This window comes from Helianthus annuus, chromosome 7 (assembly GCF_002127325.2).
Source record: "Helianthus annuus cultivar XRQ/B chromosome 7, HanXRQr2.0-SUNRISE, whole genome shotgun sequence".
Classification (NCBI taxonomy): domain Eukaryota; kingdom Viridiplantae; phylum Streptophyta; class Magnoliopsida; order Asterales; family Asteraceae; genus Helianthus; species Helianthus annuus.
In genome coordinates, this window is record NC_035439.2 from 78101918 (window position 1) to 78174006 (window position 72089).

The window sequence follows — 72089 nt, forward strand, 5'->3', positions numbered from 1 at the left end:
TTGAGTGGTGTGTGTTGAAGTAGCAGTTGTTGTGATTGAGGTGGTGGTTGTTGGTTTAACAACTGCTGAAACCACTGAGGTACCAACAGTTGTTGATACAACAAGAGTTACAATAGCTGTTTGGATGGAAGATTGAGGTGTCATTACAACTACTGATGTGTCAGTAGAAGTCTTCTGCATAGTGGCAGGTGATGATTTGATGGTTGATGATGTGGTTGAAGTGGTGGTGGATGATTTAGTGAGGTCAGGTGTTTGAGTGGTGTATGTTGAACTAGCAGTTGTTGTCATTGAGGTGGTGGTTGTTGGTTTAACAACTGCTGAAACCACTGAGGTATCAACAGTTGTTGATACAACAGCTGTTTGGGTGAAAGATTGATGTTGAGGGCTTTTAGATGGTGGTTTTGGAGTATGCTTTGTGAGTATGGATGGTGTGGATTTGGGTTCCCTCATTTTTCTAGTGGGATTTTTTTCTTTTTGGGTCAGGATTTTTGAATTCTTTTGGCTCAGAACAACCCTGTGCATCCAGCTCCATGTAAGCTTTCTTCTCCTCATTCCACCTTGATTTATCCTTTGCCTCTCTATCCCTTTTTACACTTGCTTTTGCTTCAGCAAGTGCATTTGTGGTAATATCAATCTTTTTGCTCCCATCTGGCAAGGGAATGTCTTTAGTCATACAATCTTTTTGTGGCTCAATGTAGAGACCATCTTCAATCCCTTTCTTCTTCCACAGGTTGAACTTCTCCCATATTTTGGCATTATCTGGTGGTGGATTATCAAGGAAGAGAACCGTGGGAGGTGCATTGCCAATGGTGTTCAAGATATGGCCCTTTATGGCCTTGATGTCAGCTTGGGTGTCTTTAAATCTGGACTCCATCATGTTCCTCAGCTTTTGGACATCTATGTCAAGCTACTGATCAGCCAACTGTCTTTGTTGTTGGAGCAGGGGTTGAAATAAGTTCCATAACTCATTTGCAGCAGGTGCAGGTTGTGCAGGTGCTTGAGCTGGAACAACAGTGGGTGGTACCTTTTGAATTTCCAACAGCTGTTGCATCATATTTTTTAGTTCAGCAACAGATGTGTCAAGTGTGTCAATTCTGTCCATCAGTTCTTGGTATTTTAAACCATCACCCAACTTAGTGGGATCATCTGATTTCCCACCAACAGTGGTTGTATCAGCAGACTTAGGGAATATGTCACAAAAGTCATCTACTGATGCCCCTTTTTCTTGGTACTAGGGACTTCTTTCTTCATTTGTGGACACCTTGAACAACTCACCAGTTGTTAAAGTAAACACACCAGTGGTTGCCTTGGTTGTCTCTGAAGAAATTGCCTTCAAGGGAGTCTTATTTATGGAACAACTGACCCAATGTAGACCAATGGGTCCAACATTAGTAGTTGCTGCTCCACTTGAACTACTGATAGGAATTACTGGTAATTCCTGCAGTGTAACCTCCTCAGTTGTTGCCGGGCTAGCAGAGGTATGAACATCAGACCCAGTCACTTGTGGGAGTATACTCTCAGTGATAGGTGATTGAGAGGAACTGGTTTGTGTCTGAGCTATAGCAACTGCATGCAACAAAGGTAACATTGATTGTGGTAATGTGACGGGTGAAGGAATAGGTGTAGAAAGACATGTCCTTCGGATCAGGACTGAGGAAGGTGGAGTCGATTGGATCCAGAACTTCATAATCTTGGGTCCCTGTGTTTACAACCGAATCCTTTTGTGAGGATGTCGGAGGAGTTTGAGGCAATGGTGGAGATCTTTCTTCCATCTGCTGTGAGGAAGTAGCAGCAGTGGTTATTGGTGACTTTTGTTTTGTCACTGGCAATTGCTCTGGGATCTCATCTTCCAGAGTTGCCGTTTTACTGGGTTTGGGTGGCTTTTTGGATGATTTCTTTTTGGTCTTTTTGGTAATGGCAGGTGTGGGTTTCATTGCAGTGGTTGTGCTACTATAATCACCTGGAGCAGTGGGCTCAGCAGCAGATACCTGAGGAGCAGTGGTAGCTGCTAAATTCTGCTCAGGCACCTCTGCTTGTGTTTTGCAAGGTGCTGACATTCTAGTGAAAGTTGCAGCTGTTAAACTTTTAATTTGAAAAGATTCACCTTGTTGGTATACATGAACATCATCATTTGCAAATTTCTTTGTAAAGTAATAACTTAAAAACCTTGGAAATAATAGAAAAGATTTTGTTAAAACATTTTTGGCCAAATCATCAAAGATTTCCTGGGAATAATTAAAATCTTCATTTTCTAAAATAGCAAACCCCTGGGATTGAATCTTTAATGGTATCTCATTGAAGGCAGTTGTTTTATTTGAAACACGCATTAACAGGGTATGAAATAAAAATCTTGTTGCAGGAGGGAAATAACCTTTTTCTAATGTATCGCTCTTTATTTATTCAGCATACCCCCCTTTCAAGGAAATCAGTTTTTAACTCATTTTTGGAAAAAGAAGTTTTACCTTGCTGATCATTGAGTTCAAAGACTTCCGAGATGGAGTGTGGTGTGACTTTGACTAGTTTACCCATTAAGGAGGAATTAATGGCTATGATGTCTTCTCCTTGTTTGTCAAGAGTGGCATTTTCCCAAAATTCTCTCTGGGTTTTCTAGTAAATCGGAGCATCTGATGTTAACAAAGTTTTGTACTTTGATGCAGTCATGGTATCAATGATGGAATAGAAAACATCGGTGCCGCCTGGTTTTGTAAGAATACCCAGATAATTGTGAGGGGATTTGTATGGGATTTCGATGGGTGTAGTAGCCTTTTGAGAGGCCTTTTAGATGATTTCGAAGTGGATGTTGCAGATGGCTTTGATTTCGTCATTTTGATAAAGAAAATCGAAGAATGAATTTGAGATAAGAAGATGGAAACTGCTTTGAGAACAGTTTTTTTGTAAATTCGAATCGACAGTAAAACCCCTGTTTGGGGTTTTTGATCAGGGTTTTATAGGGAAAAAGGTAATTGCTGACGTGGAAACGGTTACAAAGATCTGATGGATAAGAACTGACCATATGCCAACCTTTGATGAAATGAAGGATAATGGAAGACAGTTGTTGTTAAGGAAACCACTGATGGATGAATATCAGTGGATTACAAATGAAAATGAGGACAGTGGGTAACTTTAACTATCAGTGGATAGCTGTGTCAGTGGTTTAAAGCACTGAAGTTTGGTAACAGTGGAAAACAATGAAAATGATGGAACAGAGGTTGACTTTCAACAGTGGATAGCTACAAACCAACAGATGTTTGAACCAATCAGTGGTTACGACAGACGTTGATTTTCTCAATATGCAGCAGCAACATAGTCTTCTTCAAAACAGTGGTTGTGGAAACATCTGCTGTTTGTGCTTAGTTTGATGAGTATAAATCTTGACAACTATACTCCAACATATACAATGTTTTTGAGGGTCCACTTTTTGCCCAAAAGATTCTCATCCTTTGGACAGTGTGCAAGTTTTCAAACTTGTTTTCCCTGAACTGTTGAAGCTCCTCTTATATGACACTACCCAACTTTCTATCTTTTAGTGGATTTGAAGTTTAATTTGATCAGCAATTGTTGGTATATCAGTGGATGAGCTTTAACATCTGTTTTGTACATCTGCTGCTCAGATGTCGTCATGATTGTGTTTTTTGTAATAGATGAATTGATTGTTAAATTGATTGTTAAATTGATTGTGTTTTCGTAATAGATGAACAATGAATGAATATGATTCAATGATTTATGCAGCAGAAATGAACACAAACTTTATAAACACAATCAAGGAGGAAAATAGACAAACCAAACCACTGAGGCATCTCAGATGACGTCACCATGAAAGCGACGTCTAACAACCTAACAACCTGTAAACACTGTTCTTATACAAACCCTGCTAATCCTAACCACTGATTCTATACAATACAAGTAAAACACTGAACTACTGCTTTCTTCTTTCAACAGTGCTTTCCTCAAAGTTGATCAGTCTTTGAGTGGATAGTCTTTTAGCATTAGTAGATTTAACCAGCAGTGTTTCCTTCTTCAGGGCTGTATCAGCAGTTTAAAGGGCAGCAGCAGTTGTATGTGGACAGTGGATGGAGGGTATCAGATGTTATAAGTACTTTCAAGGGCAAAGCCTGTTGTAAACTACTGCTTATTGTTACTCCACTGTTGTGACCCAGTTTTGGCTTTCATTATCTGTTCCTCTGTAGGGTTCAATTCCAACAATCTCCCCCTGGAACAGATAATGCCAAAACTCTTCATTATTTTGGATCTTTATTCTCTCATCAGAAGTTCCCTAGCTTGTCTTTTAAATTCTGCTTCAAAATCTTTAGAACTTGAGTCATCCTCATCCCTGCACAATGAAAGTTCAAGGAGATCTTGTAGATCTTCAACACCAAGGGTTAGTGCTTGTTTCCTTGATATGTACTTCATTTCACCATTGGATCTGATCAGGGTCAATACATGGGTCTTTTGATCAGACATCCATTTTAGTATTTTTGAACCCAATGGGTTTCTTGGGAGAGGTTTATTTACTGATGAGTTGGGAGATTTTGGCCTTGTAAAGCTTTGTAAAGCAGTATCCTGAGCTTTTGCTAGCTCAAAATACTCAGCTTCCTTTTCCTTTTCTTCTGCAACAGTCAGCTGTTTACTTTTTTCTTGGTCAATCACAGTGACAGAGGTATCTGTAGAGGTGATCAGTGATTCAGAAGTTTTGATCTGCTGCTTTGGCTTTTTGTAGTCAGGCTTGTTTGGAGTGTCAGAAACTGTCATCCTCCTTTTCTTAAGCCTTTCATAAGCCTCATCTGTTTGCTGCTTAGTCCATTTTGCTATGGCATTGGCAGTATCCACCTTTGCATCCACCAGCTCCTGCTTCTTTCTTTTGTACTCAGATGTAAGCTCAGCTATGAGCTTTTTGTATTTGTTCCAGTTTGGAGCTGTCCTCTTCTTGCTTGGATCATTTTTAATTCTTTCAATTATGTTTGCCTCATGCTTTAATGCAACTATTGGCCATTCTTCGAATTGTTTTTCTTCAGCTGGATAGAATTTTTCTTTCATGATGTATGCAACATATTCTTTTCTCATTTCTTTTTGTAGATCTGCTTCAGGTGGTAAGTTTGACATTTCTTTGCTCAGATCTCGTGCATAGTCTTCCATCTGTTTGACTTTGGTGAGAAAGAATTCCATTCTTTCATAAATGGCTTCATCACCTTGATCTTTGCATTCAAGTTTGGCTCTTATCTTAGCCTGCCTTGCCTTGAGCTCAAGATATTCATCCATATTTTCTGGGACTATGAAGCCTATGAGAGAAGGAAATCTTCTTTTCGAAGGGTCATCCACAGTGTAGAATTGTCTCATCTCATTTTTTATAGCTACCAGTTCCAGTGGATATTTTGCAGCATTAGGATCATATTTGTCATCAGTTGCCTGAGTTGTTTTTCTTTTTTGGTGTAACTTTTTTCTAGTGAAGGAGTGCTTTTGGGTGATTTATTAATTGAAGTAAAGATGGCTTGAAGTGAAGTGAGGGCAGTGGTGGATTGTGGCTGACTGACAGTTGTTGAAACAACTGGTGTTTCAACTACTGTTGTCATTACAACAGATGTTGTAACATCTGATGTCTTCTGCTTTTTAGCAGGAGGTTATGGTGTTGATATGACATTGATAAGAGAAGTGGTGGATGACTGGTAAACAGCTATTGAAATAACAGGTGTTTCAACCTCTGTTGTCATTACAACTACTGATGTGTCAGTACATGTCTTCTGCTTTTGAGCAGGGGTTGATTTGATGGCTGGTGATGTAGTTGAAGTGATGACTTTTGGTGGTGAGGTGATTTTAGGTGAAGGTAGAGCAGTGGTTGTAGTATGTGTTATAGTGGTGTGTGTTGAAGAGATGGCAGCTGTTTGGCTAGCAGTTTTGAAATCTGCTTTTCTTTTTCTGGTTCAACATAAAGGCCATCTTCTATTCCCTTCTTCCTCAACTGCTTGATTTCCTCCCCTTTTTGGCATTATCTGGAAGGGGGTTATCAATGAATAGTACAGTGGGAGGAGCTTTGCCAGTGGTGTTCTGGATGCTGGCCTTTATAGCCTTGATGTCTGCTTGAGTATCTTTGAACCTTGACTCCACCATGTTTGTCAGCATTTGTACATGTATTGCATGCTGCTAATCAGCCATTTGTTTTTGTTTTTCAAGCAGGGGGTGGAAAACACTCCATAGCTCATTTGCAGCAGGTTTAGGTTGTGCAGATGCTTGAGCTGGAACAGCAGTGGATTGTGCTTTTTGAGCTTTTAACAGCTGTTGCACCATATCCTTTATTTCAGCAACTGTTGTTTCAAGATTTTCAACTCTGGCCGTCAATTCCTGATATTTTAAATCATCACCAACTTTAATGGGATCATCTGATTTCCCACCAACAGTGGTTATATCAATGTGTGACTTTGGAACTGAGTCCCAGAAATCATTCATTGACGCCCCTTGTTCTTGGTTCTGGGGTCTTCTTCCTTCAACACTTGATAGCCCTTCAATGTTGCTAGTAGTTTTAACATACTCACTGGTGGTTATTAGAGGTGCTATAGAAGGAATTGCCTTCAAGGAAGTCTTATAGATGTAACCGATGTCCAAATGTAAACCAGTGGGTTCAACATTTGTAGTGGCTGCTTCACTTGAACTACTGACAGGAATTACTTGTAACTCCTGCAGTGTAACCTCCTTAGTTGTTGCTGGGATAGCAGAGGTATAATCATCAGACCCAGTCACTTGTAGGAGTATGCTCTCAGTGATAGGTGATTGAGAGGAACTGGTTTGTGTCTGAGCTATATCAACTGCATGCAACAAAGGTATTATGGATTGTGGTAATGTGAGAGGTGAGGATAAGGGTGTTGAAAGAGACGTGTCCTTGGGATCAGGACTGTGGAAGATGGATCCGAGTGGATCCAGAGCTTCATAATGTGGAGTCCCTGTGTTTACAACCTGATCCTTTTGTGAGGATGCAGGGTGAGTTTGAGGTAAGGGTGGAGATCTTTCTACCATCTGCTGTGAGGAAGTAGCAGCAGTGGTTTTTGGTGACATTTGTGTTGTCACTGGCAGTTGCTCTGGGATCTCATCTTCCAGAGTTACCTTTGCTTTGGGTTTGGTGGGATTTTTTTATGATTTATTTTGGTCTTTTTGGTGATTACAGGTGTGGGTTTCATAGCAGTGGTTGTGCTACTATAATCACCTGGAGCAGTGGGCTCAACAGTAGATGCTTGAGGAGCAGTGTTTTCTGCTGAATTCTGCTGAGACACCTCTGCTTTTGTTTTTGTAGGTGCCATCATTATAGAGAATGTTTCAGTGGTTAAACCACTTATTTTAAAATAAGCACCTTGTTCGAGTAAATTTTCATTTTCTTTTCCAAATTTTTCTTTGAAATAGTAGCTTAGAAACCTTGGAAAAGTAGAAATGCTTTGCTATCAACATTTTTCACCAAATCATGAAAGATTTCCTTGGAATAGTTATAATTTTCATTATGTAGAATGGCATAAGCTAGGCATTGGATCTTTAATGGTATTTCGTTAAAAGCAGTTGTTTTATTTGAAACACATCTCAAAAGAGTATGAAATAAAAATCTAGTTGCAGAGGGGAAGAAACCTTTTACTAAGGTATCCTTTTTTATTTGATCTGCATACCCCCTTTCCAGAAAATCAGTTTTCAACTCACTTTTAAGAAAAGAAGTTTTACCTTTCTGATCATCGAGTTTAAAGACTTCTGAGATGGATTGTGGAGTAATTTGAATCGCTTTACCCTGTATGGAAGAATTAATGGAAGTGACGGTCTCGCCTTGTTTTTCGAGGGTAGCGTTTTTCCAAAATTCTCTCTGGGTTTGTTGGTAAATTGGAGCATCTGCTGTAAGCAAAGTTTTATACTTTGATGCAGCCATGATGTCGATGATTGAAGCGAAGGTGTGATTGTTGGTGGGTTTTGTGAGTAGACCCAAGTAGTTGTGAGGGGATTTGTATGGTATTTCAATGGTTTCAGTGGCCGTTTGAGCAACCTCTTTGGAAGATGATGATGATTTTGATTTTGATTTTGGTTTCGTCATTTTGATGAAGAAAATCAAAGAATGAATTTGAGATAAGAAGATGGAAACTGCTTTGAGAACAGTTTTTTTGTGAATTCGAATCGACAGTAAAACCCCTGTTTGGGGTTTTTGATCAGGGTTTTATAGGGAAAAAGGTGATTGCTGACGTGGCAACGGTTTCAAAGATCTGACGGATAAGAACTGACCATATGCCAAACTCTGATCAAATAAAGGATAATGGAAGACAGTTGTTAAGGAAACCACTGATGGGTGAATATCAGTGGATTACAAATGAAAATGAGGACAGTGGGTGACTTTAACTATCAATGGATAGCTGTGTCAGTGGTTTAAAGCACTGAAGTTTGGTAACAGTGGAAAAAAAATGAAAATGATGGAACAGAGGTTGACTTTCAACACTGGATAGCTACAAACCAACAGATGTTTGAACCAATCATGGTTACTACAGACTTTGATTTTCTCAATATGCAGCAGCAACATAGTCTTCTTCAAAACAGTGGTTGTCGAAACATCTGCTGTTTGTGCTTAGTTTGATGAGTATAAATCTTGACAACTATACTCCAACATATACAATGTTTTTGAGGGTCCACTTTTTGCCCAAAAGATTCTCATCCTTTGGTAAGTGTGCAAGTTATCAAACTTGTTTTCCTTGAACTGTTGAAGCTCCTCTTATATGACACTACCCAACTTTCTGTCTTTTAGTGGATTTGAAGTTTAATTTGATCAGCAACTATTGGTATATCAGTAGATGAGCTTTAACATCTGTTTTGTACATCTGCTGCTCAGATGTCGTCATAATTGTGTTTTTTGTAATGGATGAAGTGTCGGTTAAATTGATTGTTAAATTTATTGTGTTTTTTGTAATAGATAAACAATGAATGAATATTATTCAATGATTTATGCAGCAGAAATGAACACAAACTTTGTAAACACAATCAAGGAGGAAAATAGTTTTGGTAAACACATGCTTTTCATTAATCGAAAGATTTGTAATGAAATCAAAAGATTACATTGCATGCTTACAAACTAAAACTTCCCCTCAGCCTGATGCTACTTGGTCGATCACACAAGAAGAAAGGATTGGATCAGAGGAGATAAACACAGTCAGTCCATCAAGTGAAACAATACAGAGTACTGGTCCATTTATAGAGCATGTCAAACCACTGAAGCATCTTGGCTGACGTCACCATGAACGTGACATCTAACAACTAACTCTAAGAACTGATCTATACATCCATTGTTATCTAACAACTGATCCTATTACAATAAGACAAAGTAAACAACTGTTTCTTTATTCCACTGCTTTATTCCAAGCAGGGCTTTGGTCTTCTCAGCAATGCTTGACTGAAGCCAATAGTTTGAAGAGCAGTACTCAGTATTTGGCATTCTTTTAGTCTTCACATCAGCTGTTGTGCTAAGCAGTGGATAAAACAAATCAGAATTATAGATCAGCAGTTGTTTGAACCACTGTCAAGGGGAAAGTTTGAAGCCTAAGAACTAATTATTCTGGTTCCACTGCTCTGAACCGGTTTTGGCCTTAGTCAACTGTTCCCCTGTTAAGGTTCAATTCCAACAATGTAATTCGGTATACCAAGACAAATAGAAGCTGCGGAAAAATTAAATAAAGTAGAATATATACACTTGTTTATGGAATTTAGTAGTTATAAATTTAGGTGTTTTTGAGCTTGTGCTCGTCCTTAAAACTAAGTCAAAAGCAAACATATGAAGAGAAACCACAAACAGATAATGTAATTATCGAACATATTATAATCAAATTGCAAGAAAATTAGTTCTACGTACCTATGTCAAAGGCAGAAATCCAAAAATGAAAAGAATAAGTGATAGTGAGTTATGCACATGGGTAGAACCAAAGAATAAAGAGGACACCTGCAAAAGATATTGAAAATTTAGCCATTAAAATGAGAGTATACTGCATTGTGATAGTGACTGGCAGCCCAACCAATTACCAACCTGGTCGGTTTGGTTTTCTTAATCTAAAACCATTATTAGCAGTTTAATCCATATTTTTGACAAAAACTTGGCGAACTGGACCGTGAACATCCGGTTATATGATAACTAACATTTGTTACCTTGTCACACCTCTATAAATTGAGGCTACTCTACAAAAACCACTGCTTTTCCTACAAATTTAAAGGTTAATTAGACACTATCTATATATAACCTAATGCACTCACAATTGCACTTAATTCACAAAGTGAAACCGACACAACTTATATATACCTTCTAAGTGAAGCAACAAATTCTTGCCTAGTCATGTTGTTCATTTCTTCAAACTCTTTCTCATAGTTCCAAACCTAAATCATCCAAATTTATATAAAATATGATCAGAGTCGGTGTATAAGCTTTTAGCAAGCCCATCCTTACTTTCAACTAATTCAGTTCATATAAGATAAAGATTACTACCGGATAGTTTGTGGTGGTAGTGGGATCCCAATACTTGAGGGCTGCTAATTCATAAGCTCTAGCTGCTTTGTCTTCCTTATCATATCCACCTGGTTAATTAAAATTATAAATCAACATCCACTTCACAAAATTTAGTAGTTATAAATTTAGGTGTTTTTGAACTTGTGCTCGTCCTTAAAAGTAAGTCTAAAGTAAACATATGAAGAGAAACCACAAACAGATAATGTAATTATCGAACATATTATAATCAAATTGCAAGAAAATTAGTTCTACGTACCTATGTCAAAGGTAGAATTCCACAAATGAAAAGAATAAGTGATAGTGAGTTGTGTACAAGGGTTGAACCAAAGAATAAAGAGGACACCTGCAAAAGATATTGAAAATTTAGCCATTAAAATGAGAGTATACTGCATTGTGATAGTGACTGGCAGCCCAACCAATTACCAACCTGGTCGGTTCGATTTTCTTAATCTAAAACCATTATTAGCAGTTTAATCCATATTTTTGACAAAAACTTGGCGAACTGGATGGTGAACATCCGGTTATATGATAACTAACATTTGTTACCTTGTCACACCTCTATAAATTGAGGCTACTCTACAAAAACCACTGCTTTTCCTACAAATTTAAAGGTTAATTAGACACTATCTATATATAACCTAATGCACTCACAATTGCACTTAATTCACAAAGTGAAACCGACACAACTTATATATACCTTCTAAGTGAAGCGACAAATTCTTGCCTAGTCATGTTGTTCATTTCTTCAAGCTCTTTCTCATAGTTTTAAACCTAAATCATCCAAATTTATATAAAATATGATCAGAGGCGGTGTATAAGCTTTTAGCAAGCCCATCCTTACTTTCAACTAATTCAGGTCATATAAGATAAAGATTACTACCGGATAGTTTGTGGTGGTAGTGGGATCCCAATACTTGAGGGCTGCTAATTCATAAGCTCTAGCTGCTTTGTCTTCCTTATCATATCCACCTGGTTAATTAAAATTATAAATCAACATCTACTTCACAAAATTTAGTAGTTATAAATTTAGGTGTTTTTGAACTTGTGCTCGTCCTTAAAAGTAAGTCTAAAGCAAACATGTGAAGAGAAACCACAAACGGATAATGTAATTATCAAACATATTATAATCAAATTGCAAGAAAATTAGTTCTACGTACCTATGTCAAAGGCAGAAATCCACAAATGAAAAGAATAAGTGATAATGAGTTGTGCACATGGGTTGAACCAAAGAATAATGAGGACACCTGCAAAAGATATTAAAAATTTAGCCATTAAAATGAGAGTCTACTGCATTGTGATAGTGACTGGTAGCCCAACCAATTACCAACCTGGTCGGTTCGGTTTTCTTAATCTAAAACCATTATTAGCAGTTTAATCCATATTTTTGACAAAAACTTGGCGAACTGGACGGTGAACATCCGGTTATATGATAACTAACATTTGTTACCTTGTCACGCCTCTATAAATTGAGGCTACTCTACAAAAACCACTGCTTTTCCTACAAATTTAAAGGTTAATTAGATACTATCTATATATAACCTAATGCACTCACAATTGCACTTAATTCACAAAGTGAAACCGACACAACTTATATATACCTTCTAAGTGAAGCAACAAATTCTTGCCTAGTCATGTTGTTCATTTCTTCATGCTCTTTCTCATAGTTGCAAACCTAAATCATCCAAATTTATATAAAATATGATCACAGTCGGTGTATAAGCTTTTAGCAAGGCCATCCTTACTTTCAATTAATTCAGGTCATATAAGATAAAGATTACTACCGGATAGTTTGTGGTGGTGGTGGGACCCCAATACTTGAGGGCTGCAAATTCATAAGCTCTAGCTGCTTTGTCTTCCTTATCGTATCCACCTGGTTAATTAACATTATAAATCAACATCCACTTCACTATCACTAAATTTAGTAGTTATAAATTTAGGTGTTTTTGAACTTGTGCTCGTCTTTAAAAGTAAGTCTAAAGCAAACATATGAAGAGAAACCACAAACAGATAATGTAATTATCGAACATATTATAATCAAATTGCAAGAAAATTAGTTCTACGTACCTATGTCAAAGGCAGAAATCCACAAATGAAAAGAATAAGTGATAGTGAGTTGTGCACATGGGTTGAACCAAAGAATAAAGAGGACACCTGCAAAAGATATTGAAAATTTAGCCATTAAAATGAGAGTGTACTGCATTGTGATAGTGACTGGCAGCCCAACCAATTACCAACCTAGTCGGTTCGGTTTTCTTAATCTAAAACCATTATTAGTAGTTTAATCCATATTTTTGACAAAAACTTGGCGAACTGGACGGTGAACATCCGGTTATATGATAACTAACATTTGTTACCTTGTCACACCTCTATAAATTGAGGCTACTCTACAAGAACCACTGCTTTTCCTACAAATTTAAAGGTTAATTGGACACTATCTATATATAACCTAATGCACTCACAATTGCACTTAATTCACAAAGTGAAACTGACACAACTTATATATACCTTCTAAGTGAAGCAACAAATTCTTGCCTAGTCATGTTGTTCATTTCTTCAAGCTCTTTCTCATAGTTCCAAACCTAAGGGTCATCCAAATTTATATAAAATATGATCAGAGTCGGTGTATAAGCTTTTAGCAAGGCCATCCTTACTTTCAATTAAATCAGGTCATATAAGATATAGATTACTACCGGATAGTTTGTGGTGGTGGTGGGACCCCAATACTTGAAGGATGCTAATTCATAAGCTCTAGCTGCTTATTCTTCCTTATCGTATCCACCTGGTTAATTAAAATTATAAATCAACATCCACTTCACAAAATTTAGTAGTTATAAATTTAGGTATTTTTGAACTTGTGCTCGTCCTTAAAAGTAAGTCTAAAGCAAACATATGAAGAGAAACCACAAACAGATAAGGTAATTATCGAACATATTATAATCAAATTGCAAGAAAATTAGTTCTACGTACCTATGTCAAAGGCAGAAATCCACAAATGAAAAGAATAAGTGATAGTGAGTTGTGCACATGGGTTGAACCAAAGAATAAAGAGGACACCTGCAAAAGATATTGAAAATTTAGCCATTAAAATGAGAGTATACTGCATTGTGATAGTGACTGGCAGCCCAACCAATTACCAACCTGGTCGGTTCGGTTTTCTTAATCTAAAACCATTATTAGCAGTTTAATCCATATTTTTGTCAAAAACTTGGCGAACTGGACGGTGAACATCCGGTTATATGATAACTAACATTTGTTACCTTGTCACACCTCTATAAATTGAGGCTACTCTACAAAAACCACTACTTTTCCTACAAATTTAAAGGTTAATTAGACACTATCTATATATAACCTAATGCACTCACAATTGCACTTGATTCACAAAGTGAAACCGACACAACTTATATATACCTTCTAAGTGAAGCAACAAATTCTTGCCTAGTCATGTTGTTCATTTCTTCAAGCTCTTTCTCATAGTTGCATATCTAAATCATCCAAATTTATATAAAATATGATCAGAGTCGGTGTTTAAGTTTTTAGCAAGGCCATCCTTACTTTCAATTAATTCAGGTCATATAAGATAAAGATTACTACCGGATAGTTTGTGGTGGTGGTGGGACCCCAATACTTGAGGGCTGCTAATTCATAAGCTCTAGCTGTTTTGTCTTCCTTATCGTATCCACCTGATTAATTAAAATTATAAATCAACATCCACTTCACTATCACTAAATTTAGTAGTTATAAATTTAGGTGTTTTTGAACTTGGGCTCGTCCTTAAAAGTAAGTCTAAAGCAAACATATGAAGAGAAACCACAAATAGATAATGTAATTATCGAACATATTATAATCAAATTGCAAGAAAATTAGTTCTACGTACCTATTTCAAAGGCAGAAATCCACAAATGAAAAGAATAAGCGATAGTGAGTTGTGCACATGGGTTGAACCAAAGAATAAAGAGGACACTTACAAAAGATATTGAAAATTTAGCCATTAAAATGAGAGTATACTGCATTGTGATAGTGACTGGCAGCCCAACCAATTACCAACCTGGTCGATTCTGTTTTGTGAATCTAAAACCATTATTAGCAGTTTAATCCATATTTTTGACAAAAACTTGGCGAACTGGACGGTGAACATCCGGTTATATGATAACTAACATTTGTTACCTTGTCACACCTCTATAAATTGAGGCTACTCTACAAAAACCACTGTTATTCCTACAAATTTAAAGGTTAATTAGACACTAGCTATATATAACCTAAAGCACTCACATTTGTACTTAATTCAAAAAGTGAAACCGACATAACTTATATATACCTTCTAAGTGAAGCAACAAATTCTTCATGTTGTTCATTTCTTCAAGCTCTTTCTCATAGTTGCAAACCTAAATCATCCAAATTTATATAAAATATGATCAGAGTCGGTGTATAAGCTTTTAGCAAGGCCATCCTTACTTTCAATTAATTCAGGTCATATAAGATAAAGATTACTACCGGATAGTTTGTGGTGGTGGTGGGACCCAATACTTGAGGGCTGCTAATTCATAAGCTCTAGCTGCTTTGTCTTCCTTATCGTATCCACCTGGTTAATTAAAATTATAAATCAACATCCACTTCACTATCACTAAATTTAGTAGTTATAAATTAGGTGTTTTTGAACTTGTGCTCGTCCTTAAAAGTAAGTCTAAAGCAAATATATGAAGAGAAACCACAAACAGATAATGTAATTATCGAACATATTATAATCAAATTGCAAGAAAATTAGTTCTACGTACCTATGTCAAAGGCAGAAATCCACAAATGAAAAGAATAAGTGATAGTAAGTTGTGCACATGGGTTGAACCAAAGAATAAAGAAGACACCTGCAAAAGATATTGAAAATTTAGCCATTAAAATGATTGGAAGAATGAAAACCCTAGAGAACGATAATCAATCTTGTTGTTTTTGTTTTGAGTAGTTGAAAATCACGGGTCGTAGATGACATTATGACCTGAATCGATGATAAGTTTACGGCTATAGATACGGCAATTAGATGCCGGCAACAACGGAGCACAGCGGCGTTGAGGGGTTGCGATAGAGAAGCAGAGAGGGTGGAGTGAACAGGGGAACCAACTCCATCAGAGATAAATGGATTGATTTCTGAAAGTGAGGCTCTAATTTTGAATTTTAGAGAGAGGTTTTTATGGATCAGTTGTTTAAATTTTGAATTTAAATTGGCCCGCCTAAAAAAACCACTAATTAATTCTAATAAAAATAAATATATCTGACCTATAGATTATTTGTGGTTGTAAATTGTAAACCGGGATTATGACATCATGATTGACATGTGGTATACCTTAGAAGTTGACAAATAAACAGATTTACATCAGCTCATAATCTCTTATTATAGATAGTATAGATGGAGTTTGTGCTAAAGGTTGATTCTGACAACAAAATTTAAAGTAAAAAGTTGATTATAAATTTTTGAGTTAATAGCCAAAATGGTCCCTGAGGTTTGCTCACTTTTGCCACTTTAGTCCAAAATCCAAAATTTTTAAATCTGGGTCCCTGAGGTTTGCATTTTGTTGCCATTTTAGTCCAAATTTCAAAAACCCCCTTTTTTAACTGTTGCAACCAGCCTATTTTGTCCTTTTGCGCAGGGGTATTCTGGGTTCTTGATCTGAGTTTGTTATAATAACTCATAAAAATGACCAAAATACCCCTGCGCAAAAGGACAAAATAGGCTGGTTGCAACAGTCAAAAAATGGAGTTTTTGAAATTTGGACTAAAATGGTAACAAAATGCAAACCTCAGGAACCCAGATTTAAAAATTTTGGATTTTGGACTAAAGTGGCAAAAGTGAGCAAACCTCAGGACCATTTTGGCTATTAACTCTAAACTTTTTAAAACAAAAGTCATAAGGTGTAAATTTGGGTATACATAAAAGTAGATTTGTGTTATTTTGTCTTATTTTATGAAAACAAAACTCAGGTTCGTCCTGATGTTTTTATGTGTAGTTCGTCGAAACTGAGTCTTACAATTTTTAATACTCATTGCTGAAAACACGAATTTTGCATTGAGCGCACGAATGACATGATGACATCCACCAATAACAATCAGTATGTCAAACAAAGAAGCTGAATAGTAAGACAATACAAACCGTGACATTTGATTTTATATTTGGTCAGGCCAAACTATATTTGAATCGTCTATAGCTTCTAGAAAAAAAATTAATATTTCTTACATGAAATCAAGTTTTAGTCTTTTAGATAATCGAAAAACTAATATTATTATACCTGTTTTAGTCTTTTAGATAATCGAAAAACTAATATCATTATACCCATAAAATAATGGAAAACTTTTTTTTTTTTAATTTATACATATATCTTAAAAAATATTATATAAACATTTAAACCACACACGTATTATATTTTTTTTTATTTAAATAAATAAAGATAAATTGAATTTTTTTTTTTTTGCTTGAATCTTTGTTTTACTGTTATATAAGGTCAAACAAATTACACCAAGATAGCCGGTAAGCGGGCAACAAGCTGCGCCGCTACCCCCTTTTGAATAGCGAAACCTAACCTAGTAAAAACGAAACCCCGATCTCTAGGAGACGAAATGTTGCTGTGAACAACCCGTTGGACCCGTTCAAGAAAACGGATGGCTTCTGGGGCTAGTGAGCCAAAGGTATCAAAGGCAAAAGGGATAAAGGAATGTTGATTATCCTCGCAGGCTTTTGCATGTTTGTCCATTTTCTTTGCTGCCGCCCTTGCAATCGCCTGACCAGGGACAAAACCTGTATCCCGAAAGCCTATAAGGGGGGAAACCCCGGTAAGATCAACACAAGCGTGTTTACCTGCATCCCACCCGAAAACTAAAACATCCGCGGGGCGCAATGTGGATCTTCCTTCCCTTGGATCTGTCAAAAAGTTTACGGGGGCTTCTTTCTTCACCGAGATCCCCGCCCGTTTGAGGATGTCCCCCAAGACATCCCGCACCCAGTCGTGCCTATACTTAAAACCTGGCAGTTCTTTACAGTGCAGAGCATGCTTCCCAAATTGGTCTAAGCAAGCTTTCCGGCAAATCGGGCATTGCTCATCATCAGGGAACATAGGAATCATGAGCCGATATTTTAAGATAGCACGATATTCAACGGCTGACATCTTTTGGCCTAAGCCCTCGATGGGGATGACCGATAGAAAATCTTGGGCGTGGGGCCCCGCAAGCATTCTAGGACGGCGTTCTGACGAGGGGTCGTACAGAAATCTGATCCAATTGAATTTGTTATGATAATGTATACCCAAACTAATTTTCTAATAATAATGCATTACAATGTTCATAAACAAAAACGTTTTTTTTACGTAAAACACTAAAACTGTTAAAATATTTGGTGCATTTAATCTGAAATTAATTTTAAGTAAAAGATACACTATAAACACTTATATTTAGGGCGGATTCGGCTCAAAACAAATCCACTAAAAAAATTCTGGATCCGTCATTTCTTCCATTTACATACCGTTCACATATATGGTGGAGTAAACTTCCGTTTTGCTCCCTGTAGTTTGGTCACTTTAATGGTTTTGCCCTAAACTTTTAAAAATAGCCAGTTTACTCTCTGATTTATGAAGCCTTTCATGATTTCACTCCCCGCCTCTAACTCCATCCAAATTGTTTATTAACTGAAAATGTATTTTGGTAATTTCAAATATAAAACTAAGGGTATTTTAGTAAAACTATAAATAAAAGATTATATTATATATAATAATAAAAAAATAACAACAACATCATCATCTATTTCCCTCCACTCTCTTTTATGCATCCCCAAAAACACTCATCTATATGTATATGTAGAACTTGTATATTTACACCCTAAACCTTTTCCCTCATAACAAATTAACAACACCCCTAAATTATATGAACAAAAAGGTTTCGACATCAAGAAACAATCTCAACTTTGTGATTATCTTTAACAACACCCCCCAGATTATCTATTAAGCCGCTGCCACCACCATGTTTTAGAAGAAAGGGCTGACATCAAGGCAAGAAAAAGGTGTTGAGGCTGGGAACGATGGTGAGGAACTACCGGAGGTCAATCGCCGGTAAAGTGTGGCCAGAGGTGGCGACTGGTTCGAGCGCTCTCTTTTTCTCTCTCTCTCTCTCTCTCTCGCATCCCTATCTCATTTATCTTTGAAGTGTTCGTTTCTCACAACAAATGTTTAGCTTCTGGCGGCGGCGGCAAAGTGGTTAGGTGGTGGTGGTGATGGAGGCGGTGGAAGGTGGAGGGGTGGAGCCGTGGTTAACTGGTTAAGACGGCAAGAGGGTATAGATGACGGCGACACAACTTGGGCTTCTGATTTCGATTCAGGTGGTGGTGAGGTGGTGGCGATTGGTGGTGATGGCGGTGGTTGTTGGGGATGAAGAGAGAGAGTATAGAGAGAGAAGATAGGTGGTTGTTCTGATTTCAACTGGATCTAGGGTTTCAAACCAAGGTTGAACCCTTGGTGGTAACAGTGATGGCGGTTTGGTGGTAATGGCAGGTAGTGGTGGTAGTCGATTAGCAGAAGTGGGAGGGGAGAGGTTGCAGCCTTGCAGATGATGAATGGTGATGTACTGGTGGTTTGATTTTCTTTTTTGAATGAACAATGATGGTTTGATGATACATAACAGACAAAAATAGATTTATCAATAAACAAATTAAGTGGGAGGGGAGAGGTTGCAGCCTTGCAGATGATGAATGGTGATGTACTGGTGGTTTGATTTTCTTTTTTGAATGAACAATGATGGTTTGATGATACATAACAGACAAAAATAGATTTATCAATAAACAAATTGATTTTAGGAATTAATAACAAATAATTTAATACTTACATTTATAAAATTACTGAAATGCCCTTTTACTTAACGAATACTTTGGATGGAGTTAGAGGCGGAGAGTGAAATCATGAAAGGCTTCATAGATCAGGGAGTAAACTGGCTATTTTTAAAGGTTTTAGACAAAACCATTAAAGTGACCAGACCACAGGAAGCAAAACGAAAGTTTACTCTATACGGTGGGAGAGAAACATAGGTGACATATCTTTTACAAATCTTCCATTAATATTATATACGTATAGACCGGTCCACTATAAAAAAATTCGTGTGTACATAATTTATAGAACATGCTCTTCTATGAATTTAATTAACATCTTTTCGTATAAACTAGTTTTATGCCCCCATTCGTGTTACGGGATGTTAGACCGAATATTTCTCAACCATCTAAAAAAACACTATCATAATTTTGCTAGAAAAAAAAAAAGTTAAAACGATGACAAGACTGTAATTTTGAGCTAAGGTCAAATCTGTAATTTGTCAGGACCAATAAGCGAGTGTTAAGCAGCTAACTCACACGAATAAAAATTATATAAAGTCAACCAATTAAACCAAAGACTTCTATAGTTTTGGTAAACAATCTAAAACAACGACAAGACTGTAATTTTGAACTATGGGCAAAATCGTAATTTTAAAATAGGGGTAAAATATTAATTTGTCAAAAGGTAAAACGATGTCAATACTGTAATTTTGAACTATGGCAAAATCGCAATTTTGAACAGGGGCAAGTGCGTAATTTTAAACTAGAGATAAAAGAGTAATTAATCAGGGTCAATGAGAAAGTGTCCGACAGCTACCTAACACCAACTATAACAAGCCTGTAATTTTGAAGGAAATGTAAAGCAGTTGCCTGACACTATTCCCCTACACCCCTATTAGGGTGAAGGGGGCGCCCTCCCTAATGAGGCGAGGGGAAAGATTTTTTAACCCAATCGTATGATTCTATGTCATTTCCCCTCTCTAACCTCTCTCTTGTCAAAAAACGTACGGGGTGCACCCCTCTTGAGAAAACTATTTTTTTTCTTTTTTAATTAATTAATAAATGAAACAAAATAATTTAACAAAATAAAATTACAAACATTCCATTTTTCCGCACCCACAGACATTCCATTTAGCCTCCATTTTAACAAAATAATTAATTAATAAACGAAAAATGCCAAACATTCCATGCGGTGACTAGTCCACTATTTTGGCTCCCTCTCACGGTGAATAGGGCTGGCGACGGTGTGCCCCCCGCGGCAAACAGCCTCCCCGCTCCCCTCCCCGCTTACGCCCCGTTCACCCTTATATATATATGAAATTTGGTTATTCAACCATGTATTGACGTTGAAGAAAAAAAATACTAAAAACGGGCGTAAGATGTGATGTAAACAAAATACTAACATATTACAAATGTCGGCCATGGGCAATGCCGTCCAAGACCCGCCAGGAGACATGTGGGTATAAAACGCTTAAAATTAAATGATAAGTTAGATAGATATATAACCATAATAAAATATTGAAATCAACCCTAGTGTAACTATCAAGACTAATACAATATTTAAATGTTTTTATAGTTTATAATAAATATATGGTAACATGTTTTAGAGACAATCATCTTCGCCTTTGTCCCACTATAGTTACCACTAGTAGTATGAATTTCGTAGATGGTTCGTATAAACTGTTAAGTATGAAAGCATTGGATTGATTTCCCATGTAAGAGTCCACTTGTTAAAAATGACTGATTGTTGGGTTGTGAATTAACTAATTTATTTTTAATTTGTAAAACTACTACTACTATTACTATAACAACTATATAAAAAAAGTATTTAGGTTAATTAATCAATTGTATGTTCTTCGACGAAGAATAAAAGAACAAAGGAAAATCATAATCGTCAAGTTAACTTATAACTTTGGATGACTCGTCCTAGCGTTTACTGTTATATTGAATATATATCGTGATTCCTATGTTAAAACCAGCTAAGATTAATTTCTAAATAATCTATAAAGATAATCACACATATGACATATAAGCAGAGATAAGTACAAACAAAGATAATCTTGTTCGATTCATTAGCTAAATCTTCCTTTGAATATATAGCATACTTACTCTATCGACGATAACTTCCTCATCAATAGGAAGTGTCTTCACTAGTTGCAACTTGAACTTAGGACATGTTAAGTTACTAGCAATAGTGACTTGACTCTTGAACTCTTAATCGGTATTTGTGTGGTGTATGATGCATAACTGGATCCCTCCTTTTCGGAATCGTGGGAGGGGAGATATGACGAAGAGGTTGGTCACATCATCTTTAGTTGTGATTTCGTTGTCGCGTTATGGGATTTGTTTTGGTCTACCGATTAACATATTAGATCTTCTCTCTATTCGGAGCCGAAACGTCACATCAAGTTCAAACGAGCTTCCATTTAAACGGTGATTGGGATTTGGAAAGCTACAAACACCTTAGTTTTCATAACAGATAGTTCTTCTTTGAAAACAGTTGATAAAATCAAGTTATCTTCATATAACAGGATTTAATATAGGGCCACGTTACGTAGCGTTTCTTGAATAGACGTGATATCGTTTTCTTATTCATATTGTAATGTGTAAGACTTGTAGCGTCTTGTAGCGTCTTGCTGGGTTTTTTTATGTTATTATCATCATTCTAAAAAATGCAAAGTGTTCCATTGGTAGGACACACTTTCGAGCATTAAACACTTTGTTCTTAAGCAATGCTTACTAGAGGTTTTTTTTTTCTTTTCTAAAAGGTGGTGTTACAAAACTTCTTTGCCCTTTGGTTGTTTTTTTTTTAACTTTTACAAAACTTCTCAACTTTTTTCCTTTTCATTTCCTTAGTTTAGTTTACTTTAGTTTTTTTTTTAATAAACCTATTCTCCAGTGGCGAATATTGAGATTTCCAACCATGGGGTCGAAAACGTACACACCCAAAAATTTCTGGGGGTCGAAAACGTATATACCTAAAAATTTATATACGAAAACTACATACTTTCCACTAATGAGCGAAAAGTTCGGGGGGTCAGCCGCCCTCACTATCCTACGCCCTTGCTATTCTCGTTTCTTTCACTAAAAAACTTGCCAAGTTACTTTAGTTTTCTTAGAATTCTTTTTATCTTAACTCTTGGTTGTTTTTTGGTTTTTTTAACTCCTTATTAACTTATTTGTTTGTTTTTGATCCTAAACATATCGATATTATTTTGGGTATTTAAGTTTCTTCTTTCGATTGCTATAACAAATGATAATAGCATAACGAATCGAAATGATATTAACTAAATTCCCGTAATAAAACGCAGAAGAATGCTCACTACTAAATTAGTTAAATATTAAACTTTCACATTCACAATTAGATTATTCTATATAAGAACAGGAAAGCGATAACATTTTCTAGTAGATACAATAATGCATAAATCTCCAAGCTTGTAGAACGTCAAAAAGAAATGAAATGAAGATATGTAGTATACATTATCCGATTTTAACCGCTTTAATCCAACTATTTTTTTTAAGATCTTTCGAAATATGTTTATGTAATAACTTAAATTATTTATTTGGTTGATTTTTATGCCAAAATTTAAAATAAATTAACACAATTACTTAAAAATAAAAATAGAATTTTAAAGTATTAGTATGCAAAAAAAAAAAAAAAAAAAGAAATGGGGTTTTTGTATCAATCTACGAATGAATGTAGGTGATATGTTTGGGTCCATATGTATAACATGATTTTTTGATTCGCTTAAAATTTTTGGATTTGTGTCGAATTCGACCCATCAACCCATAAACACATATCAGACAAGTTTTTGAATTCTTGTCGGACAAGTTTTTAGGTCCTTTATCTATATATCCAATTTCAGGCGGTACCTTTTTGCGTTAAATTTGATGGGGTTTGTACTTTATGTTTCAAAAATTTGCACTTTACGTCCTTTGCCGCTAACCAAGTTAATTTTTCTTGTTAAATTTGGTCAACCAAGGGTATTTTAGTCTTTCTACCTATTTAATTAATATTATTTAAAAGATAAAACAAAATATTTTGAACAATAATTATTATTATTATTATTATTATTATTATTATTATTATTATTATTATTAACATATACGGCCATCAACACCAACGCCTCAACCACCATCCCCTTGCAAGCAATCCACACCTCTACAACCACTATCTGCCACTCTCTCTTTCTCTCTATCCCCCCATCCACCACCGCCTCAACCACCATCCACCACGGATTCGGCGCCCCACCCTGTAGTGACGTTCCCCTCCGGCGTTCCACGGACCCGAGGTTCTACAGATCCGGCGATGCTCCATTGATCCAGCTTGATAGCGTAGATTCCAGCAAGCTTCGACCGACCTGGAGTGATGTTCCCCTTCTGCGAACTTGTGAGTGAAAGTTCGAAGGCTCATCAGCCATGGAAAAAGGTATCGCGTTCAGAGATTGGCTTGAGGTGGTGTTCCTGTTCAAAGAGGGGGGGGGATTGTGGTGGTGGTGGCAGCGGCTAGGAGAGTCTTTAGAGAGGGTGTGCGTGTTTTTAGAGAGAGAAAAGATATGGTGGTGGGATGGGGTGGATGGATTTTATATATTTTCTAAAAATGCATATTTTTATATTAGTGTCCTACCCCGACCCGCAGTGGATATGGTACGGGGCATAATGATTGTCCGTAGCTTATGACACTGAAACGTCCACTTTTCATAAGGTCTAAACTCAATACTTTATTGTCGAAAATCACGACTCAATTTGAACTTTTTACATACCTTTAGAAATAAACTTAATTGTTCATACAAAAACCATTTCCGTTTAGACATTCGCAACCAACTAGGTTTATACGTAAGACGTGGCATACTAAGATTTAAAGTTTAACAACTAAACGTAAATTATTTGAAACAGAAGTATTTGAAACACCCTTATTGCACATTCGGAAATATTATTATTGACATACTATTTCTAACAAAAATTGGGCATGACCCGTCCATAACATGAGCGGTTCCCTGTTTTTTTTAACAATCATCATCATTTCAAGAAATTCTACGACACGTTTTAAAGTCATAACATGTTAAGCTTTAAGGTCTAGCTACTGAACAAAAGTTATATACCACAAAAGTATTTTTGACCCATAACATAATTACAAAGTAGCGGAAGCGCATGATGGACATGATTAGTGTGTGTTCGTTCCAAGTCGCCAAGCCATTATGTAGAGAATTTACCTACATCAAACAACAAACTTGAAGAGTTAAATTCCATTAACTATGTTACATTTTATCTAATAAACCAATTCATCTATTTCGTGTCTTCACATTATTCTTGCACTTACTACCCATCGAAACGGGTCAAACATACTTATCTGAAAATATAGATAAAACATACCATTCATTATTTTCGTGTCTTCACATTATTCTTGCACTTACTACCCATCGAAACGGGTCAAACATAGTTATCTCAAAATAGAGATAAAACATACCATTCATTATTTTCCCGTTGAAACGGGTCAAAGCATAATATCTCATTACTGAGATAAAACATACATTTATTAACCCGCTAGAAAAGGTAATTACATTCGTAACATAAACTTCCATTCGGTCCGTTTACCACGGACGAATACATTCCTTTCATCTTTTGTACTTTCATCAACTCCAATCCGTTTATAAGGGTTCGAGTAATTACATTCATTTCTTACATAACTTTCCAATATACGGTCTATTCGAGACAAACCATCATAACACAATATCATTCATAAACATTCTTTTCATATGACTCGTTTATGACGGGTCATGCTATCTATAACATAACTACTACGGACTACCATAATTATGATTTTGATATAAAACGACAAGTTACAAAATAAAGTTTGTATGCATAAAACAAGATACCTCGATCTTGCGAGTATTCCAATTTTCCTAGCGTTTGAGCTTTCTTCTTTTACGCCTACATTAATACATTCAATCTTTTAGCCCAAACTATATCATTCCATCATTCACATAATTCCTCATATGACAACATTATCATAAATGAACAAATTTCACATATTTGTTCTTTTAGTCATTTTATCGAACACTTGGCGGGTTTCGCATTGATAAGACATTTTGTACAAATATTCAAAGACATAATTCTACTAGTTCATCTAGTAACTTACCAACAATCAACCAAATTCATAAATCCTTCTTAACCTTCACTGATTTATTTAACATTTCAAGTATTACAACAACATCATATGTTAGAATTACACATAATTACTTTTAATTTGATCATCTCATTCATAACATATTTTTATCAAATGGTTTATACTAAAATCATTCAATGACCTAAAATCAAGCATGATTCTTGTTCTAGAGGGCATTCCTGTTGGGTAATCTTGATGTTACGGGTCACGGGTCAGAAAATGGATCATCCAAAGTCTAAATAAAACGTGAGTTAATGAAGAATTGGTCTACGGTTAACAAACTTCATGGAAGTGCACGTGGGTTGTGGATGACTTGGTATTGCTTATTATTAGGAATTTTAATTAGTTGGTTTGTTAATGCACGTTTGCATTTTCCATTATAAATAGATGTAGTCTGCACTTGTTTTTTTCTAAGTTGTAACCCCTTTATTTGATTATCAAATACCACAGTGTTTTTTATCATTCCATATCAACACATACGTGAGTGTATTAAGTGTGTGTGGAGTGGGGCCTGAACCAACATTTGGTATCAGACGGGTGAGAAACGAGGGCCGTTTTGAGAGTCGGTGGCGAGAGACGGAGTGCAGTCCTTTGGCTGTAAGGACCGAAGCAGGAAGCATCGAAAGAAAGAAGCAGCATGTCACCGAAAAAGAAAGAGAACGGGGCATGTTAATTGAAGAAACGATGTTGTCCAGAAAGGTTGAAGAGGCAGCATCAACAAGAAGAGAGAAGACCGCGCCGTGCAGACCGAACGGCTTGAAAGACCGCTGCCGGAATGTTAGTTCTGGTGGGAGAAAGAGAAGACTGAGGTCGGCGAGAAGACCGGCTGCACACCTCAGCGAAGACCGAGACCGTCACCGGAGTAATAGAAACCGGTGAGAGACCGCAGACCGAAAGAAGCGTTTCTTGAAGAATGCTTAGACCGAAAGGCCAGAATTGTGAATCCGAGACCGAAGAGGTTCACATGAGATGGAGACCGTGGGTGTGAAAAAGAGCGTAGGTTTACACCAAAGTAGACCGAGCAAGAAAGAAAGAAAGACCGAAATTGTGAACAAAGACCGAAAGAGTTCACAATAGACCGAGTCGTGAACGAGAGACCGAAAGCGTTCACGTAAGAAAGAGAAAGGTCGGGCCCGCGTGGTTCGTGAAGCAAGAGCAAGAATCGAGTCATATTGGCTCGTAGAAAGTAGAAAGATTGAATCTTAGTGATTCAAATAGCAAGAAAGTTGAACTTGGATTGAGCAAGAAAGAGAGAACAAGTTCAGAAAGCATGAAAGTTAGCAAGAAGATTCAACAAGCAAACAAGAACGGGTTCGAATCAAGAAAGTTTAGCAAGACTGAAGACAAGCCAAAAGAAAGAACCGAATCAAGATTATGGGGGTGAATGTTGGGTAATCTTGATGTTACGGGTCACGAGTCAGAAAATGGATCATCCAAAGTCTAAATAAAACGTGAGTTAATGAAGAATTGGTCTAAGGTTAACAAACTTCATGGAAGTGCACGTGGGTTGTGGGTGACTTGGTATTGCTTATTATTAGGAATTTTAATTAGTTGGTTTGTTAATGCACATTTGCATTTTCCATTATAAATAGATGTAGTCTGCACTTGTTTTTTTCTAAGTTGTAACCCCTTTATTTGATTATCAAATACAACAGTGTTTTTTATCATTCCATATCAACACATACGTGAGTGTATTAAGTGTGTGTGGAGTGGGGCCTGAACCAACAATTCCTAACTCCAATTTACACATTTTGTTACATGAACTCAATATAGGGTTGTAACCCACTTCCTACAAAATCATAATTTCAAAGAATTGAACTTACCACTTCAATAATCGAGTTCAGTAGAGCGTTATTTGATGTTCATGCAGTGGATTATCCTTCAATTTCAAGTTTAATTGCTTGATTCTTTGAAATAAGGGTTTCCCCTTGTGCTCCTGTTCTTGTTCGATCCCCAGACACACACACTGTGTGTGTTTTGGGTTTAATTCTTTTTTTATAAATTGAGTTTTAGTAATTTACACCTTTGGCCCGTCTAGTTTATTTTCTTATTTATTTTATACCTTTTCCATTACATTACTAATATTTGTGTCATTTCCATTAACTAAGTTAAATCTTTAATTGATTTAACTTTTATGTCTAGTAAATCTTTTTGGGGTGTTACAAGTCTACCCCCCTTAAAAGAGGTTTCGTGCCCGAAACCTGGACACATAAAAAATTAATTATTTATGTACCGAAGAGAAAAGGGGTAGTGCTTTTGCATTTCATCTTCCACTTCCCATGTAAGTTCCGATCCTTTCCGATGTTGCCATTGTACAAGGACTTGTCTAACGGCTTTATTGCGAAGGTTCTTTACTTTAACAACTTTTATGGCTATCGGTCTTTCAACATAGTTTAATCCCTTATCCAATTCAATGTCGTCAAGAGGAACGAACGCCGTTTCATCCGCAAGGCATTTTCTCAATTATGATACATGAAAAGTATTGTGAATCCCATCTAGAGTAGACGGCAAATTCTAAGCGATAAGCAACCTTCCTAACTCGGGCTACAATCTTAAACGGTCCAATATAACGAGGACCCAATTTACCCCGTTTACGAAAACGAATTATGCCCTTCCATTGAGATACTTTCAGTAAAACATAATCTCCGACTTGAAACTCGATAGAACGCCTTCTCTTGTCCGCATAGGCTTTTTGCCAATCTTGAGCTGCTTTCAGTCGAGCACTAATAAGATCGATCTTTTCGTTGGTCATTGCTATTAAATCGCTAGGTGCAAGTTCCCTTTGTCCTACTTCCCCCCAACATATGGGAGTCCTACACTTCCTTCTGTATAATAATTCATAGAGGGCCATTTGGATACCATTATGGCAACTGTTATTATAAGAGAATTCCACGAGTGGTAAATGGTCATCCCAATTTCCCCCAAAGTCTAAAGCGCACACCCTCAACATATCAACAAGGGTTTGGATGGTTCTTTCTGATTGGCCGTCGGTTTGGGGGTGATAGGCGGTGCTTATGTGTAGCTTCGTACCCATATTTTCATGAAACTTTTGCCAGTAACGAGAGGTGAATCTCGTATCCTGATCCGAGACGATTGACACAGGCACCCCATGTCGAAAAAAATTATCTCGTTCATATAAACTTCCGCCATTCTTTCCGATGAATAAGTCTCTCGAATAGGTAAAAAGTGGGCACTTTTTGTGAGTCGGTCCACTATTACCCATATTATGTCATGCCCCTTCTTCGTTCTAGGTAGCTTTGTCACCAGATCCATTGTTATCTCTTCCCATTTCCATACCGGAATTTCCAAGGGTTGTAATTCTCCGTACGGTTTCTGATGTTCTGCCTTCTCTTTGAAACATGTTAAGCATTTCGCGACATACTTAACAATATCTCGTTTCATACCCAGCCACCAATAGTTTGCCTTCAAGTTCCGGTACATTTTTGTTGCCCCGGGGTGAATTGATTACCGTGACTTATTTAAGAGGTAATATTCATTTACAATCATAAGTATATATCTTGTTCTGGTCCTAAAATCCGGAGTTGCACTTTCATGCATTTACCATTCGCAGTGGGTCATTCTATTTCCACCTCACTCATACACCATAGAAGATATTACATTCTAACATTAGCCCCACGAATACCTTTCGTGAGTTTACCTCAGTGTTCTATTATTAGCATCCATTCTAGGTACTTTCGCTCACATTATAATTTAGACCATTTACATACTTATTTTACTAACATTCATTTGAGTTAAACGTTACCACCGGATAATTATTATTTCATCCCCGCTTATCTGGAGCAAACCACTACATTCCATTACTAACGTTGCTCCAAATTTATTTCATATCCTCATGGAAGGTTAGCATATGATAGCACGCACTACTATAAACATTCAAATATTGATACACCATCATAAATACCATTTTCACACTCACTTATCCATACTCGTCACGAGGTTTAAGCATCAATCTACATTTTCTACCGTTCCTTGAACTACTAACAACTTTTAATCTAGCCTCAAATTTAATCTTTCGTATCACTTTATTATTAACTCTTTGCATGCACTACTTATTATACTAACCGGGTATGTCGTGCAAAAGAATCATACGATCGTTTAACCAATTAGTCTAACCTTTCATTCAAGACCTTTAGATCTTCCTCATAATGATATAAATATCTTCTTATGTTGACCATTAAAGGTCGAACATTTCATACCATACCATAATTATCCTACCCTTTATTTCGTTCACATGTACAAATCAATCTACTAATTCTTACTCATCAGTCAAGAACGAAATATTTTACTAACCTTGATTTCATTACATAGACCAATGATCCATGGCCCGGATCGTCCCGCTCCTTCATGAGTTCTCACCATAACCGGATTAACCTCATTCATCCGTGTGATGAACTTCTGCTCGTGCACATCCTTTCTCAACACTACCAGTTTTATCACATCGAGCGTTGATGCGTGTCGTGTGTTATATGTTTTTATTAATATTTTAAGCCATTTTTAACACTTTAGTCAAGTTTTAAATTTATAAAACACGATATTCTACTAACACTAAAGACACATATGGGCAAGTGCACCCATCGTGAGCGTAGTATAGTGTTGGTAAGATACCGAGGTCGTCCAAGGACACAAGAGCTTTTAGTACCGGTTTATCCTCAACGTCTAATAAAATCAAAAGTTTAGAAAAGGTTTTAAACATGAAAATAAAAACTAAAAAATGCTGAAAAATAAAATAAAATAAAAACAGATAGACAAGATGAATCACTTGGATCCCACTCGCCTTTGATGTAACCTTTGATGATTTTCGCACTTTTGCACTTTTTAGAAGATTATCTTAGTTATAGTAGTAGGCCCCTCTTTTGAAGGTGACGTCACCCTCAACCCAGTGGTTTGAGTCAGCAAGGATACAATCCCAAAGGGTCAGAATATTGGAAGATAATTAATTAAGTTATTTATGCGTAATGTGGTAGGCCCCTCTTTTGAAGGTGACGTTACCCTCGGCTAAGTGGTTTGAGTCAACATGGATACAATCCCAAGTAGCCGGGTTAATGTTTTAATAGTAGTTTACATATGAGGGGATCAAGTTATTCGCTCCCCCGCCATCCAACACCAGTGGGTATTGAAGGAGGTTCTAGTAAGCTTGACCCAGGTCCTTGCAGGATCTATACACTGAACAAGGCAAGAACCTTACCAAACCATTCTCTTAACCCCCAATCAGGTAGCCAACATATCTCTATATAGACCGTAGACATATGAGTGGTGAAAATCTTTTATTTTATATAGACAGTAAAATAACGCTAAGACACCACAGACAAATGATAAGGGAGTTTCACCTTCAACATAAAAAACTAGTTATTAAAGTCATTAATACAAAACCAAATAAAAAGTTCGAAAAAGATTAAAAATCAAAAGTATTACATTAAATGTTTGTCTTCACCAAGTGATGTAAGAGACTTAGGCAAACATGGCATTTGATTGTCAAGAACTATTACTATCAATCTTGGATCCCGAGACTACTACACACACTCTATGATGGATGATGGATGATGGTGGTGGATGTGGGTTGTAGTGGTGGTGGAGTGGTGGTAAAGTGGGAGAGAGTTGGTTTGCCAAGGGATGCCTTTGAAGTGAACCAAGCACCCCTATTTATAGCCTACACAGAAACCCGGACACGGCCCCGTGTCCATCCTCTTTCTCTTTCTTCATTAATTGCAATTGTCTATATATGGCTCCACACGCCCCCGTGTTCGCTGGGCACGGCCCCGTGTGTAGAAGCGTATCTGTACTATCAAGATTTGCAAGATTCTGCGAATCTTAGCGTTGACCACGGCCCGTGTTGAGCTGGGCACGCCCCCGTGCTAGGAATAGAAGCTTCTATAGCTTTGTCTTTTCTGCAGACACCTGGCCACATCCCCATGTCCGTTGGGCATGGGGTCGTGGTCAGCCTTCTGTTTCTTTGTTTTTGCTTGGGAAGATGCTGTCGAGGGGTAGGGCATGCCACGTTTATTCCTTTTCTTGTATTTATGTTAGTTTTTGCTGCATATTTGTTCCTTTTGTTCATTTAAGCTCAATTGGTCCTGAAAATACAAAAGGAAGACAAAAGCATACTTTTTCCAACATTAGTACTAAAAAAAGGGTTAGTTTATACCTCATTTGATGTAATTTATATGTTGCATTTTACACACATCAAATACCCCCACACTTGAATCTTTGCTTGTCCTCAAGCAAAACTCTTTATAATGTCGCTTACACACCCAAATGGAATGGTTAGAAGAGAAGTTTTAGGCTTGTCTTGAGTGTCGGGAATCCAAGATCTTTATTGGGTTTTATTTTATGCTATTTACAATCCTATTCGTTATGATTTATTTAGAACGTTTCATAAGAGAAATTACTTATTTGGGCATAACATGCCTCTTTAAAATTCTATTTATATACAAGTTCACATACCTCACGGGAGATAACTCAACACTCGGCCGAATATATATTTTTGTGAAGCACTCGAGACCGGCATGGAACTTATTTCTACCATATGCTTGCCAAGCAATCAATCCTCCTCCTTTTTTACTATAAACCTTTGAAAATATCAAGAGGACTTTGGGAAAGGGTTTGGCTTGGATTAAAGGTAGGTGGTTTTGGGTTAGTGGTTAGTAAAAAGGGCTAAAAGCGTAAAAAGCGTCGGTCGTCATAAAACTACTTGTTTTTGTGAATTTTATTTAAACAAAGCATTTTCAAACAAAGTTTCTTTGGTGAACTTGTTTGTTTATTGCGAGACTTCATTTTTTTTCATACGGAGCGTCACAAGAAAACTACGCTTTTTACTAAAAATAAAGGGTTTAAAAGAAAAAGGGTTTTGGTGGGTAAAGGGTGTTTGTTTTGTGGGTTTAGAAACGAAAAGGCTTAGGCTCAAAGGGGTTAACTAGGGGGATTTTGGGTAGGTGATAAAAAAAATGAAAAATAATGGTTTTGAAAAGAAAAAATGGGTTAGTCCTAATGCCGCCATCATTTACTTACTTGGGTTTAAGTTCATAAGGACCGGGAATGTAACGTCATGGCAAGTTCTAGAGTCGTAAGAAACCAAGCGTCTATTCACACAAGAAACGTAAAATGAGCATTTAGTTTAAAGGTGTATGCTTGTATGCTCAATAAAGGCTCAAAACTCACTTTTTGTGGGAATGGGTTTATAACGTGATCAACTATATATAATCAAATTTTAACTAGATTTGTCATGTCGTTTCATAATTTTCTTATGTTGGTTCTTTTTATCACGATGCTATCGGTTGTAAATTTGTAAAAATATAACCTTTTTAGAACTTGTTATTCCCAAATTAAACCAAGACAAGTAAAAATAATGAAAAAATTTTGAAAAAAATTGGGGTGATTAGCGGTTCCAACAGAGTTTTGTGTAAGGCTTGTTATTAGGACTTGCAAAATTCAATGTTTAGCATCCCCCCCCCACACACACACACTTAAATTACACATTGTCTTCAATGTATCCCAAAAATAAATTTTTAGGCTGATTGACCGTGTAAAAAGGTGTTTAAAAACAAAATATTATGTTACTGGGCGTCTGGGCACGGGCCGTGTTGGTCCGGGCATGGCCCCGTGTTCAGATTGCCAGTATCATTTTTAAAAGAAGGATGGGCACGGGGGCGTGTTCAGCGAACACGGCCCCATGTCCAGTTACCTGAACTGGGCGTTTTCTGCAGAACCTCGGGCACGGGGGCGTGTTGGGCTGAGCATGGCCCCGTGCTGAACTTGCTGTAATGAAGAAAAATTGTCGGGAGGCTCTGTTTTTGTGCATGGGGTGTGGGTTCAAGTTTCCCTTAGTAACCTCCACCATTCCGAGTGTGTTTTATTCCTGAAAAGTAAAACTATACTAAAAAACATAAAAGTTAATCTAAACTAAAACTAAGGATAGTTCTGCGGAATGCCTCCGTGGTGCGCCACGTTTATAAGAGTCCTTGGCTAGACCCAAAGTCAGTCATATGTTACCCAAGTGGGATGTTTTGTATCCCATGTTGCACCGTCGGAGAGCATCATCCAAGCTTGAGTCTATGACATTCATGTAGTTGACCGGGTCGTCGTCTTCTATTCTTTTCCCAACCCCGAACTCCATCTCTTTGTCCCCAACCCTCAATGTTAATTTCCCACCATTCATATCTACCGTTGCGTGGGTTGTGGCTAGGAATGGTCTTCCTAGAATGAGTGGTACTTCGGTATCTTCCTCCATATCTAGTATGACAAAGTCGGCCGGGAAGACAAAGTCTCCGACTTTTACCAATAGATTTTCGGCGACACCCTGTGGATATTTGATAGACCTATCGGCGAGTTGTATGCTCATCTTTGTGGGGCTTGTTTTACCAAGTCCGAGTTGGTCAAACATTGATGCGGGCATGAGATTGATGCTAGCCCCAAGATCTGCGAGTGCATTGCGTATGGGTGATCCCCCTATGGAACAAGGGATGGTGAAGCTTCCGGGGTCGATTTTCTTTTGTGGGAGTTTGTTTAGTAGAACGTCGGAGCATTCTTCACTTAAATTAACTAATTGCAATGTTTTAATTTTCTTTTTGTGAGTGAGAAAGTCTCTCATAAATTTTGAATATTTAGCCATTTGAGTGAGGACTTCAACAAATGGAAGATTGATGTGCAATTGTTACAATAAGTTTACGAATTTTGTGAATTGCTCATCGGTCTTTTGGCGAAGTAACCGACCGGGGTAAGGTACCGGGGGGTTCTTGGTAGGTTCTTGGCTTGGCGAAGGAGTTGTCTCTTTTTGGGTTGTTGGTGAAGCTGTGGTTTCGTTAGACGGACTCCCTTCAGTTGGAGGTAGTGGAGCCTCCTCGGGACCTACAGTACGGTTTCTCAATGTGATGAGATGTACTTGCGCCTTCGGGTTGGTTTCGGTATTACTGGGTAACGCGCCTTGTGGTCTCTCGGAGAAATTTTGAGCTAGTTGATTTAGTTGTTTTTCAATGTTTTGAATACTAGCTTGTTGATTTCTAAAGTTCGATTCCATTTGTTGAAATCGATCCGAGTTTTTCTTTTCGGTGTCGAAGATGAGGTGTGAGATGGTATCTTCAAGCCTCTCTCGTCCCCCTTGTTGTTGTTGAGAAAAATTTTGTGACTCATTTCTTGGTTGTTGAAAGTTTGTTCGTTGGTTTTGATTTTGTTGGTTACTACTATTGCTGGGTTCTCTCTAACCAAGGTTAGGGTGGTTACGCCATCCTTGGTTGTAGGTACCCGTCGGAGGACTTGACGGTCTAGGTCTATTATCAATGTAGTTTACCGTTTCCGTTTGATTATCCATTTCTTTCATACAACTCCAATTTTCATGTGGCCCACCACACCCCTCACAAGCCATAACCGACGCCGTTTTTGCCATTTCTAACTTTTTGATTTTCAAAGAGAGGGTTGATTTGGGCTTGTAAAGAAGTGCTTTCGCCAACCTTATGGGTGCCCAGGGCAATAGATTTTGTGCCTCGGGGAGTGTGCCACTGAAAATTGTTTTGAGCAATTTCCACAATTTGATTATAAATTTCATTTGGGCGACTATTACCTAGAAGTCACCCGGAGCTAGAGTCAAGTGTTTGTCTCGTGTGTGGCAACAACCCATTATAGAAAGTGGATACTTGTTGCCATACCGCAAGACCAGGATGAGGACATTTTCTTTATAGCTCCTTGAATTTTTCCCAAGTTTTATATAAGGATTCCCCGTCCTCTTGTGAGTATGTATTAATTTCAGTCACTAATTTAGCCATTTTAGAAGGAGGGAAATACTTATACAAAAACTTTTGGCCTAGTTCATCCCAAGTGTTTACCGAACCCACTGGGAGGGTGTTAAGCCAAGCCTTAGCTCGGTCTTTTAGTGAAAATGGGAACATTCGGAGGCGGATGGCGTCGTTTGATGCCCCATTGATGCGAAAAGTATCACATATTTCCAAGAAGTTGGTAATATGTAAGTGAGGATCTTCGTCCGCAAGCCCATGGAAAGTTGCGGAGTTTTGGAGCATTTAAATCAAATGCAGCCGAAGTTCAAAGTTGTTGGCATCGACATGCGGTGCATTGATAGGGGTGCCAAGATTATCTACCGTGGGTCGTAGGTAATCCATTAGGGTGCGTTGATCCGCCATTAGGATTGGGTCCCCCGAAACTTTCTCTTGGGTTTTAGCTTTAAGTCGTTTTCTTAGAAAGTGTTCGGGTTCGTCTATAGGTTCTTTTATGTCTTTATTGGAACAGGAGCTCATGCACTGTGTAGGAAGTTCAGGTGCGGCGCCTGGGTTCCAAGTCCAGCGATAAAAACAAAAAGATTGTTGGTCAGAAGTCTCACCACGACCCCGTGCTCAGCTGAACACGGCCCCGTGGTCGTGGTTACAGTGATTGTTTTCCGGATCCCTGTTACTAGAGAGTTTAACACGGCTCTATGCTGCACCAACACAGCCCCGTGCTCAGCTCTCTGTAACTCGGAAAATAAAAATTGCTACTAACAATGCTGGGCACGGCCCGTGTCCGACCAGGCACGACCCCGTGCTGCAGTCTGCAGAAGCTGAAAAATTTAGAAAAATCCTAAAAAAACATAAAAATAAGAAAAACGATTAGGCCGTTGATTTTAAGCTTTCTTAAAATCCTTGTGTCCCCGGCAACAGCGCCAAAAATTTGATGTGTGTCGTGTGTTATATGTTTTTAATAATATTTTAAGCCCTTTTTTAACACTTTCGTCAAGTTTTAAATTTATAAAACACGATATTCTACTAACACTAAACACACATATGGGCAAGTGCACCCATCGTGAGCGTAGTATAGTGTTGTTAAGATACCAAGGTCGTCCAAGGACACAAGAGCTTTTAGTACCGGTTTATCCTCAACGTCTAATCAAATCGAAAGTTTAGAAAAAGGTTTTAAACATGAAAATAAAAACTAAAAAATGCTGAAAAATAAAATAAAATAAAAACAGATGGACACGATGAATCACTTGGATCTGACTCGCCTTTAATGTAACCTTTGATGATTTCCGCACTTTTGCACTTTTTAAGAGATTATCTTAGTTATAGTAGTAGGCCCCTCTTTTGAAGGTGACGTTACCCTCAACCCAGTGGTTTGAGTCAGCAAGGATACAATCCCAAAGGGTCGGAATATTGGAAGATAATTAATTAAGTTATTTATGCGTAATGTGGTAGGCCCTCTTTTGAAGGTGACGTTACCCTCGGCTAAGTGGTTTGAGTCAACAGGGATACAATCCCAAGTAGTCGGGTTAATGTATTAATAGTAGTTTACATATTAGAGGATCAAGCTATTCGCACCCCCACCATCCAACACCAGTGGGTATTGAAAGAGGTCCTAGTAAGCTTGACCCAGGTCCTTGCAGGATCTATACACTGAACAAGGCAAGAACCTTACCAAACCATTCCCTTAACCCCCGACCCGGTGGCCAATATATCTCTATATAGACCGTAGAGATATGAATGGTGAAAATCTTTTATTTTATATAGACAGTAAAATAACGCCAAGACACCATGGACAAATGATAAGGAAGTTTCACCTTCAACATAAGAAACTAGTTATTAAAGTCATTAATACAAAACCAAATAAAAAGTGTGAAAAGATTAAAAATCAAAAGTATTACATTAAATGCTTGTCTTCACCAAGTGATGTAAGAGACTTAGGCAAACATGGCCTTTGATTGTCAAGAACTCTTACTATCAATCTTGGATCCCGAGACTACTACACACACTCTAAGATGGATGATGGTGGTGGATGTGGGTTGTAGTGGTGGAGTGGTGGTGAAGTGGGAGAGAGGTGGTTTGCTAAGGGATGCCTTTGAAGTGAACCAAGCACCCCTATTTATAGCCTGCACAGAAGCCCGGACACGGCCCCGTGTCCATTGGGCACGGCCCCGTGTCCATCCTCTTTCTCTTTCTTCATTAAATGCAATTGTCTCTATATGGCTCCACACGCCCCCGTGTTCGCTGGGCACGACCCCGTGTGCAGAAGCGTATCTGTACTATCAAGATTTGCAAGATTCTGCGAATCTTAGTGTTGACCATGGACCGTGTTGAGCTGGGCATGCCTCTGTGCCTGGAATAGAAGCTTCTATAGCTTTGTCTTTTCTGCAGACACCTGGCCACGCCCCCATGTCCGCTGGGCATGGGGCCGTGGTCAGCCTTCTGTTTCTTTGTTTTTGCTTGGGAAGATGCTGTCGAGGGGTCGGGCATGCCACGTTTATTCCTTTTCTTGTATTTATGTTAGTTTTTGCTGCATATTTGTTCCTTTTGTTCATTTAAGCTCAATTGGTCCTAAAAATACAAAAGGAAGACAAAAGCCTACTTTTTCCAACATTAGTACTAAAAAAGGGTTAGTTTTATGCCTCATTTGATGTAATTTATATGTTGCATTTTACACACATCAAGCGTTCTACCTCCTTCATCTATAAAATTGAGGATTAGCATATTTCGTTCAAATTCCTTCAAGTGTGGCGCTTATCAACTCATTTTGACCCATTCACAACGGGTTAATACATGACTGTTTCCTAATGTATCATTTCCACTCGTTTGACCCGTACTCAACGGGTCAATACATGACCATCCCTTAATATACCATTTTCATTTGTTCATTCACTGTATTTGGTGTTAAATTCACCTACGTTCTCTCACAGATCCCTTACTAATGAGTGTCCTATATTACACGTTGCATTTCTTACGTAATACTTTCAATATTTGTAAATAATTATTATTTACCGACTTCTGCAATTTAACCTTTTAAAGTCAACCACCACTTTGTACTTTTGTATATAAGTATTGTAGTACGCGTTGTACTTACTTTCATTTAGTACATATTTACAAAACCTTTTTAGCTAACATCTTAACTAATATTCTTTCCATACCTTTCATTAACATTACCAAGTTCTCATTTCCATCTTAAAACTTCTCAACTAAAATTTATGACCGATCTACCCCTACTTATGAGGTCTTACCAGTTTAACATTATGCCAACCATTTCAACAAGACATACCTGAACATTTCTTATTTATTTATACGTTCCACTTGATTTCGAATATTCAAACACGTATACATCTTCATGTAAATAATTTCGAAGTGATTGCGAAATCATCTTCCTTTAGCGTCCAAGTTCATGCTTGCCTCATTGCTTCCTCTTAACCCGTTTGCCATCATGTTCAAGTCAATTGACAAAATTTCCATCCTTACATATCATTACTTCGTAATATTATTAGCTTATGTGAGCATACATATAACTTTTCGCTTTTTATCTATTAAAAATGGGACATTTATTAATAGTTATCTCATTTCAATTCCATACAACTAAACTATCATCAAGCATAACACGTAATTCATCTAGTACATAACACATTAACTCTTTACTTTAACAATTACGTCAATGGCCATTCTATGATATCCCTCTACTATTGACTTTTAGAAAGTCAACTGTCTTGCTTACACACTTTAAACTTTTGAACATGTATTCATCTAAATATGGTAGGCCATAATATTAATATCCTACACATTTCATACTCATATTGTATGACATATACAATTTACGTGACCCTCTAAACAATACACATATGCATTCACATACACGTACTTTCACATGGTAATGTTCCATGATGCTACAAATAGCAAATTTCATTTAAAGCAACTGTATAACATAATTTCAACATATCCTTTACTAATAAGCTCGTATGATTCACATTTAGCACATATTCGCCTCTCAATCATACTAAAGTAAATCATTAAATACACATAAGTATCACACCATTCAAGCACGGGGTACAAGCCTCTAATGCATAATTCTGATCAAAGCATACATTTATCCGAATTCTCATACGAATTCCATCTAACTCACATTCTTCAAATTATTTTTACCACTAATCTCATCATTTTTATATTCATTTATTAACAATTCAGGTTCCTTCACATATCCAAGTACTTTAGTCTACATTTACTTCTTTCATTATTCATAATCATACATTTCAAACTCCACTTTATAGGTTCATCATTCATTTCATGCCAGTCCATACGTTACATTCGACTTTTACGAATTTCGTTTCTTCACTACCACTCCATTGTGGTCACATATATCTTATTATACCTATTAAGAACTCTACTGGAACATAAAATAGGCCTTCGGATAACACGGGGACCCCTAGTATGTAAAATGGAACAAGACAGTGGACTGAAACCACACGTGGCGTCAGCGACTGCCGGACTGCACGTCGGCGACGGTGCCTAAAAAGGCGGCGTCGACTGAGAACCCCCGTAGGCAGGAGATTAGGGCGTCGGCCCAAATGGTGGCGTCGGCGACGGCATGTCTACTGTCGTTTCGCTGCACGTCCTATTTTGGGTGTTTTAATCATTTTCTTGGGTCCGTTTCCAATCATACGGGTCCGGGAACTTCCCATTTCACCCCCATTATTACTCCCCCACATGCAATACTTAAAATTATATTGCTAGCACATCATACATACTTACATCTACCGAAAACTTAACTTTTACCTCATGCGCAATCTTGAAGCGAACACCCCTTTGAGTGAGCCGTCAGTTTGAGTTCGAGCACTCTAACTTGTGCTCGAATCCCTCAAATCTCGGCTCTGATACCAACTTCCAACGTCCACTTTCCATGAGGTCTAAACTCAATATTTTATTGTCGAAAATCACGACCCAATTTGAACTTTTTACATACCTTTAGAAATAAACTTAATTGTTCATACAAAAACCATTTCCGTTTAGACATTCACAACCAACTAGGTTTATACGTAAGACGTCGTATACTAAGATTTAAAGTTCAACAACTAAACATAAATTATTTGTAACAAAAGTATTTGAAACACCCTTAATGCACATTCGGAAATATTATTAATGACATACTATTTCTAACAAAAATTGGGCATGACCCATCCGTAACATGAGCGGTTCCCTGTTTTTTTAACAATTATCATCATTTCAAGAAATTCTACGACACGTTCAAAAGACATAACATGTTAAGCTTTAAGGTCTAACTACTAAACAAAAGTTATATACCACAAAAGTATTTTTGACCCATAACATAATTACAAAGTAGCGGAAGCGCATGATGGACATAATTCGTGTGTGTTCGTTCCAAGTCGCCAAGCCATTATGTAGAGAATTTACCTACATCAAACAACAAACTTGAAGAGTTAATTTCCATTAACTATGTTACATTTTATCTAATAAACAATTCATCTATTTCGTGTCTTCACATTATTCTTGCACTTACTACCCATCGAAACGGGTCAAACATACTTATCTTAAAATAGAGATAAAACATACCATTCATTATTTTCGTGTCTTCACATTATTCTTGCACTTACTACCCATCGAAACGGGTCAAACATACATATCTCAAAATAGAGATAAAACATACCATTCATTATTTTCTCGTAGAAACAGGTCAAAACATGTAACACCTCGTAAAATCATACTCAATGAAATAAAGACACGTGTCATGTAAGACAAACGTGTCAGGAATCCCGGATCAAATAAAAGATGTATGGTAGGATTTAAAAAGGGCTACATGTTATTAAAATACCTCTGAGCGACCCAAGTTATAAATCCCAAGACCTTAAATCGTTATGGTAAACATCTGATATATTTAGCCGGTTGTTCCTAAATAAATAAATTCCATTTTTATAAAGGAATTAAGTTCTATAAAATGTTACTACAACATTCAGGAATTTATTATTCTTGATTTAAAAGAATTGAACTTGAATTAAAATGCATGTCCAAACCTCCATAAGGATCCAATGTGAATTCTCGGTATTTCCGACATTTTAAAACCTCCCATAAGATCCAAAAGGTGTAAGTGCGTGCAAGGCATGCAAAGTCTGAGCACTTGGTCCCTCTACTGAAAAGGAAAGCACAAGATTCGGACTTGTAAGAAATGCATGGTCAAAGCTTGGAAGTTTACAAATTTTTGGATTCTGGTCATCGGATACGGACGACAAATCCAAGGGCTTACGGTCCGTAAAGATGTAACTGGGCGATTTGAGCAAGGGTCGGTTACGGACCGCATCCGTTTAAGCATACGGTCCGCAAGAGGAGCATACGGACCGCAAGAGCTTTGGCTTACGGTCCGTAAGCCTGTCGCTGGCAGCAGAAATAGGACAGCTGCCTGTTCATCCTGTTACACCGCCTTACTTGTGTGGTTTTCGAAAACAGGGGCTTGACAAGTGGTATTTAGCAACATAGGGGCACCTGGGATCATCTCATAACATTAGTAGAGTTACATGGCAAGATCTTGGGGACTTTAAACTCCTATATAAAGAGTTGAAGTTTTGAACTTGGCACTTGCTCATTCAACTCACTTGAAGCATTGCTCTGGAGCTTTCCTGGACTTCAACAAACTTTCCTAAAGTCCCTAATCATACTTAGGACTCTTGTAAGTGTCCTTAATCCTTTTTAATTCAGTTTAGCTTAGTTAATTAGCTAAAAGTCAAACCATCGTAATTAAGGTTTGACTTCGAGATTAATCGATAATTATCCAGTCAAATCTCGAAATAAAATTACCTATGAGTTGGTAATTATGTGGGTAACAAACCCTTAAAAGGGTACCCTCTGATTCCTACTCTAACTAGGTCAATTGTCGGGTCAAAGCTAACTTTAAAAAGTCAACAGAATACTTATTTTCAAATTAATACATAATTAGCAATGTAGGATCCATACAACCTGTTTTATCATTAATATAACTTGGTAATTAATGTAAGAACATGTCTAAACATGTTCACCCCGACAATTTTCAGTTTAGGTCCGGTTCGGAACCGAAAGTCGCATAGTTTGACTTATACTTTGACTTTCAGTTCTTACCCGTTTAAGCCTAGTTTGGGATTGCCTTATAGCTTCTTTTGGACCTAATTACATGTTAGTATAACCCCCTGTGATTATACGGCTTGGTTCATTAGTTGTCCAATTATTATGCAAGTTTCCGTTAATTGCCTAAATGTTGACTAGTATGCCCTTTTCACTTTAAAATATGATTTTTGAAAATGTAAAAGAGTAGACACCTTAGTTACTAATTTATAAACTTGTACCCAAAATTTAATATCAGTTTGAGGTCTAGATTAGAAGTTATGCTCATTAGCGTAATTAGAAAGCTTTTTGTGAATTAAATGGCATAATTAGCATATAGCATATCTAAAACCAATTTTTGATACCAAACTTTATACCTACAGATAAGGAATAATATTTTGGGATTTTTAGAGATTTTTATTTATTTTTAGGCTGAGCATAACTTAGAGTTCTAAGCTTATTTCGGTTAATGCCGGTTTTGCCCTTTTGAGCTATAAAATGAGTTTTATAAATCCTTTTGACCCCAAACCTTTTTCTACTGATCCAATATGTTAAAGAAAATATTTTGAGCCTTCTGGAATATTAAAAATATCAACTTTTTATACAAAACCCGGAAATGGCTCCAAATCGCCTTTTTAAGCGATTTTAACGCATAGTATGCGTCAAAACTATTTTAAACATAAAAGGGTTAATGCCTACTGATATATTCAATAAGTTTTTATATTTTGACAGTAAGCAAAACTCTTAGACTCAGATTTCCAGTTTTGACCTTTTAGGCTTATGTGAAATTACCAAAAGGCCCCTTCGGTGCATAGTATGGTTATAATTAATAAATTTCACATATATATGATACCCTAGTGTTATAACTTATTAAATTAAGTTTATTTACTGAATAAATCAGACCTGTAACTCAGGTTACTATTTAAACTCTTTTATAACCTTTTAAATGACCAAAATGCCCTTTCAGGGCATAGTTTGAGTTTAAAATCATTTTGGGCATAATAGAAGATATCTTACTGATGTCACAACATATTTAAGGCATATTAACTTAGGAAACTTATATATAATTTGTATGGTTACTCGTTACGCACTTTTCGCGTTCGGATCGGCTTATGTAACTAGTTTACATATATTAGCCGAAGCGGGTCAAACCATATAATTTTTGTCTCAAAATCCAGAATGTGTTTAAGTTACCCATATTAAACAAGCATGCAAGCTTGTCGGGTCAAAACCACATTTTAAACCGGTCTTCGCCTTCCATGCGATTGAACCGTATTCTTTCTTTAAAACTAACCGGTCTAAGCTTAGGCTAAATCAAAGACCCGTTAGGATTCTAATAGGTTATTATAAACCTTCATTCCAGAATAGGAGACCCGGTAAAAGCTATTTGCACTTGCTTATACTTGCTCAGGTAAATACTTTTAACTTATTTTCCCTTATACGGGCTTGGGGTACGGTATATAAAATACCGCTTGGTCGGGCATTTGACCTTAATTCATTGGTAGTTAAGTATTATCAAGATTACCCGTTTAAAAATTTGGTTTTGTTTGTTTAACGCCTTTGGGAGTTTAATGACCATGTCCCGGATATCCTTGGCATCATTCATAGAATGGCCACGACCTTAGCACACAGGTGTAGGCGTACACCCGTCAGTGCATTTTTAATTATTAAGGTATAACCGCCAGTTACAAGAATAACGCGGCGGGACTATATCATGTGGTGTGTCTATTAATCGTTAACCCGGCACGAACCGGGCAACTGAACGCATAACAAACATGTAATTGTTTTACAAGTTTATATTCAAATAATTATCCCAAGTTATAAAAATCTTTTTGTGCCACGTGCATTCAAATCAATTTTAAACCTTTTCAAAATGAGTCAGTTAAATTGTGTTTACCAGGGTAAACTGACGTATTTTCCCAAAAAGGCTAAGTGCAGGTACTACTCGTAATAGGCTGGCCTCTCCTTAGCATCAATAAGAGTTCGCAAGCTTGGATGCGTTTAAATTTGTTGAACTAGTTTCCTCTTTATTTTGATCCACCTGTGGATCTATTTTGACTACTTTATGATACTTAAATATTACAATTTTATTTGGTTGAAATAAATCTATCTTTTGCTTCCGCTGTGCATTTAAATTTGTGTCGTTTGACTATGATGATATCAACTACGTCACGATACTCCCCATCGGGCCCACCGGTAATACGTGGAACTATCGGGGTGTGACAGGTTGGTATCAGAGCCAACACTGAGTGAATTAAACACTAGCCTTTTGTGTTTAATCTCAGTTACACAAATTGCACATTCCTCGATTCTCGAGTCTAGACAAATAACATAGGACGAATTCTTTTTTGTTTTATTTGTGTCTTTCATTTTATATATTCTTGTTGTTATCTTTAATTATGTTTACAGGTTAAGAATGCCGCCCAGGATGAGACGAGGACGAGGTAAGGCTCCACTTACTAGCCATGATCACGAAGCCGGGCCTTCCCACCGGCGTACACCCTCAATCACTATGAGCACAAGTCCTCAGGAGCCTTGGAGGACGTATATCGAACCCGGGAGGCGATCTGTCTCCCTAAGCTCCTCACCATCCTACTTTCATTCCTTTGGGCCACAGTCTGAAAACGAGCCCAACAACCCCCAAGCATCCTTCATACCTCTACAGCGATCAAACTCGCACCATTCTTTCGGTGACCCCACTCCCGCTTTTCAAAGCTGGTTCAACCCGGCTAATTACATTCAAGAACCTGTGGGTTTTAACCCACAAGGACCCGGAGATCATTTTTCGGGTGACAACGACATGGAAGAGGACACGGATCCCGTCGAACCAGCAACCGGGACCCCGAACCATCCCATCGAGATCTCTGATGGGTCCTCGTTTCATGGATCGCCTTACCGCGGTCCGGATAGCTACCAGGCGAGATTCGCCCAGTACGAATGGTATTTTACACTCTCGTACCACTCCTCGCATCACGAGCAGCAGCAGCAGCAGGATCCTTCCGAGGATTCTCGATTCGTGGCAGTTACTCCGCCACTACCCCCACCACCAGTGGAGCAGCCGCTTCTGTAACCACTGAGGCGGAGAAGATCAAACGCGCGGATGTCCGTGCGAGGAGGAGTCCGCATCAGCACTCCTCAGCCCTCGAGTGGCAGCCACTATCCGCCACTCCAAGAAGAAGACCCGCAGATGGGGGGACCATCAAACCCCGTCTCAGAGGCAAACTCTGCGCCTGTGGCACCACCATTGGGTTTTGATAACCCAATCCCTGCATATGCCGGTTCAGCGGCATATAACCCGTTCGAGCTACCAGGCCACAACATCTACAACTATGCCAATGTGGACCCGTACCAGGAGGTGTGGGACTACAATGCTCGTCACCCTGAAGGGCCCTATGGTGGTCCTTGGACCACTGGGTACCCACCTTATGTGTACCAGCACCCGCCACCTCCTCAACCTCTGTATCAGCAGCCGCCACAGCCGCAACTGATCCCGCCAGAACGCCAACAAGAGGTTCTCGATAGGTTGAACCAAGTTGAGCAGGAAATTCAAGAAGACCACAGGGAGCGCCAAGGCTTCTTCAAAGGTCTGTCGGACCTACTCAAGGGGAAGACCAAAAGAAGGGGTCATTAGAGACCTTTGTTTATTTATTTTATTTAGTTGTAATCAAGTCCCTGCGTGGACTTTTGTTTCAGTACTCAGCCCCTGCATGGGCCTGTCTTTTTGTACTCTGCCCCTGCGTGGGCATGTCTTTCTGTTGACCCCTGCATGGGTATGTTTATTTCTTTCGCCCCTGCGAGGGCATGTTATTTTGTAGAAGTCCCATTTTGGGCAAAAGTTGTACTTGTTTAAATTATTAATGAGATGGTTTAATTTAAATTTTCATTTTGTCGGTTATTAATTATGTGCATGATCATAAAACATAAAATAAATGAAAATAAAAAAGGACAAGACTTAGCCATGTGTCATCATTAGACAGGGACAAGATGGTAGTTCCATAATTAGATTCAGATCCATATTAACATCTCAATTTAGGACTATTCTGCATTAATTATTAAAAGAATCTTAAAGGTAAAACCTAGTCTATATGTCGTTGCAGACATGGCCAAGACGGTAGAACCTACACAAAAGATTCCAATTCTTGTTAACATCTGAATGAATGTTAACCTTCATGACAAACTGTGATGCGATAAAATCACATAGGTCATCTTTTAATTGGGTTATTTTAAATTCCCTTAATTATATAACCATCCCTTAAGGATGAAGTGCCTACGGGCTAAAATTAATGTCCTTGGGACTTAAAGACAGTAGTAGCCTATAACTCCCTGTCTAGAAAAAGGCAATAAACTTTGATTCAAGCCTTAATACCTTGACTCTGCAAAAGTCTTGGTTTATAAATTAAATTTGTCTCTATGACTATGCCTTTTTGTGCTATTATTAAATTAAAATATAGGATTGTAATAAAGGTCCTGAATATATAAATAATTAGCAAATTAACCTAAAATGGCTATTAAAACCATGGTTAATAATTCATAAAATACTGTAAAAAGCTTCTAAATAAACCTTGCCCATTATTTTCTTATATGTAGCAATTTAAGCTACATGGCCGGGTCGGATGAGGTAAACAGTCATCTGGTGGAAAACCACGAGAATGCTAGGATACAGCTGACTGGTGCAGAACTGCAAGCACTAGTTGATAATGCTGTTACAAGGGCTATGGATCGGCAGTATAGTGAATCTAGTGGGACTCGAAGTAGGACCCTATCTACACCGCATTCCAAGCCTAAGACTCATTCTGAGGCTCACAGCAAGCCACCCTCTACCCAACCTAAGCCTAAGAAAGAAGAATCAAAGAAAGATGATGATAGACATTCCTCAAACCAAAACAGTGTTCCCTCCAAGAAGATAGTGTTTGATAATGCACCACGTGCCAAGTCCTGTACATATAAATACTTTATTTCTTGCAAACCCCGGGATTTCACTGGGGAGAAAGGGGCAGTGGATTACATGACCTGGTTGGATGAAATGGAAACTGTGGTAGATATTAGTGGATGCGCTGAAAAAGACATTGTGAAGTTTGTATCTCAGTCTTTTACGGGTGAGGCGTTAGCTTGGTGGAGGTCTTTGATCCAAGCTACAGGAAAAATCCCACTATACAACATGTCTTGGGAACAGTTTGTGACATTGATCAAGGAAAACTACTGCCCTCAACATGAGGTGGAAAAGATTGAGTTTGATTTCCTATCGTTAGTTATGAAGAACCTGGATTGCCAAGCTTACCTTACGAGCTTTAATACAATGTCAAGGTTGGTTCCTTATCTTGTGACCCTGGAACCCAAAAGAATCGCTCGTTTCATTGGGGTTTAGCCCTAGAAATTAAGGCAAGCGTGAAGGCCTCTTGGCCAGCTGCATTCAGGTCTGCAGCTGATATATCATTGTCCCTTACATTAGATGTGGTCAGGCAGAGATCGCTAAGGAACTCGGATACTGAGAAAAGAAAACATGAGGATGACAACTCACATCGGTCAGATAAGAAGCGTAAGGGGAGCAATGACCACAAAAAGGGTTCTAGAAATAAGAAGGAGAGTCAGCAGACGGCTGACAAGCCCAAGTGTAAAACCTGCAAGAAGCACCATTTTGGTAGGTGCAGGTATGAGTCGAAATCCCAGTCACAGCCGAAAGCATGTGGGATTTGTAAATCCTCGGAGCACAAGACTTTGGACTGTAAGAAGATCAAGGATGCTACCTGCTATAACTGCAATGAAAAGGGGCACATTAAGACCAACTGCCCAAAGCTTGCAAAGAGGGCTGAAGAAGGGAAAAAGACCAATGCCAGGGTCTTTCAAATGTGCACAGGAGGCTATCCAGAATGACAATGTCATAACAGGTACCTTTCTTATTAATGATGTCTATGCAAGAGTATTATTTGATTCAGGAGCAGATAAATCTTTTGTAGATAATAAGTTTTGTGAGTTGTTGAAAATGCCTGTCAAAGCCTTAAGTGTGAAGTATGAAGTGGAATTAGCTGATGGAACCATAGAAACCGCATCAACTGTATTAGATGGATGTGTCATATCCATTAGGAACCACTCTTTTCCTTTGTCCCTACTTCCCTTTAAGTTAGTCGGATTCGATATAGTAATAGGCATGGATTGGTTATCGCGTAACCAAGCCTAGATTGTGTGCAACAAGAAGCAAGTGGTGATCAAAACTCCATCTGGTGAGCCACTTACCATCCAAGGAGATACCCAGTACGGGTTACCCGAGCAAGTGTCTATGCTCAAGGCGTCTAGATGTCTAAAGAAGGGTTGTGTTATTTATATGGCACAAGTGACCATTGATGAGCAGAAACCCAAGATTGATGATATTCCAGTCATTTCTAAATACCCTGAAGTCTTTCCTGAGGAACTACCTGGTTTGCCACCAGATAGGCAAGTAGAATTCAGAATCGACATCATTCCAGGAGCAGTACCTATTGCAAGAGCACCTTATAGGTTGGCACCAACAGAGATGAAGGAATTAAGGACGTAACTAGATGATTTGCTAGCCAAAGGATTCATTAGACCTAGTTCGTCTCCATGGGGAGCACCAATCTTGTTTATCAAGAAGAAGGATGGTTCGATGCGTTTATGCATCGATTACCGTGAGCTTAATAAGGTCACTATCAAGAATAGGTATCCTTTGCCCAGGATCGACGATCTGTTCGATCAGCTACAAGGAGCAAGCTACTTTTCCAAGATTGATTTAAGGTCAGGATATCACCAATTGAAGGTCAAAGATGAAGATGTGCACAAGACTGCATTTAGAACTCGTTATGGTCATTACGAGTTCCTAGTGATGCCTTTTGGGCTCACTAACGCTCCTGCCGCATTCATGGATCTAATGAATCGCGTTTGCAAGCCTTACTTGGATAAATTTGTCATCGTCTTCATCGATGACATCCTCATCTACTCGAAGAGCCAAGCTGACCACGAGAAGCATCTCCGTTGCATTCTGAAACTACTTCATCAAGAAAAGCTCTACGCCAAGTTTTCGAAATGTGAGTTCTGGCTTCGTGAAGTCCAATTCCTTGGACATGTTGTTAGTGAGCGTGGTATTCAAGTAGATCCCGCTAAGATTGAAGCTATCATGAACTAGCAAGAGCCGAAAACGCCTACGGAAATTCGCAGCTTCCTAGGACTAGCAGGATACTACAGACGATTTATCAAAAACTTCTCAAGAATTGCAGCACCCCTGACTCTACTCACCCGTAAGAATAGCAAGTTTGATTGGGGGCCTAAGCAGCAAGAATCCTTCGATATTTTGAAGCAAAAGTTGAGCAACGCTCCAGTACTGACTTTGCCTGAAGGAATTGAAGAGTTTGTAGTGTATTGTGATGCATCACACACCGGGATGGGGTGTGTGCTTATGCAAAAAGGCAAGGTCATTGCCTATGCTTCACGCCAGTTAAAGGTGCATGAGAAGAATTACACCACCCATGACTTGGAGCTGGGTGCTGTTGTATTTGCACTAAAGCTTTGGAGGCATTACCTGTATGGAACTAAGTGTGTGATCTATTCTGGTCACAAAAGCCTTCACATCCTTCAATCAGAAGGATTTAAACATGAGGCAACGACGTTAGATGGAAACTTTGAATGATTATGACTGTGAAATAAGATACCATCCAGGCAAGGCAAATGTAGTCGCTGATGCCTTAAGTGGAAAGGAAAGAGTGATGCCAATAAGAATCAATGTCAAGAGCATTGAGATAAAGAACATTTTGAATGAAAGGTTGTTAGTTGCACAGAAGGAAGCTGTGTTGGAAGCTAACTATCCTGATGAAAAGCTAGGAGTAACTGAAGAACAGTTATCCTATGGCAAGGACGGAATCCTGAGATTAAATGGAAGAATATGGGTTCCTGTTTATGGAGGACTTCGGGATGTCATCCTCCAGGAAGCCCACAGTTCCAAATATTCCGTTCATCCTGGAGCTGATAAGATGTACCAGGATTTGAAGGCATACTATTGGTGGATAGGTTTGAAGAAGTCTATAGCTGCCTATGTAGCTAAATGTTTGACGTGTGCGCAAGTCGAAGCTGAACATCAAAAGCCACCAGGTTTACTACAACAGCCTGAAATTCCCACTTGGAAATGGGAAATGGTGACAATGGATTTCATCACCAAGTTGCCAAAGACAAAGAAAGGAAATGATACTATATGGGTGATAGTAGATAGACTGACTAAGTCAGCGCATTTCCTACCCATTAAGGAAACTTATAGTTCTGACATGTTAGCCCAATTGTATGTTGATAAGATTGTATCTCTGCATGGAGTACCAGTGGATATTATCTCTGACAGAGATACCAGATACACGTCACACTTTTGGAAAAGTTTCCAATAGTCTTTGGGCACGCGCTTAAACTTCAGTACGGCTTACCATCCTCAGACGGATGGGCAGAGTGAGCGTACCATTCAAACTCTGGAAGACATGCTACGTGTATGTGTAATTGACTTAGGTGGTAGTTGGGATAAGCATCTGCCATTGGTCGAGTTCTCCTATAATAATAGCTACCATACCAGCATTCAGGTTGCGCCTTTTGAGGCATTATATGGTAGAAAATGCAGAACGCCTATTTGTTGGGCAGAAGTAGGGGAAACTCAATTATCAGGTCCTGAGCTAGTCTTTGAAACGACGGACAATATTTTCCAGATTCGTGACCGCCTGAAAGCTGCCAGGGATAGGCAGAAAAGCTATGCGGATATGAGACGAAAACCTCTCAAGTTTGAGGTTGGTGATAAAGTCCTGCTTAAAGTGTCGCCTTGGAAAGGGGTGATGCGATTTGGTAAAAAGGGTGAGTTAAGCCCGAGGTATATAGGACCATTCGAGATCATCGAATGTGTAGGAGCAGTGGCTTATAAGTTAAACTTACCTGAAGAGCTCAGTGGTATTCACAATGTATTCCACGTCTGCAATCTGAAGAAATGTCTAGCTGATGAATCGCTAGTCATACCACACACAGATGTGCACATAGATAAGAGCTTGAAATTTGTGGAAAAACCTTTGTCGATTGAGGATCGACAGGTAAAGAAGCTTCGAAGGAAGCATGTGCCTATTGTAAAGGTCAAATGGGATGCCCGCAGAGGTCCCGAGTACACGTGGGAGTTAGAGTCCACCATGAAGGAAAAATACCCTCATTTGTTCTAGTAAATCTCGAGGTCGAGATTTCTTTTAAGGGGGTGAGGATGTAACACCTCGTAAAATCATACTCAATGAAATAAAGACACGTGTCATGTAAGACAAACGTGTCACGGATCAAATAAAAGATGTATGGTAGGATTTAAAAAGGGCGACATGTTATTAAAATACATCTGAGTGACCCAAGTTATAAATCCCAAGACCTTAAATCGTTATGGTAAACATCTGATATATTTAGCCGGTTGTTCCTAAATAAATAAATTCCATTTTTATAAAGGAATTAAGTTCTTTAAAATGTTACAACAGCATTCAGGAATTTAAAATTCTTGATTTAAAAGAATTGAACTTGAATTAAAATGCATGTCCAAACCTCCATAAGGATCCAATGTGAATTCTTGGTATTTCCGACATTTTAAAACCTCCCATAAAATCCAAAAGGTGTAAGTGCATGCAAGGCATGCAAAGTCTGAGCACTTGGTCCCTCTACTGAAAAGGAAAGCACAAGATTCGGACTTGTAAGAAATGCATGGTCAAAGCTTGGAAGTTTACAAATTTTTGGATTCTGGTCATCGGATACGGACCGCAAAGCCAAGGGCTTACGATCCGTAAAGATGTAACTGCGCGATTTGAGCAAGGGTCGGTTACGGACCGCATCCGTTTAAGCATACGGTCCGCAAGAGGAGCATACGGACCGCAAGAGCTTTGGCTTACGGTCCGTAAGCCTGTCGCTGGCAGAAGAATTAGGACAGCTGCCTGTTCAGCCTGTTACACCGCCTTACTTGTGTGGTTTTCGAAAACAGGGGCTTGACAAGTGGTATTTAGCAACATAGGGGCACCTGGGATCATCTCATAACATTAGTAGAGTTACATGGCAAGATCTTGGGGAATTTAAACTCCTATATAAAGAGTTGAAGTTTTGAACTTGGCACTTGCTCATTCAACTCACTTGAAGCATTGCTCTGGAGCTTTCCTGGACTTCAACAAACTTTCCTAAAGTTCCTAATCATACTTAGGACTCTTGTAAGTGTCCTTAATCCTTTTTAATTCAGTTTAGCTTAGTTAATTAGCTAAAAGTCAAACCATCGTAATTAAGGTTTGACTTCGAGATTAATCGATAATTATCCAGTCAAATCTCGAATTAAAAATACCTATGAGTTGGTAATTAGGTAGGTAACAAACCCTTAAAAGGGTACCCTCTGATTCCCACTCTAACTAGGTCAATTGTCGGGTCAAAGCTAACTTTAAAAAGTCAACAAAATACTTATTTTCAAATTAATACATAATTAGCAATGTAGGATCCATACAACCTGTTTTATCATTAATATAACTTGGTAATTAATGTAAGAACATGTCTAAACATGTTCACCCTGACAATTTTCAGTTTTGGTCCGGTTCAGAACCGAAAGTCGCATAGTTTGACTTATACTTTGACTTTCAGTTCTGACCCGTTTAAGCCTAGTTTAGGATTGCCTTATAGCTTCTTTTGGACCTAATTACATGTTAGTATAACCACCTATGATTATACGGCTTGGTTCATTAGTTTTCCAATTATTATGCAAGTTTCCGTTAATTGCCTAAATGTTGACTAGTATGCCATTTTCACTTTAAAATATGATTTTTGAAAATGTAAAAGAGTAGACACCTTAGTTACTAATTTATAAACTTGTACCCAAAATTTAATATCAGTTTGAGGTCTAGATTAGGAGTTATGCTCATTAGCGTAATTAGAAAGCTTTTTGTGAATTAAATGGCATAATTAGCATATAGCATATCTAAAACCAATTTTTGATACCAAACTTTATACCTACTGATAAGGAATAATATTTTGGTACTTTTAGATATTTTTATTTATTTTTAGGCTGAGCATAACTTAGAGTTCTAAGCTTATTTCGGTTAATGCCGGTTTTGCCCTTTTAAGCTATAAAATGAGTTTTATAAATCCTTTTGACCCCAAACCTTTTTCTACTGATCCAATGTGTTAAATAAAATATTTTGAGCCTTTTGGAATATTAAAAATATTAGCTTTTTATACAAAACCCGAAAATGGCTCCAAATCGCCTTTTTAAGCGTTTTTTACGCATAGTATGCGTCAAAACTATTTTAAACATAAAAGGGCTAATGCCTACTGATATATTCAGTAAATTTTTATATTTTGACAGTAAGCAAAACTCTTAGACTCAGATTTCCAGTTTTGACCTTTTAGGCTTTTGTGAAATTACCAAAATGCCCCTTCGGTGCATAGTATGGTTATAATTAATAAATTTCACATATATATGATACCCTAGTGTTATAACTTATTAAATTAAGTTTTTTTACAGAATAAATCAGACATGTAACTCAGGTTACTATTTAAACTCTTTTATAACCTTTTAAATGACCAAAATGCCCTTTCAGGGCATAGTTTGAGTTTAAAATCATTTTGGGCATAATAAAAGATATCTTACTGATGTCACCACATATTTAAGGAATATTAACTTAGGAAACTTGTATATAATTTATATGGTTACTCGTTACGCACTTTTTGTGTTCGGATCGGCTTATGTAACTAGTTTACATATATTAGCCGAAACGGGTCAAACCATATCATTTTTGTCTCAAAATCCAGAATGTTTGTAAGTTACCCATATTAAACAAGCATCCAAGCTTGTCGGGTCAAACCCACATTCTAAACCGGTCTTCGCCTTCCATGCGATTGAACCGTATTCTTTCTTTAAAACTAACTGGTCTAAGCTTAGGCTAAATTAAAGACCCGTTAGGATTCTAATAGGTTATTATAAACCTTTGTTCCAGAATAGGAGACCCGGTAAAAGCTATTTGCACTTGCTTATTGTGACTATACTTGCGCTGGTAAATACTTTTAACTTATTTTCCCTCATACGAGCTTGGGGTACGGTATATAAAATACCGCTTGGTCGGGCATTTGACCTTAATTCATTGGTAGTTAAGTATTATCAAGATGACCCGTTTAAAAATTTGGTTTTGTTTGTTTAACGCCTTTGGGAGTTTAATGACCATGTCCCGGATATCCTTGGCATCATTCATAGAATGGCCACGACCTTAGCACACGGGTGTAGGCGTACACCCGTCAGTGCATTTTTAATTATTAAGGTATAACCGCCAGTTACAAGAAAAACGCGGCGGGACTATATCATGTGGTGTGTCTATTAATCTTTAACCCGGCGCGAACCGGGCAACTGAACGCATAACAAACATGTAATTCTTTTACAAGTTTATATTCAAATAATTATCCCAAGTTATAAAAATCTTTTTGTGCCACGTGCATTCAAATCAATTTTAAACCTTTTTAAAATGAGTCAGTTAAATTGTATTTACCAGTGTAAACTGACGTATTTTCCCAAAAAGGCTAAGTGCAGGTACTACTCGTAATAGGCTGGCCTCTCCTTAGCATCAATAAGAGTCTCGCAAGCTTGGATGCGTTTAAATCTGTTGAACAAGTTTCCTCTTTATTTTGATCCGCCTGTGGATCTGTTTCGACTACTTTGTGATACTTAAATATTACAATTTTATTTAGTTGAAATAAATCTATCTTTTGCTTCCGCTGTGCATTTAAATTTGTGTCGTTTGACTATGATGATATCAACTACGTCACGATACTCCCCACCGGGCCCACCGGTAATACGTGGAAATATCGGGGTGTGACAAAACATACTATCTCATTACTAAGATAAAACATACATTTATTAACCCGCTAGAAACGGGTAATTACATTCGTAACATAAACTTCAATTCGGTCCGTTTACCACGGACGAATACATTCCTTTCATCTTTTGTACTATCATCAACTCCAATCCGTTTATAATGGTTCGAGTAATTACATGGATTTCTTACGTAACTTTCCAATATACAGTCTATTCGAGACAAACCGATTATAACACAATATCATTCATAAACGTTCTTTTCATATTACCCGTTTATGACGGGTCACGCTATCTATGACATAACTACTACGGACTACCATAATTATGATTTTGATATAAAACGACAAGTTACAAAATAAAGTTTGTATGCATAAAACAACATACCTTGATCTTGCGAGTATTCCAATTTTCCTAGCGTTTGAGCTTTCTTCTTTTACGCCTACATTAATACATTCACTCTTTTAGCCCAACCTATATCATTTCATCATTCATATAATTTCTCATATGACAACATTATCATAAATGAACAAATTTCACATATTTGTTCTCTTAGACATTTCATCGAACACTTGGCGGGTTTCGCATTGATAGGACATTTTGTACAAATATTCAAAGACATAATCCTACTAGTTCATCTAGTAACTTACCAACAATCAACCAAATTCATAAATCCTTCTTAACCTTCATTGATTTATTTAACATTTCAAGTATTACAACAACATCATATGTATGAATTACACATGATTACTTCTACTTTTGATCATCTCATTTATAACATATTTTTATCAAATGGGTTTATACTAAAATCATTCAATGACCTAAAATCAAGCATGAATCTTGTTCTAGAGGGCGTTCCTAACTCCAATTTACACATTTTGTTACATGAACTCAATATAGGGTTGTAACCCACTTCCTACAAAATCATAATTTCAAAGAATTGAACTTACCACTTCAATAATCGAGTTCAATAGAGCGTTATTGGAAGTTCATGCAGTGGATTATCCTTCAATTTCAAGTTTAATTGCTTGATTCTTTGAAACAAGGGTTTCCCCTTGTGCTCCTGTTCTTGTTCGATCCCCAGACATACACACTGTGTGTGTTATAGGTTTAATTCTTTTTTTTTTTATAAATTGAGTTTTAGTAATTTAACCTTTGGCCCTTCTAGTTTATTTTCTTATTTATCTTATATCTTTTCCATTACATTACTAATATTTATATCATTTCCATTAACTAAGTTAAATCTTTAATTGATTTAACTTTTATGTCTAGTAAATCTTTTTGGGGTGTTACAGACACTATTATAAGTTTAGATATTTAAAGTCACCACATTAAATTTGTCACACATAATCATAGAAAACATTAACATAATTCCTACATTATTCAAAAGATAAATAGTTATGAATAAGGTCCAGTTTATTACTAAGACATGTCCTACGTGTCTTTGCCTTCAACTCTGTCTCCTACTTGTATACCTACATCATGCGTAAAAAGCTTTGGGGTTAACAAAATGTTGGTGAATAGATCTAGATTTTAAATAAAATGTTTTGCTTTATTAATTGATTTATTTTACTTAGAAATCTTTTTAAAATATACTTAACATGTAATTCCATGTGTTGTAGAAACGTCCGTTATCCCCACAATCACAACAATAATTAACAGATTACCACAATCACAATATAAATACAATAGAAAATAATAAGACTCAAAGACTGTAGCGTACATTACTCTCAAGTCCCGAAAAGCGAGTCTAATACTGGTGGTGATACTAGCCTACAACCCATGGCTGTGGGGAACCTAGTCAGCCAGGTGGATCCACGCGAAAACTTATGACACAAAACGAGTAAACACATAGATATACGTATATGCAACAATAGATATTAGAAATAATAGAAACAGTGAACGCAATACACATAATAACACATTGACTTTGCATGTTATTTAATCAAATAGAAAACAATGAACGCAATACACATAAAAATATTTAATGACTAAAATAGGGAGAGGAATAGATCTACTCACTGGTTGCGAAAAACGATCCACGAGAATGCACCGCACGAAAAGGAGATGTTTATATCTAAACAACAACGACAATAATCACCCTAATATATAATAAACATAATCCTAAACGAACGAATATATCAGTTTTTAGGAAATTGGGATATCCTATTTGGGGCTTAAATGATTATTCAATATAGTAGATAAATCGATATTTGTATAAATAGTCAAGATTAATAATATAATAATAACAATTTAATTTATTATCATGCTCTTTAAATGCAACAAATTTTAATACCATTAATTAGCAACATTTTTGTGCATGAAAGTGCTATACTTCATGCTTTGAGGGTTTTTCAAAAAAATATTGAGTAAACTGCCATTTTGGTCCCTGAGGTTTGGGTAATTTTACCACTTTAATCCAAATCTCAAACCTTTTGCATCTGGGTCTATGTGGTTTCAGTTTTGTTGCCTTTTTGGTCCGAAAGTGAAATAAGCTCAAATTCCTCAAATTAAATCCTGATGTTTTGTCCTTTTCCTCAAGGGTAATTTGGTCATTACAAGTACTATTTTAAAAAATTATTAATTAAAATAATTAAATTAATTATGTCCTTTACCTTATAAAAGAAGCACATAACCCAAATGTCTGAAACAACAAAAAATGTTCCCATCGTCAGAAACCCCCATCATCTTCTCCAAGCCCAACTGAGAACATTAGCTCAGCCACAACGACGGTGCATCGACGGTGGAAGATCTATTACATGATTCCCGGCGAGACTCTCTCCGCATCAGAGAATGATAAAACTCCACTACCTCCAGTACTCTCATCACCTTCGCTGGCAACAGCTTTAAACTTTTAGGCAGAGGTGGTGGAGGCGGCGGAGCTGCAGATTTAGCAGTTTTCGATGGTGGCGGTGTAGGTGGCGGAGGAGGAGCTACTTTAGCCACTGGCGGAGGAACCGGAGGTTGTTATTCCGGTGAAGATGACGATGATGACGTCAGCGGCCGTGGAGGGGGGTTTCGGAACCCTAGGAACTCGAGAACGATTTACAGAATCTAAATTCATATCTAACGAATCACACCGAGAAAGCGTCAGTAGATTATCAATTTCTACCAGAATCGACTCTTTAGAGTTTGATTATGTATAACATTTGGGATTATTAACACTTGTATTACAAGTAGTAGCAACATTTGCTATCGTATAGCCTCGTTTCAGGCTTTTTATCATATGAGATTTACCCGATATATCTATCAGTTGTTGTTGCTGAAACCGTTGCGAATTCGAGAGAAAGTGGTGGTGGGAGGCTGATGGTGGTTGCCGAAATTTGTGAGTTAGGGTCTGATTTGATGTTCTCAGCTGGGTTTGGAGAAGATGATGGGGGTTTCTGATGATGGGTACAATTTTTGTTGTTTCAAACATTTGCATTCTGTGCTTCTTTTATAAGGTTAAGGACATAATTAATTTAATTAATAATTTGTTAAAATAATACTTGTAATGATCAAATTACCCCTGAGGAAAAGGACAAAATATCAGGATTTAATTTGAGGAATTTGAGCTAAATTTCACTTTTCGACCAAAATGGCAACAAAACTGAAACCACAGGGACCCATATGCAAAAGGTTTGAGATTTGGACTAAAGTGGCAAAACTGCCCAAACCTCAGGGACCAAAATGGAAGTTTACTCAATAATATTTGATTTTTTACTCTTAACTCAAAAGTTTTTCATCTTTTTCAATTTAACCCCCCAAATTTTGTTTCCAATTTTAACCCAAAACTCTTCATTATTTGCAATTTAATGTCACAACTTTTTTAATTTCAACTTTGATCCCTTATATTTTTCATCTTTCGCAATTTTTTCGTTTTATGTTTCGTTATAAATTTTGCGAGTTCAGACGATGCAACGTACGTGTGTGGTTCATTTTTTTACGTCTATTTATTTATGTCTATTTTCCCCGTTTGTCTGGCTCATCGCAACCCACAAGTCCTAGATCGACTCAGTGTTGGTGCTCATTGATGGCGGTGTTGTCACACCCCCAAAAAATACCCCAAGCGGAAACCCCCGCGAGGCGTGTGACGTACCAGGATCTAGCCGCCAATCACATTGAACTCATACAAGATTTTAAATAAAAACTTTCATTTATTAAGATAAAGTGTTACATTACATAAAGTATAACTCAATGTTTTCAGCGGAAGCATAAATCATTAGTTATGCATTTCACAATCCAATCGTATGAAAGTTATCAGACTCGTTTCGTGTTTCCATGTGTCTCGACCCATGACCACTCTAGCTTCCCAGACAGCAAGTTCCACATTCCACATATCTATAACCTGCGAGCATGCAAACAAGTGTATCAGACAACGCTGGTGAGTTCACAGTTTTATGAAAACGTTTGGTTACCAAGTGTTTATTCCAGTTTAATAACAATTCCGAAAGTAATGTTGATAATAACTCGAGTACCGTACAAGATGGCTCCAGATTGTTTTTCCCATCCCCAATGCCCCCTATCTAAGCATTGGTCATGATTAAGGTCATTAGTTCATGCCCGTCCTCTCAAGTACGGTGTGAGGTTGCCAAGCCTAATAGCGCTATCAACTAATACCCCGTTACCTCTCAGGTAACTATTCAGTAGAAGATGGGACTTAAGGTGATAGGAAATGAGTATATTATCTAACATTCCAGTTTTTACCCAAAAGACTTATTCCTCTCAGGAATACCCATTTGATTGTCCCACCCACCAGGACGCATGCTCAAGAGAAGTGAACTCACCGTAGATTGCTCGGTATGTTATATTACCCATTCCAAGTTGGTCAACCATACCCTACCATGGTTACCAAGAATAGTCAGTATAATGTTCTCATATATTACGCATCCATCATACACGTTACACAAGTATCATACAAGTAAAACACACGTCCTTATGCGAGTCGTAACCGTTAATCATGCAACCCATTGATCCATAACGTTTATCGTAAAGTCACATAGCACTTGTATGGGTTTCATATGCCAGTAAATCACATAACAGTACACGTATACTAGCAGGTTGCACTCAAGCGTGTAACATGACAATTGACACATATTGGCACTTTTAATATCTAACAATGGGTGTACTGCAGGTCCATGAAGAACCTGCAGCCTACAAAAGATCCCCACGAAGAACCATAGTCCACGAAGAACCTAGTTCTTCGTTGACTAGTCTTCTGTGAACAACCATGGTTCTTCGTCACTATCATGTATGACGAAGAAGGTCCTTCATCATGAGGTCTTTCGTGGATGCGCATTTCCCATGAAGAACTAATCTTCATGTGAGGGCTGGATGACAACAAGCATACAGATACAGTAACAGTTTACACCTTCCTAGAATCATGATCAATTAGTTACACAATTTATCGGTTATCTTCCATAATTATCGCACACAACAATCTTCATTGAAACAATATCTATTACGGATCAAACAACATGATAATTCCTAGGGTGATTTAACAGTTCATCGAGTATCAACATGCTATAAAAACTACATCAAATCATGATCGAATCATCAGGTTTAGTTATTACGTCACACCAGAATATTCATCCTATTCGTTATTCAAACCAAATAGCATGTTAACCTTCTGATTAGTAATACTAGCTCATCGATTAACAATGGTTATATCAACTCAAACATTCTTTCTCATCCGAATCTTCAATACAGATTCTTGTGTAACCCTAGTTCATCGGTTCACATCACATTACTATACTTAACATAACTACCAACATACATAACTAATACAAATCATTAGCATGATACACAACCCAACCCAAGCCTACCGATCAACAATTTGTTAGTAATATATCGAAACATATTCATCACACTAATAAGCACAACTGATCCGTAATTGCATATCATATGGTCACTAACAGGATCTAGTATACATGCAACCAGAGATCATGGAATCCACATTCCAACAAAATCTAGACGAGTGGAATATCGAGACTTGTGTGCTTCGCCCAACACAAGTTCCCCCAGGTTGCCGTATGGTGGGACTCATATCCACCCTATAAGGTAGTGGATAGCGTCCGACTTTTGCCAGAAGTTGTTTCCCCATGCCCCGCATAGGTTCAGCTTGATGATTCTCTTCCTTGAATGCTTCGGTTTGGGCAGAATGAATCTGATCAGGTAAGTTAGAGTCGATGGTGAGCTACAAAGCTCTTGCACGTTTAGGTTTCACAGTCGTAATCGTTCAAGAGTTCCATTCAGCATCGCCGTCGCATGTTTAATTCTTTCCAATCAAAGATATACCGAAGGCCCTTGTGATCGGTCTAAATAGCGCCTTTGGTACCGTACAAGGAACGCCTCCAGATTCCAAATCCAAAGGCCATGGCTTCCATCCCAGGTTGTGAGTTGTGTAATTCTTCTTATAAATCTGCAACTGTTGAGAAACGTAAGCTATCACTTTCTCGTGTTGCACCCGCACGCAACCAAGACCCTGAATCGAGACAACATGGTACACTACCAGATCACCTGTACCATCGGGTAAGAACAATATTCAGTGCATTACAGAGTTTAGTTTTGAAGCTGAAAAGAGGTTCTCCTATTCTGTCCTCCATGAATACACAGCACCCTGCTGTGTTTAAGCGATAAAAGTTGTACGATCTTCGAAAATCTCTTGATGAAGCTGCGACGGTGCTTAGCGAGACCAAGAAATTGCCGCACCTCCGACAGACTCTTTAGTAACTAATTCTAATAGAACGGATCTTAGCAGGATCCACGAGTATTCCCAATTCGTTGACTATGTGACCACGAAAGTGTACTTCTCGAATCCAGAAGTCACACTTAACAAGACTTCGCGTGGAGTGGCTCCTCCCTCAATAGCTCTAAGATAAGATACAAGTGCCGCTCATGGTGTTCCTTTCTCCTGCAAATGATTCAAAACTTCATCAATAAACACGGTTGATTCATCTGATTCATAAGGCTGCTGGTGTGTTGAATAACTCAAAGGTCATGGAATACAAAATCGTAATGGGCGTACTGCGTTCGATATGTCATTTTAGGAACATTCTCCCCTTGGACTTCCATCTGATGATAGTTCGTTCGTTAGTCAATCCTCGAGTGGGAGCTTGACCCTCGCAACTGGTCAACAGGTTGTCAATACATGGTCGAGGCGAACGTTTCTTGACAATCACCTTGTTGAGTTCTCGATAATTAGTACACATACGAAAAGGCCTATCTTTCTTCTTCACGCATAGAACTGGGGCTCCCCAAAGCGAAAAAACTAAGTCCTACAAAACTCCTGTCCAATAATTCCTGAAGTTGATTAGGCAGTTCTTGCAACCCTCCTGGTGCAAGACGGTAAGGAGTACGAGTAATCAGGGCTGCCTCTGTTAGGAGATCAAACTGAGATTCTACCTAACAGTTATGGAAGTAAACCTGAAAGTTCTTCGGGTAGCACATCGGGAGAAATCATGAACAATTAGTGGATCCCCGATCCTCTCTTCCTTAGCCTTAACATCAGTAACAAGTGCTAACATAGCGGGTTAATCCCTCCGTAGACACTTCTGGGCTTTCATAGCTGAAATGATGCTAACCTTTGCACCACTCTGACACTTTAGAACAAACAACGGCTCTCCACTAGGAAGAGGGATACGCAAAAGTGTACTTCTCACAGGGTATGTCAGCGCGATATCTGGATAACCAATCACACTAACTACTGCATCAAAACTATCAAGGGTAGCAGAAGGAAAGTCGATTGTCGAACACTTGACTCACAAGGTCGAGTTTGCATCCCAACGAACATATGAGACTTCAATTGACTTGCCATCGGCCGATTCCACAACAGGTTCGGTTTCAAGAAGTGTCGGTGTCCAACAAAACAGGGGAGGAAAGGTTATTCACAAAACGTGCAAGTCACTATGCCGTTATCACACCTGGCGTCACCCACGCCAGCCGTAAGTACTCCTCCACGAGCACCATTTTCACCGTCGTCATCATCGTTGAAGTCTCCTTTATTCCCATACTGAAGATTTTGAGTACGAACACTTTGTTGCGACAGTGGACATTGTCTCTAGTGTCTCTGCTTTGGAAACAGTTCTCTGTGATCTTTTGCCAATAGGGCCTACCTTCTCGCTGTTCTTGTCACGTCCTAGGGTACTACCCATGTCACTGATAACTACATGTTCCATACTCCAGTCAATTGTCAGCGTTTATGCCCTGATTGATTCGTAAGAGTTGGCTCCCAAGGGTCGCCGACTAGGGTTAGGGGCTCGATTGAAATCAATCTGCTGGCGTTCATTGTCAGAAATTAGAACCGTCATATTACTGGGGTCGGTAAGGTATCACGTTCTACTTCTTGTCCATCGGTCTTGTGTGTTGATTGTATAATGCACAGTAAGTCGTTAAAGAATTACAGAGGTGACCCTATTTCTAGATCTGAGGCATCAACTCATTGAGTTCAAGTAAACGAGAAAAGTGAGGAAGTATAGACCAAACATTCGACGCCTCAACAACTAACTCAGGGACGTTCGCACTAGCACCTAACATTCTTATATGGTTCGCTAGACATTCAGATGAGTGTTCGGATAACACTCGATAGCATCGAGTTTCATAAAGATTCAGAGGAGAGTGAAAGGATCACGTTCAAATAGGAGACAATCATTGCTATGACCCCTAGGGATCGTTGTGTTTCACATTAGGTCGAATAATAGAATGGAACCCCTTTCTCACTTGTTAGGCCTCGCTGGGACTCACATGCACCCCATATTATTATTATGTGTGCACCCACAATAATAATATGATTTGCATGCTCGTCTCAGTTCCTCGTAACTCGTGTTAAATGGTTCCTCAAACTCGAATAGCAGGACAAAGAACATCACAAAACATGGGTCATGAATGTTTAGGGGAAACGCCACACTATCAATCACATAACACAGGCAAGTAGCTCATGAATTCATATTGTAGTGCTAAATGTGCCATTACATGTAATATCATACATAAGTGCTCACTAGTTATGCAGTGCAATGAGTAAACGAGAGACGAACCTTGCAATCTGTAGCTGAGTGTCATGGAGGTATTCAGTACTGTTCGGTTATAGTCTAGTTTTATAAAAACGTTTTAAAACCAAGTTCACTATAACCAGTGGCTCTGATACCAATCTGTCACACCCCCAAAAAAACCCCAAGCGAAAACCCCCGCGAGGCGTGTGACGTACCAGGATCTAGCCACCAATCACATTGAACTCATACAAGATTTTAAATAAAAACTTTCATTCATTAAGATAAAGTGTGACATTACATAAAGTATAACTCAACGTTTTCAGCGGAAGCATAAATCATTAGTAATGTATTTCATAATCCAATCGTATGAAAGTTATCAGACTCGTCTCGTGTTTCCATGTGTCTTGACCCATGACCACTCCAACTTCCCAGACAGCAAGTTCCACGTTCCACATATCTATAACCTGCGAGCATGCAAACAAGTGTATCAGACAACGCTGGTGAGTTTAGTTTTATGAAAACGTTTGGTTACCAAGTGTTTATTCCAGTTTAATAACAATTCCGAAAGTAATGTTGATAATAACTCGAGTATCATATAAGACGGCTCCAGATTGTTTTGCCCATCCCCAATGCCCCCTATCTAAGCATTGGTCATGATTAAGGTCATTAGTTCATGCTCGTCCTCTCAAGTACGGTGTGAGGTTGCCAAGCCTAATAGCGCTATCAACTAATACTCCGTTACCTCTCAGGTAACTATTCGGTAGAAGATGGGACTTAAGGTGATAGGAAATGAGTGTATTATCTAACATTTTAGTTTTTACCCAAAAGACTTATTCCTCTCAGGAATACCCATTTGATCGTCCCACCCACCGGGACGCATGCTCAAGAGAAGTGAACTCACCTTAGACTGCTCGGTATGTTATATTACCCATTCCAAGTTGGTCAACCATACCCTACCATGGTTACCAAGAATAGTCAGTATAATGTTCACATATATCACGCATCCATCATACACGTTACATAAGTATCATACAAGTAAAACACACGTCCTTATGCGAGTCGTAACCGTTAATCATGCAACCCATTGATCCATAACGTTTATCATAAAGTCACATAGCACGTGTATGGGTTTCATATGCTAGTAAATCACATAACAGTACACGTATGCAAGCAGGTTGCACTCAAGCATGTAACATGACAATTGACATATATTGGCACTTTTAAGATCCAATAGTGGGTGTACTACAAGTCCACGAAGAACCTGTAGCCTACAAAAGATCCCCACGAAGAACCATAGTCCATGAAGAACCTAGTTCTTCGTTGACTAGTCTTCTGTGAACAACCATGGTTCTTCGTCACTATCATGTATGACGAAGAAGGTCCTTCGTCATGAGGTCTTTCGTGGATGCGCATTTCCCATGAAGAACTATTCTTCGTGTGAGGGCTGGATGACAGCAAGCATACAGATACAGTAACAGTTTACACCTTCCTAGAATCATGATCAATCAGTTACACAATTTATCGGTTATCTTCCATAATTATCACACACAACAATCTTCGTTAAAACAATATCTATTACGGATCAAACAGCATGATAATTCCTAGGGTGATTTAACAGTTCATCGAGTATTAACATGCTATAAAAACTAAATCAAATCATCATCGAATCATCAGGTTTAGTTATTACGTCACATCAGAATATTTATCCTATTCGTTGACAATTTAATACCCAATTCAAACCAAATAGCATGTTAACCTTCTGATTAGTAATACTAGCTCATCGATTAACAATGGTTATATCAACTCAAACATTCTTTCTCATCCGAATCTTCAATACAGATTCTTGTGTAACCCTAGTTCATCGGTTCATATCACATTACTATAATTAACATAACTACTGTAACGCCCTGCTTTTTCATACTTTCCATAATTAGAAAGCTCGCCTTGTAATGCTATTTTTGGAAATCTTGTATTATTGTAGTCGTCTTTCCGTTGTAAAATCCGAGACTTGGATCATAAATAAAATTCGTATTTCTTTAAATTCACCATCTACATATTCATACATGTTCATACGTTCGAATTCATTGTACATCGAATCCTTATCTGTAATTCATACTTATACGATACTTATTCACGATGCATGTCCATGCTTGTCCTTAAATTGTTGATACTTAAAAACCCCTAACAATATGCTTATTTATACAACGGTTAATCATCTAATATGTGACATATACTTGTCACTTACAAACATGTTACATACTTGTACATTACACTTTTTACCTAGTTAAATCATGTTTTATTCCATATTTTACCTTGTTACAAGTTAGGGGAAACATTGTTGCATATTATTACACAACTTAATTAACAAAATTACTCATTATAATGTTTTAAATATAAAAAAAATAAAGAAATATGGCAGCCCAATTCAGCAAAATTCAGCCCCATATAGTTGGGTTTTGTGGGCTAGTTTCAAGGTGTAACCCCTTCTAAACACTTTCAAAGCCCAACCCATTGAAACCCTAATCCTTCCCCCTATAAATACCACTTATAACCAGCCTCCCTACCACTTTTGCAACACTAAAAACTCTCAAAACATCCTCCAAACCGTAGCTGAAAGCAAGGGTTCGAGCAGATTGACACCCCTTCACGAAAATGAGCATAACTCACTCAATTCTTATCCGATTCACTCGATTCTTTTTGCTACTACTTTGTATTGAGCTTATCTACGTTTCCATGGGTTTTTCACAGTAAATAAGTCCCTGGAACTCCGGCAAAAAGGCTCCAAAGTCCACTGATCGTTTTTGTTTTCATGAAATCCTTGTTATTTCTTACCAAACTTGAGTCTATCTCATCTCAAACCTATGTCCTAATGCTTACAACACTTTAGTGGTTGGTTAGGCTTAAAAACAAGGTTGAGACACTTAAAAATCAGAGGATTTAACCTCATAAACTTGGTGTTTTGTTTAGGGTTTTTAACCCACAAGTCATGTCAAACTTTGTCTTTGATACATGAGTGATTATGGAACAACTTGGGTTATCCAAACATACAATCCTCACATGATTTGATGATTTCTCTTAGTTAGTGTGTATATTTCTTATTCTTTATTGTATGTTCATGACCCTCCTTGGTTGTTTTTTTTACATCAAGTGTAGTGGTGAACACATAGAGGTGCCTAAATGGAAGACTTGATCTTCCTACCTCCTACATGATTTCTATGACATTTAGAGGTACCAAAATGAAGATTTTAATCTTCTACCTCATGCTTGAACTATTGGACATATATTATATAACCTAAATATATAATTCAAATAATCGAATCTTTGATGATGAACTAGTGTTCATATGTCGGGGTACTAGATTACATCATCATAGACTATGATAACTTGTCACGATTCTAATGGAACCTTGTTCCATGAAAACAGCTAAACTCCTTCGAGTTTCCTAGTGTCAAGAACAAGCATCATATGTACTAAATGATTATTTTCCATGTTATTCTCATACCTTATTTTTATGTTGTTTTAAACACCGAATCTCGACTCTAAACATACTTGAACTTTAACCCTTATACATTCGGACTCTAAATCTCTACTCGTCAACAATTGGATGATCGGAAAGCATATGCAAGCCTTGTGAGTATACTCGTATTTTCCCCTTTTTACTTTTACCACTTTTGGGGTGTAACATGTTTATCTATCAACAAACTTACACATGAACATTTTGCTTAAACACATGAACATTCCTATAACATGCTTGTATACGTGATGGCTTGATGCTTTAAATTTGGATTAATCTTATGTGTTGAATTTATCATTAACTTCGTACGAGCCAAACTGTGACATATGTAGCGCTATAGGATTAACGACCCGCCCCTTTATCTCGGTAATGTCATGAGCATATTGCGTTTCCTTGGTTTGATATGTTAGACACATACCATGTTTAAATGTTCATCTTGAATCACATGCTTGCTATGAGGAATTGTTTAAAACTTATCTTTTGCTATGTATGTATCAAACTTGTATACTCGCCTTTGCTTTTGCATTGAATTGTATTTTTAAACATGTTACAGGTTGATGAGGACAATGCTAAGAAATGAAGTAGCGTTGATGCCTAGACGCTAGGGTTTAATATGTAGTATCAATTTTGTTATGATTGTTATGTTTCTTTTGTTAGACTTGTTGTATTTGAATTTCTTGTAATGTTGACAATTTGTCTTATGAAATGAAATTGGATTATTTAAATACTTGTCACAATTATTAGCGTTATGATGTCTCGAGCAATCTTCACACTTCGTCTCATCCCGATGTTTCCGCCATTGGTTGGAGTGTGACAGATTGGTATCAGAGCCATAACTATAGGGAATTAGGGAAAGTAGGAATGCTTTTACCTAGTCTATAGTTTTAGAGCCTTATTCGTATGTTTTGCTTGAACAACTACATGATACTTTATTTGTTTCTTATTTATGCTCTTTTAAACATGTATGTCACTCACGTGTAATATTTGACATGTTATTCTTATGCATTAATGCTTGTTTTATTATGTGTTAATACTTGTTTTATCATTGTTCGATTCTTTATGTGTTATTCTTGACGTATTTCTCTATGTGTTAATACTTGTTTTATCATTTCATTATTTATGTACCGTTCTCTCTTATGTGTTCATACTTGTTTGTGTATTCCTTTGACATACTCTTTCCCTCATGCATTTTTCTCGACTATTCTAAATCCGTAAACACTCGCATTATACAAATGAGATGAATTCACCAAAATAGGCGTGAAACCCACAATTTGGTGAACGACTCTCAATCTATCTATTCTTCTTTTTACACGAGATATCGCCATTAAGCTAGGAGTGAAATCCACATCTTAATGGTAAATCTCAAATTTCAAATTCTAGTGGACCCTTGTCAACATGTCGAAACTAAATTTTGACCCGACGAGTACCAACCACACTTAGGATACGAAATCGTCAAGTTAGGGGTGAAACCCGCACCTTGGCGACTAGTTCCACTCCTTGATATTTTTTTTAAATCCCGCCAAGTCTCGAAATTTCGATTGATTTGGGACATGTAGTAACCGGAAGGGTAAATACCGTTAACCGACTTGTCGGCGAGAGTATTTTACCTATTAGGCCAAAGCATGCTCCTCAAATTCAAAAGACTTTTCGACCACTTTGGTTAGTCAAAGTTCCGTTTCGGAACCATCCAAATTTTGATCAAACATGTGTTTCTATTATTTATTTATACGATGCAATCTTTCAAACTCGAGTTTACTTTCGATTTCTCTTTTCACACACACAACATATCGAACCTTTTCCATACATTTATATATATGCATGATTTCATATAATTTAAATTCATATTCCTTGTAACGACGTGTGGAGACATATCATTAAGATTGGAGTGATTTCCTTACCTTGACGATTAACTCCACTCCCCTTTTCTAAAAAAAAAAAAAACGACATCACCAACGAGTTAAGGGTGATTCCCTTACCTAGGTGATCGTTACCAAAACGCCTCTTCAAAATATCTTATTATGCAAACTCAATCATATTTTATACCCAAATTGTTTATCATTAATCAAAATACCCACTCATACCGATTTCAAAATACATTGTTTTATCAAACGTACTTCTTATTCTACAATCTATTTTCACTCAACTCATATACACGAGATTTTTAATCATGTCTTAAAACTTTTTATTACTCGAACTCCAAAACCTTACGAAATGCTACCTATCAATTAAATCGGTCCAACGAAACTCTTGCCCATGAACTTCATATTCGACTTAATCACTAAAACTTGCTCACATTATACCGTCATACTAGAGACTTCCATTCTTAATTGAAACCAAACCAACCTTTCTCAATTACTTATAGGATCTTATAGATATTATGAGATCGTTTTACCAAAGAATATTTCCAACATCAACGAACCATTTGTCAAAACCCTTTAAAATGAACACTAAGACCTTTGATAAATCCTTTTTCCAAGGATCAACGTATTCACAAAAACTCCAAAATTTCTTGTTTTGATGAAACGAACTTACTTTTTCAAAGACCTTTTCCTACACCTATTTTCCAAAACACGTGGGCAAGAAGACTTCATGGGGACCGACCATCTTCGGATTTCGTAAACTCTTTTAAAACAAAGGTAGCATTTCCATTCATTACAAAATACGATATGCATGACCAATAAGTACTTTATATCCTCTTACATATGCAAACTATATTCTACCTTTTAAACCAAGCTCAATCTAAATTTGATTCAATAAACTCAACGTTTCGTTTAAACAACTATACATGCATATCATCATACACGTTTTTGTCGCTTCATCGCGACAATTTCACTTATATCGTTCGTATTTACATGCTCAAACTTTTGAGCACTCTTACATACGTAACTTTGTTATGTTTCAATTAATACTATTGTCACACCCCTAATTTCCACGTGTCACCGGTGGGCCCGGTGGGGGATTCCGTGACGTAGTTGATATCATCATATGTCAAACAACACAAATTATAATGCACAGCGGAAGCAATTGAAAATAGATTTATTTCAACTATTAATTGTAATATCAAGTATCACAACCAGTCAAAATAGATCCACAGGCGGATCGAAGTAAAAAGAAAGTTATTGTTCAACAGATTACGCATCCCAAAAGCTTGCGAGACTCTACGATGCTAAGGAGAAACCAGCCTATTCCGTATAGCACCTGCACTTAATCTTTTTGGGGAAAATACGTCAGTTTGCACTGGTAAATACAATTTAACTGACTCATTTTAAAAATATTGGTTTTAAATGCACAGGGCACAAAACATTTTATAACTTGGGAATAATTAAGCAGAGTTAAACTTGTAAAAGATTTACATGTTTGTTGACCGTTCAGTCGCCCGAGTCGTGTCGGGTTTAAGGTTAAATGACACACCACATGGTATAAGTCCGCGGCGGGAAGCCAACGTTAATACCTTAAAATAATAGACATAAAACCGGGTGTACGCCTACACCCGACTGTCGAGGTTGTGGCCAAAAATGATGCCAAGGATATCCGGGACATGGTCATTAAGCTCCCAAAGGTACAAGAAACAAACAACACCAGATTTTCAAACGGGTCCCATTGGTAATACCCATCTACTAATGAGATGGAACCAACCGCCCGACCAAGCGGTATATTACATACCGTACCCCCAAGCCCGTATAGGGAAAATAAGTTAAAAGTATTTACCTGAGCAAGTATAACCACAATTTCAAAAATGCACGTGTCTTTTACTGGGCTCCTATTCTGGAACGAAGGTTATAATAACCTATTAGAATCCTAACGGGTCTTTTAACATAGCCTAAGCTTAGACCGGTTAGTTTCAAAGAGTAATTATGGTTTAATCGCGAGGAATGCGAAAACCGGGGAGGAATGTGATTTAGACCCTACAAGCTTGGATACTTGTATAATATGGGTAAACTAAATACATCCTGAATTTTGAGACTTAGATGATATGGTTTGACCCGCTTCGGCTAATATGTGTGAACTAGTCACATAAGCCGATCCGAACGCGAAAGTGCGTAACGAGTAACCATATAAGTCATATGCAAGTTTCCTGAGATTATATGCACCAAATATGTTGTAATATCAGAAAGGTATGCCCAAATATGCCCCAAATGTTTTTATATGCCAATTACGCCTCATAAGGGCATTTTAGTAATTTTACATAGGCTAAAAAGGGTAAAATGGGAAATCTGAGTTTCCAACTTTGGGCTACTGTTATAATGTATATTTTTTTTATAAAATATATCAGTAGGTTTTAGGCCTTTTATATAAAATCTTATTTTGACATATACTATGTCGTAAAAATGCCTAAAAAGGCGGTTTGGAGCCATTTCCGGGTTTTAAAAGAAATGCTGATATTTTTATATTTCCAGAAGGCTCAAAGTATGATATTTAATATAACAAATCAGTTGGAAAAAGGCTTCGGGTCAAAAGGTTAT

General features: G+C 37.7%; 1 protein-coding gene and 2 long non-coding RNA genes across 3 annotated transcripts in view; all 3 read right to left on the minus strand.

Annotated features, from left to right (window-relative positions):
• Positions 1–874, minus strand: part of LOC110867013 (topoisomerase I damage affected protein 7-like) — a 1588-nt gene extending 714 nt beyond the window's left edge. The window contains exons 1-2 of the mRNA XM_022116161.1: positions 676–874; positions 1–326 (exon numbers count right to left, since the gene is read on the minus strand). The exon at positions 1–326 is cut by the window's left edge and continues 105 nt beyond it. Of these exons, the coding sequence (XP_021971853.1) occupies positions 1–326; positions 676–874 (525 nt within the window). The remainder of the gene's footprint in view (positions 327–675) is intronic.
• Positions 875–24283: 23409 nt separating this feature from the next.
• LOC110867387 lies at positions 24284–27441 on the minus strand. The gene is made up of 3 exons (XR_002551560.2): positions 27312–27441; positions 25199–25253; positions 24284–24535 (listed from the first exon to the last, which is right to left on the minus strand). It is a non-coding gene; the product is annotated as an uncharacterized LOC110867387 (long non-coding RNA).
• Positions 27442–40332: 12891 nt separating this feature from the next.
• LOC110867386 lies at positions 40333–56226 on the minus strand. Its single transcript, XR_002551559.2, has 3 exons — positions 56097–56226; positions 55534–55588; positions 40333–40643 (listed from the first exon to the last, which is right to left on the minus strand). It is a non-coding gene; the product is annotated as an uncharacterized LOC110867386 (long non-coding RNA).
• Positions 56227–72089: the final 15863 nt, after the last annotated feature.